The 60,948-nt window shown below is 34.7% G+C and overlaps 2 protein-coding genes and 1 long non-coding RNA gene across 3 annotated transcripts; 1 reads left to right on the top strand and 2 right to left on the bottom strand.

Annotated features, from left to right (window-relative positions):
• The first annotated feature begins 16,277 nt into the window (after positions 1–16,277).
• On the top strand, positions 16,278–18,275 carry LOC133034879 (probable transcription factor At3g04930). Its single transcript, XM_061110350.1, has one exon. It carries the CDS (start codon positions 16,595–16,597, stop codon positions 17,936–17,938), a length of 1,344 nt encoding a protein of 447 aa, XP_060966333.1. The 5' UTR covers positions 16,278–16,594; the 3' UTR covers positions 17,939–18,275.
• Positions 18,276–19,832: 1,557 nt separating this feature from the next.
• Positions 19,833–22,046, bottom strand: LOC133034880 (guanosine deaminase-like). Its single transcript, XM_061110351.1, has 5 exons — positions 21,887–22,046; positions 21,173–21,220; positions 20,840–21,030; positions 20,245–20,349; positions 19,833–20,149 (listed from the first exon to the last, which is right to left on the bottom strand). Exons 1-5 carry the CDS (start codon positions 21,900–21,902, stop codon positions 19,961–19,963), a joined length of 549 nt encoding a protein of 182 aa, XP_060966334.1. The 5' UTR covers positions 21,903–22,046; the 3' UTR covers positions 19,833–19,960.
• Positions 22,047–42,987: 20,941 nt separating this feature from the next.
• Positions 42,988–44,960, bottom strand: LOC133034878 (uncharacterized). Its single transcript, XR_009686212.1, has 3 exons — positions 44,664–44,960; positions 43,729–43,791; positions 42,988–43,250 (listed from the first exon to the last, which is right to left on the bottom strand). It is a non-coding gene; the product is annotated as an uncharacterized LOC133034878 (long non-coding RNA).
• Positions 44,961–60,948: the final 15,988 nt, after the last annotated feature.

The following is a 60,948-nucleotide window of genomic DNA, read 5'->3' as shown; positions in this document are numbered from 1 at the left end:
CCTAGGTAACCCGACCACAAAATCCATCGTAATATCTTCCCATTTCCATTCTGGTAGGGTTAGAGGCTGCAACAACCCTGCTGGTCTCTGATGTTCAGCCTTAATCTGCTGACAAGTGAGGCATCTCGATACGAATTCTACCAAATTCTTCTTCATACCGCTCCACCAGAAGTACGGTTTCAAATCTTGGTACATCTTAGTGGTGCCGGGATACAGAGAATACGGGGTAGAATGAGCCTCCTCAAAGATCTCATTTCTAAGTTCCACACTGTTCGGAACACAAACCCTGGCTTTATACAAAAGCATCCCACTATCTGACACTGAAAAGTCCTTGGCTTGACCAGCCAACACCTCATCTCGGATTTTCACTAACTCCGGATCTGTCATCTAAGCGACTTTTATTCTTTCCAACAGATCAGATTGCAGCGTCAAGTTGTGAAGCTGACCTACCACAAACTCAATGCTGGATCTAACCATATCCTCTGCTAGCTGAGGTGAGATCTGAATCATACTAGCTACTTGCCCGGGACCCTTTCTGCTCAGGGCATCGGCTACTACATTGGCCTTTCCGGGATGATAGAGGATCTCACAATCGTAATCTTTCACTAATTCCAACCAACGCCTTTGTCTCATGTTCAAATCCTTCTGAGTAAAGAAATACTTGAGACTCTTATGGTCGGTATAGATCTCACACTTCTCCCCGTAAAGGTAATGCCGCCAAATCTTCAGTGCAAAAACCACTGCGGCCAATTCTAGATCATGAGTCGGGTATCGCTGTTCATAATCCTTTAACTGACGGGAGGCATAGGCGATGACCCGATCGGCTTGCATCAATACACACCCCAAACCCTGTTTGGATGCGTCACAGTATACTACGAACTTCTCCTTGTCCGAAGGCAAAGCTAGTACTGGAGCAGTAATCAACCTCTGTTTCAGCTCCTGAAAACTAGCTTCACATTTATCTGACCAGATAAACCGCTGATTCTTCTTTGTAAGCTCGGTTAGGGGCATTGAAATTTTGGAGAACCCTTCGACGAACCTACGGTAGTACCCAGCTAAACCCAAGAAGCTTCTGATCTCTGTCACTGTCTTCGGTCTCGGCCAATCCCTGACGGATTCAATCTTCCCGGGATCCACCTTGATCCCATCCTTGCTCACAATGTGCCCTAGGAAGGACACCTGAGATAGCCAGAACTCACATTTCTTGAACTTGGCATAAAGCTTATGTTCTCGAAGCCGTTGCAGTACCATCTGAAGATGTAACTCATGCTCCTCTTCTGATTGAGAGTACACAAGGATGTCGTCGATAAACACAATCACACAGATATCGAGGAAATCCTTGAATACTCTATTCATCAGGTCCATGAATGCTGCAGGAGCATTGGTTAGTCCAAATGACATAACCAGAAACTCGTAATGTCCATACCTAGTGCGGAAAGCCGTCTTTGGAATGTCCTCCTCTCGGATTCTCAACTGATGATAACCCGAGCGGAGATCAATCTTGGAAAAGACCGTCTTCCCCTGAAGCTGATCAAACAAGTCATCGATCCTAGGTAATGGATATTTATTCTTCACCGTCAGCTTATTCAACTCCCTGTAGTCGATGCACATCCTCATAGATCCATCTTTCTTCTTGACGAACAAAACCGGGGCTCCCCAGGGTGACACACTGGGCCGAATGAACCCTATGTCAAGCAACCCTTGGAGTTGAATCTTTAATTCCTTAAGTTCAGCTGGAGCCATCCTATACGGGGCTTTGGAAACCGGTTCCACCCCTGGTGCCAAGTCAATCACGAAATCAATCTCCCGCTGAGGTGGTAACCCTGGAAGTTCTTCGGGAAAAACATCCAAAAATTCCCGAACCACCCTGATATCTTCTGGCCGAATGGTATCTGGCCGAGTGGTGTCCACCACCACGGCCAGAAACCCTAAGCAACCGCCGTGCAACAATTCTCTCGCTGACATAGCCGAGATCACCGGGATCCGAGATCCCTGAGCTGAACCAACAAATACAAATGGTTCTTCACTTTCCGGTTGGAAGACCACCATCTTCCTTTTACAGTCAATGCTCGCCGAATATTTAGATAGGAAATCCATTCCTAAAATAATATCGAATTCGACTAAACTCATCTCTATCAGATCAGCACTTAACTCTCTACCATCTATCCTGATTGGCATAGACCTAATCCACCTATTGGAGATAACCAATTCTCCGCCAGGTAACAGGGTTCCAAACCCTGATTCATAACTATCATAGGGTCTACCCAATTTACTAAAGACTCTGGCCGCCACATAGGAATGTGTAGCCCCAGAATCAAACAGCACTGAATATAGCGAGTTGTTAATAGAAAGCTGACCTGTGACTACTGATGGGCTGGCATCTGCATCAGCCTGTGTGATAGCGAACACCCTGGCTGGAGTGGGTATCGCTAGAGCTCTCGGTGCCTCTGGTCGGAGCTGGGGACAATCCCTCTTGAAGTGTCCGGGCATGCCACAATGAAAGCATCCCTGACCTTTGCAATCACCCCGATGGTGCCTCTTGCAGCTAGGGCACTCGGGATAGGAGAATCGGGTCTCAGTACCACCAGGACGACTCCTCCGTTCGGTTCCCCCGGAACCTCTTGTTCGACTCGAGCCACGGAAGCGTGGGTGCCCTCTTCCTTCCGGTCAATGGCCGAACCACTACTCCCCCGCTATGGCCCGATGCGGGGAGGGGTAGGAGCTCCGCCACTCACCGGAGTACTGGCTGATTCTGACATACACCCCACTGCGCCCTCAGCTCGCAGTGCCTTCTCCACCATCTGAGCATAGGTGGTGCTGTCGTCGGTGGTGATCATCAAGTCATGCCTGATCCTGGCATTCAACCCGTCCAGATACTTCTCCTTCTTGCTGAAGTCGGTCGGCACAATACCCGAGGCTAACCTCGCCAACCGATCAAACTGAGTAGTATACTCAGTGACGCTCATGTTCTCCCGCTGGGTCAGGTGAGCGAACTCTTTCCTCTTGGCGCTTCTGACCGCCTCGTTGTAGTACTTTGCATTAAAGAGTTCCTGGAACCTTTCCCAGGTCATGGTGGTGACGTCATGGATCTGAGACACCATGTCCCACCAGACCAACGCGTCCTCCTGGAACTGAAACGTGGCGCACACCACTCTGTTGTTGCCGGTGACACCCATGAAATTCAGAATCTTGGTGATCACCGTCAGCCATTGCTCGGCTTTCATTACGTCCGGACCTCCCAGGAAAACCGGAGGCGCTTGCTTCCGGAACCGCTCATACAGAGGTTCCAATCTATGGGCCGCCACCACTATCTCGGCCTGGGCAGCAGGGGCAGGTGCCACTGGAACTACGGGCACAGGAACTGCAGGAGCACCCTGTTGTCTCAACCTCTGAATCTCGAGGTCTTGTTCTTCGATCCGGGCTTGCATTTCCGCAAACCGCAACTCCCAGTTCTGGGCTCCCTGATCAGCTGGGGGAGCCTGGGCAGCCTGTGGTGGGTTCTCATCACCCCGACCACGAGCCCTGCCACGGGGACCTCTACCTCGGCCCCTAACAGGTGGGGGAAACTGAGCTCCCTGACCTTGATTCGACCCCACTGAGTTGCCCTGACTCCTGGTGGTCCGTCTGGCGTCCATCTGATTAGAACCGCCTGCGAAACCACGAGTTGGCATATCAGGTCGTATTCAAGGAGAGCTTACTAATGCCGCTTAATTTGGAAATTAAAAACGGAACATGCGCCTATTCTACTATCAGGCTACTAACATGCTTCCTAACAGGCTTTTCTTTTTCATAACTGAATAAAATAAACTACTAAAGCAATAAAGGCTTACTGAACCGTGAACCGAGCTAACTGCTGATGATGATTGTACATGTCGTGACGATCTTCGGAAGACAACCTGGCGGCTCTGATACCAAATTGTAACACCCTAACTACCTTAGGCGTATTACGTGATTTTTAAACGTATTGTGCAAAATTTCGTTGCTAATCAACGAGGTTTATGGAAAAACGTGATTAATTAAAATTTTGCTTTTTAATTAAACTTATAAAACAGTATTACAAAAGACTCGGGATCCCGATTATAAAATTATTTACAAAAAGTTTTAACTGTTTAACTGTTACATAAAAATAAAGGTCGTCTAACGACCAGTTACAAAATCAGCCTTGCTGTCCCGAGGATCGTACGCTCCAGGCCTAACCGCCCCGACATGTACAATCTCATAAGCTCGCTCACGGTCCATCAGCTATAGCCTTGCCTTTACCTACACATAAACGTAGATCTGTGAGTCGACAGACTCAGTAAGAAAAGCATAATAATACTCATACATAATTCTAACTGCCGTGTCCAACACGATACTGAGTCCCGCTACTGCCATGTCCAACATGGTACTGAGCCACTTCCGCCATGTCCAACATGGTACCGAGTTACGAACGTTCATAGGGACGGTACTATTGACACGTAACAACACGATCGGTCGAACCGGTCATACTCCGGCTGCTGGTCATACTCCAGCCTGTACCGACGTGTTACTATATCCTCCTGATCGGTCGAACCGGTCATACTCCGGCTGCTGGTCATACTCCAGCCTGTACCGACGGGATACGTCAATAGCACGGAACCACCAACCAAGTGTCAGCCTGATCGGTCAAACCGGTCATACTCCGGCTGCTGGTCATACTCCAGCCTGTACCGACGTGACAGGGTTGGATGGTTCGAAGCCAACATACAACTAATGTAATCTAATAGGCTTCCTACATGCTCGCTAAACATGTAATCTACATATGCATACTGTTATACTAATCTTACCTGGATTCCGAATTCAGGTGTGCCGGTCAACCTGACTGGAACTTTTAGCTGAGCGGCGGATTACAGGCCCCTAAACCATAAAAATCACAACACTATAAGTGATACGCTAAATCACTTCCCGGGGACTAAAATTAGGAACTAAAAGTTTCCCTATCGATAAAAAGCATGGCAATACCCCTTAAAACATAAAAACGAGGAAAAACACGGGTTCTGAAAATTCCCCAACCGGTAGACCGGTTGCCCAACCGGAATTCCGGTTCTGGGAAATTCAGGACCCTCATCCGGAATTCCGGATGCACAACCGGAATTCCGGTTCCTCGCAGGCAGCAACACTCAAAAATTCATAACTTGCTCAAATCAACCCCAAATCACCTCAAACTTTCCAGACCTGTTCTATACCTTCCCTAGAACATATCCAAGGCATCAAAACAACCCAGAAACCTCAAACACGAAAAATGCCATTGGAGCTCAAGCTTTGAGTTCTAAACTCAAACTTGAGCAAAACCACCTAATCATGCATTCCACTAGCTTAATTCCACTTAAACTAGCATAAAATCATCTCTGAAAACTATTAAAAACAACAACAACATCACAGAAACAGATTACACAATTTATCTTCAAAAATCACATATTTGCATATAAAAAGCTATGGCTTGCTCAACCTAATAATCATGCATCAAAACAACTTTAAATAACCCTTATCTAACAAGCTTAAACCTCTGAAACTAACCTCAATTCACAGCAGCAAGAATCACATTAAAATCAAGCATGCATCATCACCTTTTCACACATTTTTCTTAAATTATAATAAGAAAAGTTTAGAGACTTTACCAAGGATGAAGAACACTTAGAATGCAAGAGAAATAGCTTGAAAATTCAGAAATTCCAGCCCTAGAATCACCCTACCAGCCGAGAGAGGAAGAGAGGAAAAGAGAGAGCCTTTTTGCAATTTTTTTCTATTTTCTAAGTTGAATGAAAAATGAATAAAAAAGGAATCTTTAAACACTAATTTCTTTCAGCCAAATAACATACATAAAATAAACATTTATTTCCTTTAATAAACTCACATAAGACAAAACACTAATGGGGCAAAAAGACCATTTTGCCCCTCCACCATAAAATCACATAAATCATACTAAAGGGGTATTTTTGGGACATTCTAAATTCCCGGCCAATCCCGACATTCCCAATGTCTAAAACCCGTCCCCAAACTACTAACATGCTAAGTTGTGATTTCTACTGAGCCAAACGCCGAGTTCCAAAATACCGGACACCGGAAATGCAACATATGCAAGTTACTGAATAACATAAATAACAGTATAATAAATTATTTAAATAGCTATAAATAATTTCATAATTAATTATAAACAACTGCTAATTTCCAAATTAACTAAGCGGGCTTTACAGAAAAGTGGTTGTTCTTAATTTTAACACTATCCCATTTGAGGGTCTGATCATCATCACCAACCTCCTCGCCTAACGCCACCTTTGCGCAAACTACACTGTACCGTAATCTAGTTCCCATTGTCACTATCTCTCTCTTGCCGGCATTGGAAATTCTCTCCGTCGTTAATGGCAGGTTTTAGACAAATTTTATGGAAGAATAATAATTGGAAAAAAAAAAAAAAAGAAAGCAGATCTTTCGATTTTTTTTAAAGCGAGTTTGAATGGGTTTTGTTCTTACGAAATAGAAAGGATATTTTTAAGAATAGAGTGTTGTTTATTACTTAAAGATTTTAACACTAATTTTGACCAACATAACTTGAAATATAATATTATACTTTAATTAATTTTGATTCTAATGACACTGAAAAAATAACAATAATAAAAAAGAAGTTATAATAGTTTAAGGACTAACCCAAATAAGTAGTCTAAATAATTAGGCGAGTTAAATTTTTTTCTTAATATGATGAGTTATAATTAAATTTTCATAACTCGATATTTATATTAGATTGATTAAAATATATTAAATTTTTATTAACTTGATTAAACCGAGCGATATTCATCCTTAGGTGAAAGTTCATTTATATTTTTGAAGATTATACTATAAATGCACCTTATAAGATGTGTTTCCACTTCAAAATATATACTTAGAGTTAGGGTCATCTATATTATTACTATTTAATCAAAATTTTAAATTTAAATAAATTTTATGTTAAAATATTTCAACAAAAAAATTAAAAAATAAAAAAACAAAAACAGAAGTGTAACATCTATTACTAAATTAATAACAATATATCGTATCCTATGTATTTTAATGTGTTAAAAAACAAGTTTCATAAATAATGAAAATTCTAACAAATATTTAAGTGAAAATGATGTTATTAGGTCACCTAATTACTAGGATAGTAATTTTATGGGCTAGTAATTAGACAATATTTTAAATGGCAATGTATATAAATGTGAGGTAGTAATTAAATACAATTTTTTTTTATTTATTTTTGTAAAATAGTAAGTAATAATATTATTATTTTTTTTTTTGACAAAGTGATTAAAATCACTCATGAATTTACGACGCCCACGTCCGCCACCGGCGCTGGAACCTCCTCGAACCAGGATAGCTCATCATCTAACCGCAGAGCATGCTTTGCCAACCATGGGCCGCTAAAATCTTAGAGCGAGCCCCATGGGACAAAACTGCCCCCGGAAGTTTAGACAATAAAGCTATAACATCTTCAAACTACGCTCCTAACTCAATAAAATACTGAAGTTCCCCCTGAAAAAACATCAAAAAACAACATAAAACTTGAATTAGAAAACTATTCAAACTGAAAAGAATCAACCAACCACCAAGACTAAGCAACTATATCTCCCTATAAAATACTAGAACTAGCCAAAGGGATTACCCTTTGGCTAGTAACAACTAAATTATAGCATTCTACTTCATAACCTTCATAGGATCCCTATTCCTTACTTTTACCCTTTTAAAATCAAACATAAATAAAATTTCCCTTTAATACCTATTATTCCTTAAATATTCAATATATTATATACTAATTATTTCATTTTATCTCTTAAAAATATTACTTATTTATAGACTAAAACATGTCAAAATCCTTATTAAGTCAAATTATTTATTATTTTATTTATAGCGTAAAACATGGTATCTATAATATTTATTCAGCTTAAATTAAACCAAAATTGTATTAATATCCTTAAACCTTAAGATTGCACTTTTCACATTCAAAAGTAACATTTTCCTAATACCACTTAATCATATATTTAATTAATAAAATTAAACTAACATTAATTAATCCAATTCGGTATTATGACATAATGCTTCCTTATTTATTTTTTAAATAGATAACCTCCTAATTATTATACCATTCAACTTATTATAAAAACTATTCATATTAGTATCTTCTTATTCAACTAATAAGGCAATAATCTCAATACTTCATTAACATTTACTTCCCATTTATTTCAATATCTTCCCAAAAATAAAAAAATAAAAATAATAAAACAAAATATTCTCAATTCACAATTAATGTCCCTACCTCCAATTTATTACAAAATTCCACATTTATAATTTATATACCAAAATTAATATAATGTTATCTATAATAAACTCATATTTATAATTTATATACCCAAAATTAATATTATGTTATCTATAATAAACTAATAAGGCAATAATCTCATAATTGTATACCATAATTGTTAGCTATTAAATTTTATAATATTTTTACAATTCATGATATCTTGTAATTTTAAGCAATTACCCTAAATAATTAGTAGCCAGCCATAAATCATGTGCGAAAACCTTAAAAGACACTAAAGCCCTAAACAATGGAGCAGCTCATCCATCAAATTTGTACTTCCATTTCTTCCATAAAAACTAATACCACTCATCCAGAAGTTCTTTAAAAGTACAAATAATATAATAATTTTAGTACATTCCCATAATATTGAGAACAAACCAAATTTTCATAATAATTTGATTTCCCAAATATATACCAATATATTCTGATTAGACCATTAGTTAAATCAAAACATAGCTAATAGGAATTAGCGTTTAAAATAAAAACCTTATTTCAGTTTAAAATATTCTTTAAATCATACTTTAACCAAACTAATCCTTTTACTCCGACTAATAAATCTGTATAGTGCATAACTTATTAACTTTAAAATATTATTGTGTCAAAATTTTCTTATACATTCGATACCGAAAAACGTGAAAATTTAAACAAACTACCCTAAATAAATAGGGGCCAAACCATATAATAGGTGCTAAAGCCTTGTAAGGCGCCAAAGCCATAAATAATGGCGCAAAATAGAACAAAATCAATAAAAAACAAACCTATAACAAAAAGAAAAACATTGGAAAAAGAAAGAATAAAAAAGAGTTGTGAAAGAAAAAGAAAGAAAAACATTGAACTCCTTTACAGCAACAAACGATAGACAAAGAAAATTAATAGAAAACTCTTAAGGTAACTTGAACAATGAATATGATCAAGAGGTATTAAACTACAGAAAAGTTGCTTCAGAATCGTGATCACTGGCCCTTAATATAACCAATTCTTTCACGAATCACACAAACATTATATCAAACAGTATATACACCAACTAAACACTATCACAATTCACATAATATCGAAATACGGCTATATAAAATGAAATGAATTCAGTATACGAAAAAGAAAAAAGAAAAACAGAGAGAGATATTTACCGTGATAGATTGGTGAAGGATCAGAACTCTTAAACTATGTATTTGGCTGGTCTTAGCTAAACAAATAAGATCACTTAATTTTGTTTTCATTAATAATTGAAATCTGAACAATTTTTGTATACAAAAGTCATTAGTTAATTTTATTCTCGTCAGAAGAGCATGAGATAAATAATTTCAATCAAAAATTAAACCCATACTTACATACATATATATAATTAATTTATTTAAATACCATGATCAATTTTAGCATTCCTAACAAACACCACTTAATCTGTTCATCTCATCATCTTCCTATTAAATCATCTCAAAACCATACCTGATGCGATGCCTTAGAATGGGTCGACTAGCCGGAGTTAGAGAGACAAAGAGCAAGTAATAATATTATTTTATAGAGGAAATTACACTAACTATGAGAATTTAAAAGTTCTTATGATAACTATAGCACATTTAAGTTTGACCAATTTATATGGTATTTTTTATTTTTTTGTTTTTAGGTCTTTTTATGATATTTGATATACCATATATATGTAAATTAGGTTTTCAAATCCCATGTTAAATGTTTTTATTTGTTTAGGTAGTTTTATTTGTCACTGATATCGAAAAAGTGATCGGAGTTTGCTGTCGGTACCAAAAAAATCATTGGAGTAGCGGTCAGTGCCGGAAAAGTCGTTGGTGTTGCTGCCGACGCCGGAAAGTTTGTCAGAATTGGCATTGTCGCCAGAAAAATCACTGAAAAAATACCAAGAAACTAGTCTCTTGAAGAAGAAACCGGTTTCTAGATGAAGAAACTACTTTCTTAGTGATTTTTCTGGTGACAATGCCAATTTTGACGACTTTTCTGACATTGGCAGCTACTCCGGCGAATTTTCCAGGACCGACAACAAACTTTGAAAAAGTCGTCAAAATTGGCATAGTCGCTGAAAAAATTACCAAGAAACTAATTTCTTGATGAAGAAACCAGTTTCTTGGTGATTTTTCTGACAATAATGCCAATTTTGACGACTTTTTTGGCGTTGGCAGCAACTCCGTCGACTTTTCCGACACCAGCAGCTACTCCAGTGACTTTTTTGGTACCGATAGCAAACCCTAGGAAATTCTTCGGAATTGACATTGTTGCTAGAAAATTACTGAAAAAACCAGTTTCTTGATGAAGAAATGGTTTTTTGGTATTTTTTTGTGATTTTTTCAGCAATAATAACAATTCCAATACTTATTCGACGTCGGCAACAACTCCGGTGACTTTCTCGGTGGCGGCAGCAACTCCGGCGACTATGCCGATTCTGAAGACTTGTTACAGTTAACTTTATTGTTTAGCATTCATATTTCGTTATGATTTTTCATAGTGTCAAATCTGGTTTCACAGGGTTTATAAGTTCAAAACTGGTTTTGCAGGTTTTAAGGGTTCTGTAATGAGGTTGCTCTATTTTATGATGTTATTGTATATTTTTTATTTTAAGTTTCTTTTTATTATTTTGTTTCTAGGTTTGAAACTGATTTTCACACTTATATTTTATTTTAGATTATTGTTGTGCGTTTTGTGTTGTTTGTTTATATTTATGAGTATTTTTTTTGTATTTCTTTCTCCATTTGGTTGATTGATGAAACAGGTTTCAATTATTTTTATTGTATATCATTTTTGTTTTGTTTTCATAATCTTTATTATTATTGTGTGTTCATTGATGAAGAAACCAATTTCTTAGTGAAGAAACCAGTTTCTTGGTAATTTTTTTGGTGATTATGCTGGCGACAATGCCAATTCTGACGACTTTTTCAACATCGACAGTAACTCTGGCAACTTTTCCAACACCGGCAGCTACTTCGGCAACTTTTTTCAACACTGACAGCAAACTCTGGAATAGTCGTCGAAATTGATATTGTCGCCGGTAAAATCACCGGAAAAATCACCAAGAAATTTCTCGGTGATTTTTCTGGTGATTTTACCGGCGACAATGTTAATTCGAACGACTTTTTTGGTACCGACGGCAACTCCTGCGACTTTTTCGGCACCAGCAACTACTCCGATGACTTTTTCGGTGCCATCAGCAAACTCCGGTGACTTTTCCGGCACGAGTGACAACTCCGGCGATCACTATAGTTTCATTTGTTTTATTTTTTTTTTAAAAATAAATATGAAGAGAATTTTAATATTTTTTATGGTAATTCAATTAAATTTTTATTTTTTATGAATCTTAAATTCATATTTTCTTTTTAATGTTTTATATGATTTTTTTTTTTTTTTTAAAAAAAACTATATTTTTAATTTGATTAGTCAAAGAATCTCATATTTAGTGGCATTTACTTTTTATGTTATACTTCTCATAACCTTAATAATTTTTCCCATACCTAATTTATAACTAATTGATAACTCATAAATAAAAAGTTATTTCTAATGCTTTGTGTGTGTATTTCGAGTTATTTTCTTTCCTTTGCAGCTGATGGTAAGAAGTTATTGAATTTTGTTTGAGCTTTGGTAAGGAACATAAATTAAAAGAGAAATTGCAGTTTTGTGCAAATTTTACTGCAACAAAAGTAGCAAGAGCTGAGGGCTTAAAATAATGTAGGAAAATAGAATGTGAAATCTCATTAATTGAGGTGGAGATAAATGACAGAGGTGGTGAAAAATAAGTGACTTATAGCTTATATATATATTTTTGTGAAGAATTTCAACAAGGCTAAAAAGGATACATGTGGAATTTATTTTTGGGGATTGTAGGAAGAAAACTAGACCCTAATTAAAAAAAAGAGGACCTCCAATTACTTTCTTAGCAGCCATTACTATTAGAGAGAATACCTAAGAGAATGAATAAAATGGTAAGGGTAGAAATAAAGGATGTTGACGCTGAAATAATGGCCAATACTAATTCGTTAGATTGATGAGATAAATAATAAGTTTAAGCAGGACCGATCCTGAGTTGAAATGGGTCATATGCAAAAAAAAATTTGAGCCCTTACTATAAAAATAAATGATATTTTTAAAAATTATTAAAAAATATGTGTATTTTTTAAAATATATTTTTTATTTAAGCCCCTAAAATGAGTAGGTCCTAGGCGCGGGCCTAGGAGACCTTAGCCTAGAGCTGACCCAGAGTTTAAGTTAATAATATAGAGAGAGAGACACACAAAATTTATAGTAGTTCACTCCCCATGATGTTGTGATGGTAATGAAGCTACGTCTACTTCGAGTTTTTATTTCTCATGAGAATTACAAAAGAGTTGACTATGAAGAGAGCTCAAATTTTTAGAAAGAGAAAGTAGAAAGAGATACTCTGACCTTATAGAGACTTAATAGAATGTGAAAAATAAACTAGAACAACTCTCCTTTTATAGTGAAGGGGTCCTATTAAATTATTAATAAAATAATACAAAAGAGAAAAAACTACTTTGGGCTGATCTTGGCCATTGATGGTTATTTAACGTTACAAAATTGACTCTTAATAAAAATTGTCAATTTTTAAAGTTTGAATCTCGTTCGTCAGATCATTTTCGAGTAATGTGTGGAAAATAATTACAACTATCTTGGGAATAGATTTTGGACTTGAAATCTTCAGAATAGTGATATGAATATCTCATTCGTAGTTTTTATGTTCTTTTTTTCATTCAAATACTCGATATCATATAAAAATGATATACCTTAAAGATGAATATATGAAAAAATTAAACTATTGCATTTTATTTTTTTCTTTCCTTTCGTTATATACCATATCACATAAAATAGATATACTACTCTTTTCTTCGTTATCTTCGTTATCTGTTTCACCAAAAACAAATTGAAGTTTGTTTCACCCACCAATCATTCAGTCACCAACAAATAAGAAGGCGAGATGGTCTGGAAACAAGAGAATAAGAAGAAAGTAGAAAGTTAAGGTTAATTATCAAAAATTTTAATTATAATTTTATCATCAAAATTTTAAGTGATATATCATTTTACTAAATATTTATAAAAAGAGACATTTACTCACTTAATTTTATGTTTGAGTGGGCTAAAATAATCCTAATAACTATCATTTATTGACTTAAATATGTACCTAAATTTTGAATATGCTTAATTACAAAATCATCCCGGCTCAAACACCTACACTTTTGGTATTGTTTACTAGTCTAAAGCTCTAGTACTCGCAATTCTGCCATGTTATAATTATAAATTGCTCCAGAAATTATAATATTAAGATTTAGAACATAGATTCCATTAATAATAATAATAATAATAATAATAATAATAATAATAAGAGCATTGCTATTAAGCATCAGTGGTGCCTAACACCTTCTCGACATGTCGCGTTACAATTGGCTAGCGATACTCCCTAAAAGCTATTATATTAAATTATATAGGACCCGATACTTAGTTGGACCAATAACGATATTAATGCATAAGAGGGTGCTACCCTTTAGCATTTCTCTAATAATAATAATAATAATAATAATTATCTTATTCCCCGTTTCCTTCTTGGTTTTTATTTTCCCTAAATGCTTAAGATAATCTTTTCTTTTTCAAAGAAAAGTCATTATAAGCTTGTTGTAATAATAAATTAAAGAAAAGTAAATTGCATTATTGTATGAATACATTTTACAATATTGCATTAAATTTTAATATCAGCCTCATATATGAATTAGCCTTAAATCACGAGGACACTTTCTTTCAAAAGGAAAAATAAAAACAAAACAAAACATAGTTTTGAAATAAAATATGTAGTTGAAACTTGAAGGAAGGAAGATGCAGACAGCACCAACTAAAAGGCCAAACAACTTATTATTATTTAAGATTGTGAACACACAGGCACAGTCTCATACACCCATTCACATCATTCTCCTTAGTCCTTCCTATTATCCTACACATCCTCCTTAAATATTACACTATCTACCAAGTCAACCTTCTTCAATTCCCACCCAAAACCATCTTTATTTTTATCATTTCATAAGTAACAACTTGATTACATCATTTCTTATAAAATTAAACCAACATTAACTTATTTTAATCCACCACATCAACTCACCCAACTTCCCAAATGCTACTCTAGTCTTTGTATAACATTACTCATTTTATAATTAACATGCATCTAAATGCATAAAATTTATGATTGGTATCAATTACACGATTAAAAATAATATGTTCTCTACCTAATTTTTTATTATTTTATATTAAAAAGATAATCACATTATGTTGATCCCTGCACCCCTTTTTCCATCTTAAATGAACTTAAGGATGATGTGTCAACTCTAAAAAAAAGTATTTAGGACATTGTTATTGGACTACACTAGTAATACTTAACACTTTTTATAAGTGGCTTTTTACGATGACTTAGTAATATTATCTAAAAATTATTTTTTTTTAAATTATATAAGATCCGATACTTAATTACACCAATAACGATATGATACCGAAATTTTTTTAACAATTCTAAAAGTACGTATACCTCATTTCTTTTGGGAATCTTCTGTAGCTGCTACAACATGCTACTACTTAAAAGATCAAACATGATTCATCTTCATAGAAGTTATGATGAGATTCCAACTTTTTCAATCAAAAATGTTATAATTTATACCTACTACTACACTACACACGAAAGGTAGTTTATATGATTTTAAACGAAGAGAAATACTAAAAAAATCTTAGTAATACTATATCATAATTATTATTAATTATTATTAATACAATTAAATATTAATTTTTACACAGAGTCGATTTTGAGGTTATTGAGCTTGGCATGCGCCTTGGACACCAGAATTCTCAAGATCTTGAAATTGTAAGAAAAAAAATCATCAATTTATAAATAAAATATTAAATAATAACAAAAATATAATAAAATAGTATTATTATAGAGAATGTTATTTTTTTTTTATTGTAGCGTAATAGTTATACTTATTTACTAGTAATTTAGAGCATCTCCAAATATGCTCTCTAAATACAATCCTTAGTTAAAATAAGGAGTAAATATTTTTTTAAAAAAAGAGCTCCAACCATAAAAAAAAATGGCTCACTATAATAGAGAATGGATAGAGAACTTCTTATTTTTTCGCAAATTCTTTTCTGTATTATTTTAATAAAAATATTATTACTTTTTTAATTATTTAACAAATTAATTTATATTTAATAAATTAAAAACATAAAATATTATTAAAATAATTAAATACTAACTAAAATAAGATGCATAATTGGGGCAAGAATAATAAAATTAACTCTCTATTCTAATTTTTTAGCTATTTTAGCTCAAATTTGGATAAAAAAATAAAGAACACCTTAGAGATACTCTTTGGGGTATTGAGTTTGAGTGGTAGTAGCATCTCTAATGGTACTTTCTATTATAGGTAAATAATGTGTTTAGAGAACATGAGAAATGAGATCAATTCTAAATCTCAAATTTTATATTTTTTTAGGGTAAATATCATTTTGTAAAAGTTACAAATTGAATCCTCTATATTTTTCAAAATAGTACAAATAGGACCCTGAATTAATTTTTTTGTTAAAAATACTTTGATTTAAATGTGTTATGACAAAACTGTTTACATTTTCTGTATCTATTTGTGTTAGAAATTATCTTCAAGTTGGTTATATATATATATATAAAAAAAAAAAAATTGTTAAAATTAAGTTCGGAATCCTATTTTTACTATTTAAAAAATACAGTATCTATTTTATCATTTAACAAAACAGAAAGTTCAATCGGTAACATAAAGTCTAATTAAAATGATATTTACCTTTTTTTTTTTAAAAAAAATTAATATGTAGCTAAAATTATTAAATAATTATTATAAATAAAATAACCACTAATTATTAGCATGTGAGAGACTACTAGTATTAGCAATAGTAATGTAGCATTTTATTAATGTCGTACGTTACACGTAGTGAAAGCGCGTGGGAGGAATTTGATGGTATGTGGCAAAAGAGTCCACCAATACCCTCATTTGAGCCAGTCCAACACGCTAAGCCAACAAAAACTCGTGACGAGCCCCTCCTTAGCTCTCGGCCTAACCAACCCCCCCAAACCCCAACCCAAAAAGCCCCCACCACCACCACCACAACTCACTAACCAAAACCCATCCCAACAAGAAAAAAAAAAAAAAGAAAAAAAAAAGGAGGAAAAAAAAAAACTTAGCTCCCTAAACCCCACCTTTCCCAATTTTGATGGCTTCTCACCAAGACGACGTCGTTTTGCCCGGAGAAGAAGACCTCGACTCCTCCTCCCAAGACGAGGAGGAAGACGACGTCGTTGATGAAGATGAAGACGATGATGACGAGGAAAACGACGACGTTTTACCTGAAGCCTCCTCTCCTCCTTCCACCTCTTCCGCCGGGGCTGACCGTTTCCATGTCGCTGTTGCTGTTCCTCCTTCCTCTTCCAATTCCGTTACTGTTGCTCTTCCGGCTGTTACAACCAACGGCGAGCCTCTCCATCTTCATCATCGCCATCCTCCTCCTCCTCCCCCTCCTTCTAGCCTTGTTACCACCGTGATCGCTGCTGCTTCAGCTGCCGATCCTTCTGCTGTTTCTGATCGGCCTGGAAACGACATCGTCTTGGCTGTCCAACCGGAGGAGAAAAAGCCTGCTGCTTTTGATGACTCGAGGAAGCTATTTCAGAGGCTATGGACTGACGAGGATGAGATCGGACTGTTGCAAGGGTTTCTTGACTATACCACGCAGCGTGGGAAGACGACGCATCATGGTCAAAACGACACCGCTTTGTTCTATGATCAGATCAAGTCTAAATTGCAGTTGGATTTTAACAAGAACCAGCTCGTTGAGAAGCTTCGAAGGTTGAAGAAGAAGTACCGGAACGTGCTCAACAAAATCTCGTCTGGAAAGGAATTCTCTTTTAAAAGCCCTCATGATCAGGCCACTTTTGAGATCTCTCGCAAGATCTGGTGCGACTTGGGCCGTATTGGTCCCGAAGATAATGCCCTGGAAGACGAAGATCCAAACCCTAACAACCCCAATTTTCACATCGAGGTCAAGGCCGAGGATGCCGGGGGTTTCATTCTCGAGAAGAAAACACCACCGCCGAGGTCTCGTAAGCGATCACGGCCGAAACCTGCCGTGGCAGCAGCGGACGAGCGACGCTGTACGAATGATGGTTCGCCTCCGAAAAAGGATAACAGTTACAATCACGGCAGCGGCGGCGGTGGTACTGCTAACACCCCCATTAACATTAACGGAAATGTCCAAGGATTGATAGAAGAGACCGTGAAGAGTTGCTTATCGCCATTATTTAAGGAACTATTGGGTAGCGCAATGGCCGGCAGCGGTCCAGGACCGTGTGCGGCGCCGAGGTTGTTTGGTGGGCTTGCATTGAATCCAATACCGTTGAACTTTGGCGGGTCGTCAATGAATTTCGGGTGTGGGGAAGTGGTGGACGAGAAGTGGAGGAAGCAACAGATTTTGGAGTTGGAAGTTTACTCGAAGCGATTGGAATTGGTTCAGGATCAGATAAAGACTGCTTTGGAGGATTTGAGGTCGAGAGGAGGGCCTTGACTCTTCAAATGGCGAGGTTTTTGGAATCAAAGATGACAACTTTGTTGGTAGAGCCTCAGAGGGGTCTTCGAGTTTTTTTCTTCTTCTAATTTAGCCTTCTGGTTCGTATAAATTTCCTCTGATCACTGATCACTTATTAATGGTTGATAATATAGTGTAGCTTAGTATTTGAATTTGGAATATTTGTTATCCTTAAATTAATTGATAAAAACCCAAAAATCCAAGCTGGTTGAATAATGATTCTCCTTAATGACTGTGTAGTCATTTGATAGTTTGTTTATAGGTTTTCTTCTTTTTAGATTCTCCTCGTGACTGAATAATGATTCTTCTTCTTTTAGATTTGTGTGGATAATAGATAATTTTATTGAAACCTTAATTTTTTCGATTCTGTCTTGTGGCGATAAACCCTTATTCTTGTTTGTGTTTTTAACATTTGAGTCTGTGAATAGGTGATCTATTCTAGAACATACCAAAGAAGAAAACAAATACATGCTTTAGCATTTTCAATTCAATGATATGCCTTGCAATTCATGCTGTAGATGAATTATGTGATTATATATAATATAACTTAAATGGAGTGGATCTGTCAAGTCAGAAACTTTAGACTCAAGAATCTGAGTTGCACCTTCTTTCTTATAGTAAGACTCTATGAAATTATTATTCTTTAACCCCAACAACTTTTCAATTTATAAAAACAGAAAAAATCTTTTGATATGAAGTTCTGAACCAGTGCCGTGTTCCTCTTTCTTTGACTAGTTGGCAACATTTGAACTGAAATGTTAAATTGAGGGAGGTGATGTTTAATGCCAGGACGATCTTTCTCATGTCTCATTATTTTTATGTTACATCTATTCATCTAGTTAGTGAATTGTGGTGATAAAGTGGCTGAAAACATGTCTTCTGGGTTTTGCTTTTAGCTTTTGTAATATGGTTAACTAGAACAAAGGATGGTCATTATTTTAATTGGAAAAAAAAAGAGATACTTTTTGTGTTGATATCATCAGTCTTATAATCGAGGTGGGTGTCACTACAAAAACGGTTCGTGGATCGTGACATGTCACATTCATTCATCTTTTCTTTGCCCTCCTTTCTCACGGGTCTTGACAATTATTGTATTTTCAGATACGATTAATTATCACAGTTATGATTTCAACTTGGAGGAGAAAAGAAAACAAGCCAAGAATAACAACATGTTACATTTTGATTCAACACTTGGCCATGGCTTTATTAACTATTTATATAAGATTGAACTTCTAATATACTTTTTTATATGCAATAAAAAATGTGTAATTCCTATCCCAACATGTGACTCTAGTCTGAATGCTGATTTAACAAGTACAGTTTTGAAAGCAAAATTCTATTGTCTAAACGATTCAATTCATTTACAATATAACGAATAGGGTTTTTTTATATATAGATTTATGGAGTCTATAATAACCATAATTATGCGACTAAAAGCATCAGAGTTTCTATTAGACAATTTTTTTGCCCCTTTTGAGAAGTCGAGCACTATCCTCATCTGGTTGTTTTGCTTAATTGATTTTGTGTTCTCAAACAATTAAAACAACTGTAAGCTTGCTGACATAAGAGGAGGATAAGAAAGAAGGGAGAAGGCTTTTGAAATGATATTAGCCAACCCAAATATCCTCAAAATCATCTCTTTAATAGTGGCCATATGTTTTTTCTTCACATTTCAAGGAATCTAACCTGTTATTTTGTGAGAGCATGCATTTCTATCAATTCAAACATAACCAAGAAAAGAATGACACCGAAGTTAGGTAAATACATTGGGATCATATCTAAGTTAGAAGTATACACTTTTTTGAAAGAAAAGAAAGAACTTAGAAATATACACTTCATTTCAAAGAAGTCGGTTGAGCTGTAGAATGATAGATACTGAAATAACTTTTGACTTTTCATTTTCCATTAATAGTTCATAAAAATGAAAGTCTTCAACGAAGTACAAAGATGAATTTGATTATTTCTGAGAGCTCCCCATAGTTAAAAAAAGAGAAGAAACAATCAGTACATTGCGAACTTTGCCTTGGTCTTCTCGAACACTTGTTCAGCAATAACAGCACCAGTTCCATCAGCTTTCTTGATTTCCAAGTGAGCTTTTTGATAAAATCCAGTGCCTCTCAATGCATCTGCAATGAAATCATCAAACCCGATTGCAATGGCAGCCTCAGCTTTCGCTCCATAAACCAATCTCTGTTTCAAATGGAGTAGAGAAAATGAACTTGTCAGGAAATTTTGTATTGTTCAACATGGAGCAATTATGATGACAGAAGACAAAATGTGTAAACCTTAATTCTTGAGAGATGAATAGCTCCAAAGCACATCGGACATGGCTCGCAAGATGCATAGATTTCGCAGTCCGAGAGCTCAATTTGATTGAGCTTTTTGCAAGCCTGCAAGAAAGTTCATTCCAAGCATGAGAGTAACAACAACAATAGAAGAATCACTAACAATGAGCTAAATCCAGGGTAGTTCAGTTCAATCAAAATTAAAAAATGCAAACTTGACCATTGAATTTAATTCTCAGAACAAAGTAAAAAAGAACACATCTCTTCCAGACACTTGTCTAGTCATTCTCATCAGTTGTGTGCTATATTATTATCCCAGTATGCCCAGCATGAGCAAGACCCCAAAAAATTAGTGTTTGGAATAATCAATAGAATAGACAGAGCAGAACAATAAGTTTTGGGAAGCAATTCAACAAGAAGTGTCCAATAAAATCGAAACAAAATTCTCCACACAGCCACATAAAGAGATATTTGGTCAATAAAATTCAGGAGTCAATTATCCACAGAAAGAACTCTGAGACATGTCACATTTTGCACAACTATGAATCAAGGAACCAGTTTACAATACAGAAATTCATTAGTTTCATAGTCTAACCTCTCTTATTGCAGTGACCTCAGCGTGAGCAGTTGGATCAGTGTTATGCAAAACCATATTGTGGCAGCTCACTATTACTTCATTGTTTCGAACAACAACAGCACCAAATGGGCCTCCATGTCCACTGTCAACTCCTTTGTATGCTTCTTCCACAGCTTTTGTTAAGAATTCATGGTCTCTATCCTGTACAACTAGTTACACAACATCCAAAAATAAATCAGACACAAACTATAAAGGTTCGATCTGTTTACAAACTCATGCTTCAATAGAAGAAACTAAACCAATAACTGACTAGTTTATGGTAATGGTCAATGGATTAGTAAAGCACAATACCTTCATGGTGAGCAGCAAATGCAGATGCGACAGAAATGGTTCCATCAACTACAAAGGAAGAAAATCAATCAATAAAAATGCCAAACTGACATCAAATTCTATTTTCCAATCAAATGGGAGTTTCAATAACCACAACATTATCCTAAATTTCTAGTTGATCCATTACTAAAATGGCGTGCTAAAGGGCAATCCGTATAAAGCAAAAGTAAGCACTTTTTATAAAATCAAAAGGGAACATTAAGCTAACAAACTAACGAGTCTATATCTGATATATTAGCAGAAAATCCAAATCTTAAGAGTTTCAGATAGGAACCTTCCTAAAAAAAGTCTTCAATTTGATCATTTCAGTTCCCATCAAAAGGCGATCTCTCATGAAAACATAAATATATAGAAGAAAAACGATAAGTTCTATAAGAAAATGGAGGAAACAAAAAGACTTATAGCAGAAACAAATCCAAGACGTAGAAAACTTGTAATTCAACACTATAATCATATTGTACACCAAATCGCGACAAAATTATGTTGATAAAGTACGGATCTTGAGAAACTCCCCCAAAGGCTAATTCCTAACTATAATTAGCACACAATCATAAGAAAAAAAAAACAAAACAAAAAAGAAAATCGAAATGGCATGGCACAAAAATAGATGCAAAAGAGAAATACCCAGATACTAAAATGACTACAAAGTAGAGAAATAATGACAAAAACTAATACCTTTAGCGTCCTCCATGATGGGAATTGAAATGAAAATGAAGAACTGAGAAATGGGTGGAAGAAAAGATGGACAAAAGAGAGAATAGAAAGGGGAAACGTAAAACGTGAAAATGGAATGGGAAGAGAGCTGGTCCACGAGTCTTATATTTATAGTGTTGGCATTTAGTGAAGAGAGCTTACGAAAGGAGAGAGAGAGAGAGAGAGAGAGAGAGAGAGAGAACACTAGCGAGAAATAAATAAATAAATGAAATTGAAAAGATGAAAGAAATGACGTGTTAAAAGCTGTTAGACAAATGGAATGGTTATTCAGCTTCCAGTTCGATCATGTATTCATATTCACTCTATATATTGGTTCTTTTACAAGGGAAAGAAATCATATGACATTTGACTAAATTCTATATGAGCACTCAAAAACATGGATTTGTTTAGCTTTGATTTAGGATAAAAAGATTTATGAATTTGATTCATTAAATACAAAATTTAGTATTTTAAAGTGTAAATATTTAAATTTAATTTTTAGTTATAAGATAAATATATAAATTTAATTTTTAGTTGTAATAATACTTAATTTATTTTTTAAAAAAATTTGTGATATTAATATTTAAATAAAAAATAAAAATTTAATAACATAGATCAATCATAAATTATCAAATAGTCATTGACAGTTATAAAAGTTTCACAAATATAATTGAAGTATTAAAAATTAAACTTAAATATTTATAACTGAAAGTTAAATTTAATTTTTTTTTTTTTGAAAGAAATTAAATTTAATTATTTACACTATAAAGTACTCAAAAAAATTTCAAACAAGAATTTATTCTAATTTATATATTGTACAAGAAACAATAACAAAAAATAATCCCAAGAAAAAAAGTGAAAACTACGTGGCATTTAGTTAGGATGAATAAAAATAATAAAAATGGGAATAGGCATAAAAATAAAAATAAAATGGAATTAAGTCAAACTAGAAATATTTTTTTTTCTCTTTTCTTGATAATTAGAATTTTATCCTTGTGTTTGGATGGTAATAAGGCAGAACATTCTTTAGTCTATAGTCTTTTAGAATAAAAATTGCTTTTTAATGAGAATCTATTCTGTATTATATATCTGTCATTAAAATGTACTCTTTTTTATATTAATTTTTTCTTCTTCCTGCAAAAATTTCAATCAAAGTGAACATTTTTCATTAGAGAAAAAAGTCATATTGAAGAATCGAATATTAGAGTAACTTGTAACTAATTATGTGACTGAGAATTTGGGAAAATGCTAAAAAAAACATATTATTATTATTATTATTATTATTATTATTATTATTATTATTATTATTATTATTATTATTTGCTGAAAAGAAGGATTTATTCAAAACAAAATAAATATAGAGAGTGTTGGCAACATGGTGTGCTAACTAGGAGTGTTCATCAAACCGTTCACATTGTACAAATCGTTCTCACCACACCACACTATACAAAAAATGCAGTTTAAAATTCTTTGTGATTGTGTTTGCATTTTCTCCAAACCGCACAATGCGGTGCAATTTGCGATTTCGAATTTAATTATTGCAGTTCGAATCGCACCGCATTATACATTACAAAAATATTAATTTTTACACTAAGATTTGTCTTTTTTATATAAGAACAACTCATATGCTTACAAAACTCAAACCATACAATTAAATTTAAAGAACATCCATATAAATTATTCTCATTTTTTATTTTTCATTAATTTTTTATTGTTAACATATTATTATTGATATATATATAATATAATATATATGTACATTATATAATTTTTTAGAGACAATTCAATACAATAACTTGATTAGTATATATGTTATGACGTTAAAAATTTGATAAGATATTTTGTTTCTTTTTTAATTGTTGAAACTTTATTAGACTAATCTTTTAATTTTTATTTCAATGTTTGATAGTGTAAACCGTACCACTCCACACCACATTCTTGCGGTGTGATTTTCGCGATTTTAAAGTCATGCGGTGCGGTTACAGTTTAAGAAAAACTGCATATGTAGTTTGGTTTGAAAAAATAGGCTAAACCTGCACCACCCGAATCGCGAACACTCCTAGTGCTAACTCCCTTACTGAAGGATAACCAGAAAAAGCAGGCACTCTAGCCCACACCGCTAGATCATTAGAAGCCACATTACGAGATCTCGAGATCTAACAAAACACATAATCTATAGAGAGAAGGAGATTAAAAGCAAATCATACCAGTATGCCACCAACCAACTAAGCCAAACCATGCTTTTAGTAGAAGCACAAAGGACATGGTAGTCTGATAAAAACACATGATGCATATGGACCGGTTACTCTCTAGGACAAACTACACTGCAAGAATCCCAGCCCGAACCTCAGCTTAAAGAGTTGAAGAAGCATTGAAAATCTCAGTTTTAAGCCCAAAGACCTTACCATCTATATTGTAAATGATTACACCAGCAACCCCCTTTCTATCTACAAAAGAACTACGAAGTTAACCCGAACTTGATGCCTGTTAATCTGGGGAAGAACCACGAGGTTGTTGGACTTTGTGTCCTAAATAAAACTCTATTTCAATGTATTCTTTTCTATTCAATTATCAATAAAGAAACAGATTTAATTTCATTACTTGTTTAATGTGTTATTTGGTTCATGAGATCATTTATTTATTTGATTTGATTAATAAATTCATTCAAATCCTTATCACACTGATATTCTTGTTTATTGTGTTGTCAACACAGTGAAAAATAATCAAGATTGTGTGAATAAATGTATTCCTATGATTTATCAGTACACAGAGTTTAACTGATATGATAATCTACAACGTAGTTTTCATGCACTTGGATAAGTGTTATGTCATTTCCAGGGCATTGGTTAAAGTAAGCTTGGGTTGGATGTATGGAGTATGCATAGAAAGGGACCGATATTGAACTTGGATTAGATATGATAAACTTACCGTAATATCTATTCAATTCAATATCACCTAGTTGATCCTAGATCAAATGATCTCAATCCTGAGATGGTTAGGTTCTAGTTCAGTTGCATTATTTGTGTTCTTTATGTTGGGTTTTGTGCCCTAAATAAAACCCATTTCAATATAATCAGATTTACTTATTAATAAAGATCAGAAATAACATTCCATGTTGCATGGTTCACATGATTTATTTCATGATTATATATATATAATGTATGAATTCTATTTAAGTCCAGAACATATGAATTTATTAATGATTATAGTGTTATCAGCACAGTGGAATATAATCTTAATTATATGTTCGAAAGTTTATTTCCTGATTTGTCAGTTCACTGGATTTAGGCTGACATGATAATCAACGATAGGTATTCTTACACCTTGGATAAGTGTTATGTCCTTTCCAGGGCATTGGCAAAGTTTACCATTATCGGATGTATGGAGTATACATCGGAAGGGACCGATATTGAACTTTGATTAGATATATTAAAATTTACTGTAATATCTATTCAATTCAATATCACCTGTTGATCCTAGATCAAATGATCTTAATCCTGATATGGTTAGGTTTCGATCTCAAGAGTATTATACATGTTCTTTGATTTGTTAGTTAAGCCTACTTTTGGGTCAAGGTGATACGTACATTTTGGGAACATCATAGTATAATTGAGTGGGAGCGCTAACATAAATATGGAGTCTATAACTTCTATAGGAATTTACAAGTGAAACGATAATATCCTTCGAGCTTGGCTAAACAGGGATAAATGGTGGAGATCTCATTTCACTTCGCTGAAATATTATTTATACGGAGCTAAGTGTTTTAAGGATAAAATACATTGAAGGTGTAACGGTAATTTAGTTCCTATTCAATGTAGATCATCTATTAGAGGGCCATTGATCAAATTAGGATTATAACAATTGATAACTAATAGCGTGTTGGGTTTTGTGCTCTAAATAAAACCCATTTCAATATAATCAGATTTACTTATTAATAAAGATCGGAAATAACATTTTTTGTTGCATGGTTCACATGATTTATTTCATGATTATATATATAATGTATGAATTCTATTTAAGTCCAGATCATATGAATTTGTTAATCATTATAGTGTTGTCAGCACAGTGGAATATAATCTTAATTATATGTTCGAAAGTTTATTCCGTGATTTGTCAGAACACTGGATTTAGACTGACATGGTATAATCAACGATAGGTATTCTTACTCCTTGGAAAGGTGTTATGTTCTTTCCAGGACATTGGCAAAGTTTACCAGTATCAGATGTATGGAGTATACATCAGAAGGGACCGATATTGAACTTTGATTAGATATATTAGAATTTACCGTAATATCTATTCAATTCAATATCACCTCTTGATCCTAGATCAAATGATCTTAATCTTGATACTATTAGGTTCAATCTCAAGAGTGTTATTCGTGTTCTTTGATTTGTTTGTTAAGCCTACTTTTGGGTCAGGGTGATACGTACATTTTGGGAACACGGTAGTGCAATTGAGTGGGAGCGCTAACATAAATATGGAATCTATAGCTTCTATCTGGCGAATAGAAAGTAAAGGATGATTTCCTTCGAGCTTAACCAAACGAAAATAAATGGTGGAGTACTCATTTTACTTAGCTGAAATATCATTTAATAGGGTTAAGTGTTTTAAGGATAAAATACATTGTAGGGTGTTACAGTGTAAATCATCTATATAGAGGATCATTGATCAAATTAGGATTATAACAATGGATAACTAATGATGTATCTATATTGTGGAACATATAGAGGGTTCTATATGACTGAGAGTGCAATTCCAAGTTCTAAGAGTGGATTCAATAAGGAATTAATAAGTTAGGGAATTTACTTGGTGAATTCAGTTCGATTTATTGGAAGCTCGGTTATATAGACCTATGGTCCCCATACTAGTTGAGGCCATACTGCTTGTAAGACTCAGTTAATTGATTTTAATTAATCAATTATAATTCTAAAAGTTAGACTATGTCTACTTTATGAATTTTCACTAAGCAAGGGCGAAATTGTAAAGAAAAGAGATTCTAGGTTTATTTATTAATTAAGATACTTTATATGTCTAAATTAATAAATATATAAAATGGCAATATTATTTAATAATTATTTTTAAGTTATTAAATAATTAGAATTGGCATTTGAATAGTTAAATTAGAAAATTGGCATTTTTGAGAAAATGGGAATGGAAAATAACAAAATAGGAAAGTTACAAAGTGAGGCCCAATTTCCTTATATGGGCCGCCCACTATGCATAGGCTTTTACCATTTTATTTTTCCATTATTTTAATGTCACATAATTCTAACCTAAACCTATAGGGCATTCTATAAATAGAAAGTGTTGGCTTTAGGAAACTCATGACTTTGTACATTTATTTCTTTCAGAAAAGCCTACACGCCCCTCTCTCTCTTTTCTTCTCTCAAATTTTGAAATTCCCTTGAGTGATAGAGTAGTGCCCACACACATCAAGTGGTACCTCAATCATAGTATGTAAGACTGTGGAAAATCAGCATCAAAGAAGCAGAGAATGAGATCCAAATTCAGATCTTGATAATGCTCTGCTACAGAAAGGAATCAAGGGCTAGAGATCTGAATGGAAGGATTCATAATATTCCGCTGCACCCAATGTAAGGTTTTCTTAAACTCTTATGTGTTTATTTTCATTGTTTTAGAATTCATATTAGGTTGTTAATGAAACATACTTGGTAGTAAATCTAGATCCTGGTAAAATATTTTCAATAACTGGCACCAGAGCCATGGTAATGATTTATTTTCATGTAATATGAATTAAAACAATGTTTTATATGTTTTGTGTTGATTTGAATGGTTTCATGTTGGTTTATGTGCTTATGTGATGAATGTATATGTTGTACGAATTTTTTTCATGAAAAATATTTTTTTTTTCTATTTTTTATAATATTTTATTTGGATTCCTTGTGAAAAATTAAGCAATTTTTGTTTTTACGGAACTTAATTCCTATGAAAAACGAAAAAGATATGAATTTTTAAAAATCGGGATTTCATGGTGTCGAGGGTGGTGCTCATGCACACCAGACCCTCGGACACTTTCCCCATCCGCGCGCGTGACTGGCCCTGACGACCCTGCAGCACGCCCGTGCGTCTCGCCCAGGATCCCTGCAGCCCGCCGAGATTTTCTTGGCAGATAGGGCTGCACTCCACCTGCTCCGCGCGCGCCCTGGCGTCTTTTGCAGCCTCTGGAGGCTGCACGTGCAGCCTCCTGGGCAGCCAACCCCATATTGCGATTTTTTGTGGTTTTTCCTCAAAAATCCAATTTTTTATGGGATTGTTTCCCAAATTTCATTTTTTCCAATTTTAAAATATTTTCAATTTAGAATTTTTCCAATTTTAAATATTTCCATTTTGGAATATTTCCAATTTTAAATATTTCCTATTATGGTAAGATTTAAAAATTTGTTAACTTCTTTAATATTTATATATTATTTAATTATAAGATTAGATATTTTAATATTTAACACATTTTAAATTAAAAGATAATCTTGTCTTTTCATTTAAAATATTATATTAAAATTATCTTATATGACAAATTAAATAATTAATAAATTTGAAATTAACATAGATATTTTTACAGATACACTTAACATAATATTTTCAAATTCAAAATTTGTTATTTTGTTAAATATTTAATTATTTATAAATTATAAGTTTAAAAATGATATTTTTCTATATATATCATTTTTTTTTCCTTATTGGAAATTTATAAATCATATCTTAAATATTCAAATAACTTAGATATTTTGTAGAAATTTGAATATTGCTTAATTTGAGATATTTTGACATATAATTATGGTAATTATTATTTATTTATTATTTTCCTAAAATAATAATTATCTAACCAAATCTATTTTAAAATTGGTTTATTTTATTACTTTAATTATATTAAATTATAAGATCTGAAAGTGATATTGAAGATTGTTTCTCTCAAATCATTGATCTTATTTGATATTTAATTTAATTCAAATAAACCTAGATATTTTAAAATTAGTTTCTTTTTTTGAGATTTTTAAGGTTTGTTTTAACAACCCTAAATTTTCAAAATTTAATTGGTTAGTTTAAGAATAATAATTTAATTATATTAATATCTTATTTCACATCTGTTACATGGACAATGTTTGTTTATTTATTTATATTGTTTATTCAAAAAATTTTAACAAATCTATTATTTATTTGATCTAAATTGCAATGATTAACTTGTTGACAGATCTAATGATCTGATTTTAATCATAGTCCAATTGTCAATAGATTTTATAAATAATTTGTAACAGGTAAATTTTGTACTTCTTTCATCTGTGTAAACCTAGTAACATGATAGGGCCCATCCAAATCATTTGACCTGTGTGAGCCTATATGTTTGCTATTGGGCTTAGATGCATATAGGAAGCCCATTTAAGTTTTACTAAGTAAATGGACTAGGTTGCTAAAATAAAATTTGACACAAGTAATTTTATTTATGCCCAATTAGATTTGGGCTTATTCAATGAATAACAATTGTTTATTTTAAGGTTAAATTCCTCTCTTTTGGGCCTTGTGTGAGAGTTGGGGGCCAATAGAAGTGTGTACGACATACTGAATTCAGCTCCCCCTCACATGAACTACCCCAATTGTGAAGGCCCATTTGCCTTATTTAAATAATTGTATTAGGTTAATTATATTAGACTAACCTAATTAAAATTGAATTAGCAACATAATTAACTTTTAAAATATATGAAATTTATTTTTCATTTTAATATTTTAAAGTTAATTTTAGAAAAACACTTAGTTAATGATATATATTCTAGATAGTTATTTCTAGTACTAGTTATTATTTCTAATATTAAATAAGAAAATATCATTGATTGTGAAATTAATTGTTTCATAATTAATTTTGGTACAATCTAAGTTTAGTATATTTTCCTAGTATTAAACTAGAATTAAAAATTAAGTTTCCTCTATACTTAATTATTTATTTCTTGAATTTAATACATTTAATTAAATTGAAAGTTTCAATATCCAAGTTGATTTTCATCATGATACTTAAATATTGTTATTTTCATGTCATTTAATTAAAGTTGAAAATTATCTTAAGTTTGGAATCTTATTTCTGAATAACTTAAATTTGAATAATTTTCAAAATATATTTTTTATTTTATTTCATTAATCTTTTTCACAAAATTTCGAAATTGCATTTCTTTAATGCAGAAATTTCAAATTTTATTTGAAAAATAGATTAAAGTTGAAATTATTTATTCTAATTTTGGACAAACTTAAATCAATGATTTTTTTCATTTAATGATTAATTAAAATAAATGAACTGAAATATATTATAATTAGAAATTGAATTATTTAGTCAATGAAAGTCTAGATAGATATTATCTGTTTTGCTTGAAGTATTTTTCTAGTGTATTTAATTAAATAGAAAATTAATATTTAAGTTGATTCTTAATCATGATACTTAAATATTTGAAATTTTTCTTAAATATTTAATTAAATAGGAAAATTATATTTTTGTTGTAAATTAATTTTATTAATTAATTTTGGGCCAACATAAAATTAAGATAATTTTTCCAGGATTTATTTTTATTTTATTTTAAAGTATTTTCGAAAGTAGTATTCTTATACACTTCATTTTTCGAAATGTAATATGTATTTATAGAAAATTAAATTTGAGTTGTAAATTAATTTAAATTAATTTTAAAACAACTTAAATTGAATATATTTCTAAATATTTATTGGAAATTATTACTAAGATGGAAATAATTCACGTTATTTTCATATTCATCTAAGTATAATTTATAAATATTACATTAAAATTTATATTTAGAATTTTTCATTCTAAATTGGAAATTTTAATTAATTAAATATATATATTTAAAATAAATAAATTAAAATAAGTTTCAGAAGAAAATATAACTTTCATTAAACAATGAGCTTTATTATTAGGATATTCGATCTCCATTGTTGGTTTTACATAGCTATTGGTTTAGTGAGTAATCCTCCCTAATGGAGGATCGTTCATTAGCAAGTTAGCACCGTTTAATCTCGAAAGATAAGTAATCTTGTAAGTTTTTTATATAGTATTGATCACCCTAATGGTGGAGACTGTATATGACTTGCAAGAGTATGAAACAATGGTGGAAGCTCATAAGATAGAATAGCCTTGACTCTCGCCTAAACGGGACAACGCGAATTCCAATCTTGATCGAATAAAAGGTTGCTAGAATGTTTATCATTTTAGATGAGCTGACAACTCTATTCAATGGATGGTATCACTGACTCTCGCCTAAACGGGACACTGATATCAGTTTGTTGAAGACCTTGGAAATTATTTTGGATTTTATATTTTTAGTATTTTCACTTATCATTCCTACTTGCTATGTGATTAATAATTTCTGAATTGTGTATGAATTTATATTGAACCATGTTATTTTCTGTTATTAAATTGTAGTTTAATTTCGAATCTTCATTGTTAGTCTAACTTAGTTTGTTTTTCTAATGAGATAAATCCCTAATGGATTTTCACCATTAGACTAACATAATAGTGTTAGATCTCGAAAGATAAGTATTGTAAATGCAACATCTAGCTGTTGATGACACCTTAGACTAGTATTTACAATATGAAACTAGAAGATTGTATAAATAAGATTACTTTGACTCTCGCTAATCGGAGCATCGTTGGATTCTTATTTAAAACGAAATTATCCTAATTCCTCTTAGCTTATTCATTTCGAATTAGCTCAATGACATATCATTGGATGAATGGTCTATAAATCATATAAAGTCATTCTACATTTTCTCTTAAGAAATTAAATGACGAATATGATTATATTCCCAAAATTCTATCCCGAAATGATATAAATCCTCAATCTTAGAAATCTCCTACTTGTATGGGCAAATCAACTTAGAGTTAAATTAGTAGTGGTGGTCCAAGAAGGAATTACTCATTATACAGTTACACTTTCACAAGTGTTTCATAACCATTTTCTATCAATGGATTCAAACTGTATGAGTTTAGTATTCTGTGACCAGAATTCGCTTGCACTATTCTAAGAACTCTTTGATGTAACTAAACTTAAGTCATCAAAAGATACAACCACATATTTTATAACTCTATGGCATTTGTATCTTGTTCATAGTGGTTTTGACAAGATCAATCTCTGTAAAGAGTTAATATGCCTATATCCACTGAAAGTAAGTTCATCTCATTCGCAGATGGATGTACATTCAGGGGTGGATATGAGGTTTTGTTGTATTCTTAAAACGATCACTCTAGATTTTACCTTATGCAAAAGAAATTTGAAATGTTTGTAAAATTTCATGAATTTCTAGCAATGGTAAAAAACCATCAAGGTAAGTGGTTAAAGATCTTGCGAACTGATAGGGGTGGAGAAATAGTTAGTTGATATGCAGTTCAAAGATCATTAATTTGAATTTTGAATTATATCCAAACTTACCTCTCCAGAAATTCGATTTGAATATTGATAATTAGTTACTAGTCGTTGCCTAAATCCTTCTATGGTAATATAATTTCAGAATGATGCAATGGTTGTATACTTAATGTAAATCATTACTAGATTCATGGATGACCTAATCAAAATCTTAAGAAAAGCTAGAACTGCTAACCTTGGTTTGCATGTTTGTTAGCTATTCTAAGTGATTAGGGGTGGACCATCCCATAGTCATTAGATAAGAAAGTGTTTGTTTAAACAAATACTACTCTTCTAAGAAAATGACTAAGTCTGAAAATAAAGTAGCAAATAAAGGAGATATTTTTTTCTTGATTCCAAAAGTGTTCTATCATCTTATTTGACATATGATGATCCCACTGCCTCTGTTGTCTTGACACAACCGAAGAGGTCAATACCATTTAGTTTTCTTAGACATAATTCACGGTACCTTGTTGTAGTGGGAGAGTTTCAAGGAACTTCACTTCTTATGACTTGGAAGACACTAGTGATTAAAATCCATTGTGAGTTTAAACAAGTAATGGATTGTCAAGATAAGAAACTAAGAAGAAAGTCAAGAGAACTATGGTTTAATTCATTCACATTGAGTAACCTAAAGTTTTCTATTACAAGGACATCAAAGGAAATTTTTGTTAATAAGTCTATTCAATGGACTTAACAAAACTTCCTGTTCCTAGTATTATAGGTTTGAGTTTATCAAAACCTATGGCTTATGGTATACCTGGTAATTACTTACTCTAATGCAAGCAACTTACTTTAGTAAGATGCTGAAGCATTTTCTTTTTAATGGCAATCTATAGAAGCCTCTCGACTTCTAGGCATAGATTTTATTTATCTAAGGAAAAGTCTCAACTATTCCAGAAAAGATAAAGCCATGAAAGAATTTCTTAAATCAACAGTGAGAGGTCTCAGATATGCTTTAGTATGCCTTAGACCAGACACCTGCTGTTGAGTGGGAGTAATGAGTAGGTATCAAATTAATCCAGGAGAGGAACATTGGAAGACAATCAAGTAAATCTTAAGATTAAGAAGAGGAACTATATGTTAGTCAATAAGGGTGTGTTTAAAACTCTTAGACTACACCAGATCAGATTTCAAGACTTGCCTTTGTGCTAGAAAGTCTGCTGATAAAATGGTGATTACTCTTGGGGTGGAGTAGTGATTTTGGAGAAGTGTAAAAACCTATATGAAGTCTCTTAGTCTACCAGAAAGAGACTGAATATTAAAGTTGCAGGAAAGGTACTTATTCAATCTAAGGAAAGTTCTATACATTTGTGGCACCGTTCCAACTTGCGTTAACTACTAGTGTTACTTCCTGAATAACCAAGAAGTAGTTGCCAAAAGTATAGAATCCAGTATCCCAAGAGAGTAGACATATAGAGAAGAATTTTACATAATCAAGGATTTTGTGATTAAGGAAGAGTAATGGTGGAGAAGAGGTTGTGTTTAATTCAACCTGTTAGATCCTATTACGAGGAGTTTACTATTATTACACTTGATTTGTATATCAAGGTGTTGAAATTATTTGAAACGCACATTTTGTTTTATATTAGTGCAAGTGGGAGTTTGTTGGGTTTTGTGCCCTAAATAAAATCCATTTCAATATAATCAGATTTACTTATTAATAAAGATCAGAATTAACATTTTATGTTGCATGGTTCACATGATTTATTTCATGATTATATATATAATGTATGAATTCCATTTAAGTCCAGATCATATGAATTTGTTAATGATTATAGTGTTGTCAGCACAGTGGAATATAATCTTAATTATATGTTCGAAAGTTTATTCCGTGATTTGTCAGGACACTGGATTTAGATTGACATGGTATAATCAACGATAGGTATTCTTACACCTTGGAAAAGTATGTCCTTTCCAGGACATTGGCAAAGTTTACCAGTATCGGATGTATGGAGTATACATCGGAAGGGACCGATATTGAACTTTGATTAGATATATTAGAATTTACCGTAATATCTATTCAATTCAATATCACCTCTTGATCCTAGATCAAATGATCTTAATCCTGATACTATTAGGTTCAATCTCAAGAGTGTTATTCGTGTTCTTTGATTTGTTAGTTAAGCCTACTTTTTGGTCAGGGTGATATGTACATTTTGGGAACACGGTAGTGCAATTGAGTGGGAGCGCTAACATAAATATGGAATCTATAGCTTCTATCTGGCGAATAGAAAGTAAAGGATGATTTCCTTCGAGCTTAACCAAACGAAAATAAATGGTGGAGTACTCATTTCACTTAGCTGAAATATCATTTATACAGGGTTAAGTGTTTTAAGGATAAAATACATTGTAGGGTGTTACGGTAATTTAAGCCATTTACAGTGTAAATCATCTATATAGAGGATCATTGATCAAATTAGGATTATAATAATGGATAACTAATGACGTATCTATATCGTGGAACATATAGAGCGTTCTATATGTCCGAGAGTGCAATTCCTAGTTCTAAGAGTGGATTCAATAAGGAATTAATAAGTTAGGGAATTTAGTTGGTGAATTCGGTTCGACTTATTGGAAGCTCGGTTATATAGACCCATGGTCCCCATACTAGTTGAGAGCATACTGCTTGTAAGACTCAGTTAATTGATTTTAATTAATCAATTATAATTCTAAAAGTTAGACTATGTCTACTTTATGAATTTTCACTAAGCAAGGGCGAAATTGTAAAGAAAAGAGATTCTAGGTTTATTTATTAATTAAGATACTTTATATGTCTAAATTAATAAATATATTAAATGGCAATATTATTTAATAATTATTTTTAAGTTATTAAATAATTAGAATTGGCATTTGAATGGTTAAATTGGAAAATTGGCATTTTTGAGAAAATGGGAATGGAAAATAACAAAATGGAAAAGTTGCGAATTGAGGCCCAATTTCCTTATATCGGCCGCCCACTATGCATAGGCTTTTACCATTTTATTTTTCCATTATTTTAATGCCACACAATTCTAACCTAAACCTAGAGGGCATTCTATAAATAGAAAGTGTTGGCTTCAGGAAACTCATGACTTTGCACATTTATTTCTTTCAGAAAAGCCTACACGCCCCTCTCTCTCTCTTTTCTTCTCTCAAATTTCGAAATTCCCTTGAGTGATAGAGTAGTGCCCACACACATCAAGTGGTACCTCAATCATAGTATGTAAGACTGTGGAAAATCAGCATCAAAGAAGGAGAGAAGGAAATCCAGATTCAGATCTTGATAATGCTCTGCTACAGAAATGAATCAAGAGCTAGAGATCTGAATGGAAGGAGTCATAATATTCCGCTGCACCCAATGTAAGGTTTTCTTAAACTCTTATATGTTTATTTTCATTGTTTTAGAATTCATATTAGGTTGTTAATGAAACATACTTGGTAGTTGTAACGCCCTAAATAATTAGGCACGCTACCCAAAATACTTATAAGGCCCTAATCCCCTAACCGGGATTACTAATTAAAATAGCGCAAAATTTAAACTTTTATATTAAGCAGACTGAAAATAAATTTGTAATATATTTAAACTTTTCAAAATAGTTGGGATCCCAAAAATATTTACAAACTTATTACAAGTTCTTTCTTACTAGCCGACCTAAGCGGCAAAACAGAATACAAAAGTCAACACTGTTAGACCCATAACCCGCTTGGTCTGAAGTGGCATGAACATGTACATTCTTCGCCCTGCTCCTGAAACTCATGGCTGATCAGCTAATGCCTTACCCTTTCCCCGCACAAGAGAGCACCCGTGAGCCAAGCCCAGCAAGACAGTATAAATCATAACAAATATATTATGCTCATTCACATATGTCTGTATAGCACAGACCTGATCATTATTTCATCATGCCCATTTATGTCTACGTGGCGTAGACCTATGTGTTGCGCTCACACATCTAATTAAATCTACGTGACGTAGACCCACGTGTTACTCTCACACGTCTAAATACATTAAGACCTTAGAAGCGGTTCATCTCGGTTATGAGTACCGAGTCCAACCTGATTATGCCTTGAGCACATAATCCTTAAATCTCATTTCAATTAGCATGGCATGGCATTTATACACATATATCACTAGGGTAATAACCCTAGGCTATTAGACCGTTCCTATTAGGGTAATAACCCTAATCCCGGTTACTTAACATTTATGCATATCATTCTCAACATAAGCGCCACTGCGCATACTCTACGTGCTAATCACTGTCTTACCTGTTGTCCCGCAATAGTAGAGATTCCAAATCCCCGGGTGCTCCTGACCAGGTGCCGGTAATCCTAGTCACACACAATCCGGGATTTTCACAAATAGGGTTAACCCCTGATTTCACATTCATAAAATAAATTCATGGCATTTCAAATACAGATAATCACATAGAGCTCGAAAAGAGCTTTCCAACGGTATAAAGAACGTCCCAAACGGAGTCCCGAGTCAAAAGTTATGGCCAAAACAAATTTCAGCATTTCCCGATGAACTCCAACCGGAATTCCGGATGAACCAACCGGAATTCCGGTTGTCTGGGCAGAGAACACGAAATTTCTCAATCTTTAAACCCCCAAAACTCACTCAAATCATTCCCAAACATTCCCAAACTTTCCAGAGCATCAATATATGTCATAATAAACATATTCCACAACTTAAACCCAACAATTGCACTAAAAATCAAAAAGTGCCATTAAAGCACCAAGCTTGAGTTCCATGAACTCAAGCTTGCTTTTCACAACCAATTTCACAATTAACCCACTTATAGCAGCTAGCAAATATTATAGGTTCTAAAACACATAATTATGCATCAAAATCCAACAATAAACCCCATAATTTCAGATTGCACAATAATCACAAATCATGCTTCAACTAGCAAAACTCCAAGTTCAAGAACATGAACTTTAACCCAACACATACTTATTCAATTTCCAGCAGTAAAACAATAGATAAAAAAATTAGATTAAGCATGTAAAACATCCTTGAATTGTACTCTAAGCCCAATCAAACACAAATCAAGAGATTAACACACAAATTATCAAGATTAAACATCCATTTCCCTAAACATGCAAACCAAGATCAAACAACTTAAAGCATGCTTTTTCCACAATAATTTCAGCAAGAATTCAACCATAAATTTCACATAAACTTAGCAAGAATCTACCTCAACTCCAAGCTCAAGAATTCACAACTTCAAAGCTCCAAAACAAGCTAAGAACCAAGCTTTTCTTCAAATTCAACTTTGAAATAATAAGAGGGTTTGGGAGAGAGAGGGGGTCGGCCAAGAGTGAAAGTAAAACCAGAATTTTGCATTTCATTTCATTAAAAATCAATTTTAATCAAACATAGTAAATAGGGGTCAAATGACCAAAATGCCCTCATGGCTTATTATTCACACCTACACCCTCACAAGGGTAAATAAGTCATTTCAATACTCAATTAATTTCAAATAAATTTCAGATTATCATTCATCAAATAAAATGCCAAATTATCAATCCAATTTACATTTCGGGCCCGAACCGGTTCGCCCGAAATTCCCGATTGTGACTATACCGCGCTAACTCCGTCGAACACACCTGAAAAGACAACACAGGTATACTATATAATAATATAGTTCCATTAAGCACGTAATCAAATTAATTTCATAATTTTACCCTTCTCGGGTCATAATTACTAAAATGCCCCTGGCTCACCAACGGGGTCTTAACATAATAAAATTCATATAATTTCACATATATTAAATTATATAATAATATAATTTCCTCAATTATACATAATTATCTAGTTAGGGTTTTGCTAATCCATTTCTTAATTCCGGGTATTACAATTACCCCTCCTTATAGAAATTTCGTCCCGAAATTTACCTGAACAACTCCGGATATTTCTGCTGCATATCCGTCTCGAGTTCCCAAGTTGCCTCTTCTACTTTACTGTTCCTCCACAGTACTTTCACCGGTGCTGCCACCGTCTTGCTTCTCGAAGACTTTTTCTCTTCTATCAAGTATTTGCCTTTGGTTGTTCCTCGTATGACAAATCCGGCTGAAGTTCCAATGCTTCATAACTCAGAACATGGGACAAGTCTGAGACATATTTCCGAAGCATTGAAACATGAAACACATTATGTACAGCTGCCAGCGCTGGGGGCATAGCCAACCTGTACGCTACTTGCCCTATCCTCTCAAGGATTTCAAAAGGTCCAATGAACCTCGGGCTAAGCTTTCCTTTCTTCCCAAAGCGTTTTATGCCTTTCATCGGAGATATTCGGAGAAATACCATGTCTCCGACTTGAAAATCAATATCTCGATGCTTTGGATCGGCATAACTCTTTTGCCTACTCTGAGCCGCGAGCATTCGCGCTCTAATCTTATCAACTGCCTCACTTGTTTTCTGAACAGCTTCGGGACCCAAGAACTTTCTTTCACCCACTTCATCCCAGTGAATGGGCGATCTACATTTTCTTCCATACAAAAGTTCATAAGGAGCCATCCCGATTGTTGCCTGATAGCTGTTATTATAAGAAAACTCGATCAGGGGAAGGTACTTTACCCATGATCCCTCAAAGTCAAGCACACATGCCCGTAGCATGTCCTCTAAAATCTGAATGGTCCTCTCGGATTGTCCATCCGTCTGAGGATGAAAAGCTGTGCTGAACTTTAATTGAGTACCCATAGCTCGATGCAGACTCTCCCAGAATCTCGATGTAAACTTCGAATCTCTATCCGACACAATGGACTTTGGGACACCATGCAGACGCACAATTTCTCTAACATATAACTCAAAGATATCGATCAATGGAGAAATTCGTCCGAACGGAGTAAAAAGTGAGCGGACTTTGTAAACTCCGTCCACTATGACCCACACATAGTCAAATTGTCCCGTGGTTCTAGGCATACCTACCACGAAGTCCATAGCTATATCTTCCCATTTCCATTACGGTATTTTCGGTGGTTGCGGCAACCCCGTGTGTCGCCGGTGTTCGGCCTTTCACTTGCTGACATGTAAGGCACTTTGCAACATACTCAGCGATGTCATTCTTCATGCCTGGCCACCAAAACATGGCTTTCAGGTCTTGGTACATCTTTGTCGACCCTGGATGAACTGAATAAGGAGTCGTGTGAGACTCATCCATGATCTCTTTCTTGATGTTTTCATTCATAGGCACACAAACTCGACTTCCAAATCTCAACATTCCCGTTTCATCTACTGAGAAATCACTAGCCTTCCCAGCCAAAACCCTAGCTCGGGTTTTTATCAACTCTGAATCTTGCTTTTGTGCTTCTTTAATTCTCTCTAAAAGAGTGGATTGTAGGGTAATATTAGCCAATTGCCCCACCACCAACTCAATCTGAGCTCGAGTCATTTCATTTGCTAACTGTCGGGAGATTTGCTTCATAGTACTCAACTGACTCTGACCTTTTCTACTCAAAGCGTCAGCAACCACATTGGCTTTACCAGGATGATAAAGGATCTCACAATCATAATCCTTCACCAATTCTAGCCAACGTCTTTGTCTCATATTCAAGTCCTTCTGGGTGAAGAAGTATTTCAGACTTTTATGATCAGTGTATATCTCACATTTCTCGCCATAAAGGTAATGCCGCCAAATCTTTAGCGCAAATACCACTGCTGCGAGTTCTAAATCGTGAGTAGGATACCTCTGCTCGTACTCCTTTAACTGCTGAGAAGCATAAGCTATTACCCTCCCAGCCTGCATAAGCACACAGCCGAGACCCTGTCTCGAGGCATCACAATATACCACAAACTTTTCCTTATCTGAAGGAAGAGTTAGTACAGGAGCGGTAATCAAGCGTTGCTTTAACTCCAGGAAACTTTTCTCACACCGATCAGTCCAAACAAACTTCTGGTTCTTTCGGGTCAGCTCCGTTAAGGGTACAGCAATCTTTGAAAAACCCTCAACGAACCGACGATAATAACCAGCCAAACCCAGAAAACTTCTGACCTCTGTAGCTGACTTCGGTACTGGCCAATCCCGTACAGCTTCAATTTTAGCCGGATCCACCATGATCCCATCTTTATCCACTATGTGCCCCAAAAATGAGACACGAGATAACCAGAATTCACACTTTTTGAACTTAGCATAAAGCTTGTGATCCCGTAATCTTTGCAAAACCGCTCTGAGATGCAACTCATGCTCTTCTTCTGTCTCAGAGTACACCAAAATGTCATCGATAAACACAATCACAAACCTATCCAAGTAATCCTTAAACACCCGATTCATCAAATCCATGAATGCCGCCGGGGCATTAGTGAGTCCAAAAGACATCACAAGAAATTCATAGTGTCCATACCGAGTACGAAACGCAGTTTTCGGGATATCTTCCTCTCGAATTCTCAGCTGATGATAGCCTGAGCGAAGATCAATCTTGGAAAAGACCGTCTTCCCCTTCAGTTGATCAAACAGATCATCAATTCGAGGTAAAGGATACTTGTTCTTAATGGTAAGCTTGTTCAACTCCCGGTAGTCAATACACATTCGCAGGCAACCGTCTTTCTTCTTCACAAAGAATACCGGAGCACCCCAAGGTGAGTAACTCGGTCTGATGAATCCCGCATTCGGTAACTCTTGCAATTGTATCTTCAATTCCTTCAACTCAGTGGAGCCATTCGGTACGGTGCTTTGAACCTTTGGATCCACTCCCGGAGCCAATTCAATAACAAATTCAATTTCCCGAACAGGTGGCAATCCCGGCAAATCTTCTGGAAAGACATCAAGGAACTCACATACCAATCTCGTATTCTCAGGCCCCGATGTCACAGGTTGGCTAGTGTCCACTGTAGTAACTATGAACCCTAGACAACCTCTACCCATCAGGTCTTTAGCTTTCAACAGTGATATTCTCGGTATGCGTGCGCCTTGAACTTTACCCACGAACACCGCTGGGTTAGCACCGTCGGCCTCAAACACCACCATCTTCCGTTTGCAGTCAATCATCGCTCCATATTTAGACAGAAAATCCATTCCCAGGATTATGTCAAAATCAGATAATTGCAGCTCAATTAGATTGGCGGTCAACTCACAACCGTCAATCCAAAAAGACAAGGACCGAATCCACCTTGTGGATACTATCAGGTCTCCCGAGGGTAACAGGGTTCCAAACCCCGAAGCATAAATATCACATGGCTTATGTAAACTTTCTATCACTCTACTCGATACATATGAATGAGTAGCTCCCGAATCAAATAACACAGTATAAGCACAACCATTAATAGATAACTGACCTGTCACAACTGACGGACTAGCATCAGCATCTGCCTGAGTTATAGTGAAAAGTCGTCCCGGGTTCTGAGCAACATTCTTCTTAGGCTCTTCTCTCTTGGCTTGGGGACAGTCTCTGATAAAGTGGTCCACCATGCCACACTGGAAACATGCCTTGGCTCGGCACTCACCAGGATGATGCTTCTTGCATTTAGAACATTCTGGATATGATCGGAATGAGGACCCGCGACCCTGACGGCCACCTCTGTTTCCCCGAAACTTTCTATTTCCCCCTGAAGCTCCGGAAGCCTCAGCCTTCCGTTTGTGCTCAGGGTTGCCACTGTCGGTCCCCTTACTGACATTACCACCAGCAGGAGGGTTTGATGCCATGGCGGCATCCTTTGCAGCCTGCTCCTTCATTACTTGCTGCTCGCCCTCCTCAGCAATTAAGGCCAAGTCTACCACTCTCTTATACAGAGTGTCATGTGATGTGGTAATCTTCAAGTCCCGACTAATTGTAGCATTTAGTCCTCGAACATATTTCTGCTTTCTGGTAAAATCTGTAGGCACCAGATCACCAGCAAATTTAGATAACCGATCGAATTCCAGAGTATATTCAGCCACAGACATTTTCCCCTGAGTCAACTTCACAAAATCTTCTTGGTGTGAAGTCCTCACTGCAACGTTATAAAACTTTTCTTCAAAAAGTTTCTTGAACTCTTCCCATGTCATCACACTGACATCTCGAGTCTGATTCACTATATCCCACCACTGGCACAGGAGCTGGTGGTAACCCTTGATTTACTGGGGCAGCTTGTTGCCTTAAACGTTGCAACTCTTCCTCTTGATGAAGTATGACACTTCGCATTTCATGAAACATCTGCTGCCAGTCAGCAGGAGGATTAGCATTAACGGCCCCCGCATTATCCCCTGGATTTTGCGGAGGTGGAGAAGCGGTCTTTGGTGGATCGGTTCGGGTAACCCCGGGCTCTACTTGCTCGCCCTGTGGTCTAGATGATTGCGGAGGGTCCATTACTAGTACCCCTGTAATCAACAACCCCAGCGAGTTAAGCACCAATACCACACTTACGCACTTATTGCCTTAAACCCTAACTCATCTATTTAGCTCATACATATTTACATAAACAAAAAGCATTTATAGCATGGCATCACATAAAACATACATACTCTAGATGCTTGCATACTGCCTAAAATGGAAAGCGGTAAACAGATGATCACACATACAGTCAAGTATTTACTCTCAATACTTACTGCACCATGAGTCGAGCCTATCTCTGACGACGAATGTACATGTTCGGCCGGTCTACAGGAAGTTTAAAAACCTTGGCGCTCTGATACCAAATTGTAACGCCCTAAATAATTAGGCACGCTACCCAAAATACTTATAAGGCCCTAATCCCCTAACCGGGATTACTAATTAAAATAGCGCAAAATTTAAACTTTTATATTAAACAGACTGAAAATAAACTTGTAATATATTTAAACTTTTCAAAATAGTTGGGATCCCAAAAATATTTACAAACTTATTACAAGTTCTTTCTTACTAGCCGACCTAAGCGGCAAAACAGAATACAAAAGTCAACACTGTTAGACCCATAACCCGCTTGGTCTGAAGTGGCATGAACATGTACATTCTTCGCCCTGCTCCTGAAACTCATGGCTGATCAGCTAATGCCTTACCCTTTCCTGCACAGTAGAGCACCCGTGAGCCAAGCCCAGCAAGACAGTATAAATCATAACAAATATATTATGCTCATTCACATATGTCTGTATAGCACAGACCTGATCATTATTTCATCATGCCCATTTATGTCTACGTGGCGTAGACCTATGTGTTGCGCTCACACATCTAATTAAATCTACGTGACGTAGACCCACGTGTTACTCTCACACGTCTAAATACATTAAGGCCTTAGAAGCGGTTCATCTCGGTTATGAGTACCGAGTCCAACCTGATTATGCCTTGAGCACATAATCCTTAAATCTCATTTCAATTAGCATGGCATGGCATTTATACACATATATCACTAGGGTAATAACCCCAGGCTATTAGACTTAGTTCCTATTAGGGTAATAACCCTAATCCCGGTTACTTAACATTTATGCATATCATTCTCAACATAAGCGCCACTGCGCATACTCTACGTGCTAATCACTGTCTTACCTGTTGTCCCGCAATAGTAGAGATTCCAAATCCCCGGGTGCTCCTGACCAGGTGCCGGTAATCCTAGTCACACACAATCCGGGATTTTCACAAATAGGGTTAACCCCTGATTTCACATTCATAAAATAAATTCATGGCATTTCAAATACAGATAATCACATAGAGCTCGAAAAGAGCTTTCCAACGGTATAAAGAACGTCCCAAACGGAGTCCCGAGTCAAAAGTTATGGCCAAAACAAATTTCAGCATTTCCCGATGAACTCCAACCGGAATTCCGGATGAACCAACCGGAATTCCGGTTATGCAAAAAGCAGAGAACACGAAATTTCTCAATCTTTAAACCCCCAAAACTCACTCAAATCATTCCCAAACATTCCCAAACTTTCCAGAGCATCAATATATGTCATAATAAACATATTCCACAACTTAAACCCAACAATTGCACTAAAAATCAAAAAGTGCCATTAAAGCACCAAGCTTGAGTTCCATGAACTCAAGCTTGCTTTTCACAACCAATTTCACAATTAACCCACTTATAGCAGCTAGCAAATATTATAGGTTCTAAAACACATAATTATGCATCAAAATCCAACAATAAACCCCATAATTTCAGATTGCACAATAATCACAAATCATGCTTCAACTAGCGAAACTCCAAGTTCAAGAACATGAACTTTAACCCAACACATACTTATTCAATTTCCAGCAGTAAAACAATAGATAAAAAAATTAGATTAAGCATGTAAAACATCCTTGAATTGTACTCTAAGCCCAATCAAACACAAATCAAGAGATTAACACACAAATTATCAAGATTAAACATCCATTTCCCTAAACATGCAAACCAAGATCAAACAACTTAAAGCATGCTTTTTCCACAATAATTTCAGCAAGAATTCAACCATAAATTTCACATAAACTTAGCAAGAATCTACCTCAACTCCAAGCTCAAGAATTCACAACTTCAAAGCTCCAAAACAAGCTAAGAACCAAGCTTTTCTTCAAATTCAACTTTGAAATAATAAGAGGGTTTGGGAGAGAGAGGGGGTCGGCCAAGAGTGAAAGTAAAACCAGAATTTTGCATTTCATTTCATTAAAAATCAATTTTAATCAAACATAGTAAATAGGGGTCAAATGACCAAAATGCCCTCATGGCTTATTATTCACACCTACACCCTCACAAGGGTAAATAAGTCATTTCAATACTCAATTAATTTCAAATAAATTTCAGATTATCATTCATCAAATAAAATGCCAAATTATCAATCCAATTTACATTGCGGGCCCGAACCCGGTTCGGCCCGAAATTCCCGGTTGTGACTATACCGCGCTAACCTGTCAGAACACACCTGAAAAGACAACACAGGTATACTATATAATAATATAGTTCCATTAAGCACGTAATCAAATTAATTTCATAATTTTACCCTTCTCGGGTCATAATTACTAAAATGCCCTTGGCTCACCAACGGGGTCTTAACATAATAAAATTCATATAATTTCACATATATTAAATTATATAATAATATAATTTCCTCAATTATACATAATTATCTAGTTAGGGTTTTGCTAATCCATTTCTTAATTCCGGGTATTACAGTAGTAAATCTAGATCCTAGTAAAATATTTCCAATAAGTGGCACCAGAGTCATGGTAATGATTTACTTTCATGTAATATGAATTAAAACAATGTTTATATGTTTTGTGTTGATTTGGATGGTTTCATGTTGGTTTATGTGCTTATGTGATGAATGTATATGTTGTACGAATTTTTTCCATGAAAAATATTTTTTTCTATTAGTTAAAGTCAACCAAATGGTTCTTCCCGTGATGTACAGGTTAAGAACATTATAGTTCAATTGAGTGGGAGCGCTAATCATAGATACAAAATCTATAGCTTCTATCCGGACATAGAAGTGAAACGATGATTTCCTTCGAGCTTAGCGAAATAGAGATAAATGATAGAGCGCTCATTTTAGTGATTATATTAGTTCACTGAAATATCATTTATAGGTTGCTAAGTGTTTTAAGGATAAAATACATTGAAGGGTGTAACGGTAATTTTGTCCATACTCAATGTAAATCATTTATAGAGGATCATTAATTATTGGAATTATAACAATGGATAATTAATAGTTGTTGCCCTTAATTTTGCCTAAAATACGTGGACCAACGCGACTACGACACGTGCATTTGAGAAACATGACTATTAGATAAATCAACTAAGTCTTTTGGGATCAGGAGTATCAATGAGAAAAATACCTCTTGGAGGAGACACGGAGGCTCCACATACTCCCGGAGGTCAGAGCCGTGGTAAGGCACCTCCGGGAGATATCAGACTCCATTTGATCAGTCACCTCGCATTTAATGTCGCATGAGAGAAGACGTATTGGAACTGCCATAAGCAATAAGTCTGACGGCATAACCCCTCTGCTGCAGCTATTACGCTATGATTAATAAGCCTAGTGACGGCTACTTTATGAGGGATCACATCAATCAAGAAGGGATAAAGGATTATATCCACCTAACCCCTAAGATACCTATGGTATAGGTCATGTATTTTCTATTTTGTATGTGCTAGGAATATGTGCCCCTACTGAAACTACACAGAAAGACAAGTGGTTCAATTCTAGGGATTACCACAGAAAAATACTATAAATACCCCCCAAACACACTAAGACAGGGGTCGAGAATTTTGGGTTTGTAAGAATTAAAGAGAGCCATTAAGAGAGAAAATCACCAAGAACATTCTCTATAATAAATACTCTCGAAAATAAGAAAGACTCGTGGACTAAGGCTCATTAATGCCCCAACCACGTAAAAATCTCATGCACTAAACTTCCTACAACTTTCTCCTATATTATTATTAAATTGGTTGCCGAAAACCTCGGTCAACATTTTGGTGCTTTCATTGAGAGCTGAAGGAAGCGTCTACAAGTAGGCAACAGTCTTGTAAGCTAAAGCAACAATGGTGGAGCAGGGATCCACATACACCCTAAAGCCATCCCTGCAGGACTTGAAGAAACACCGGAAGAGTCCTCACCAAGCACTCAAAAGCATAAGTCCAGGGAGCCTAGCCCCATACGGTATCCCTCTGAAGGAAACCAACGGAAAAATCCTACTTCCATCCCGGGGAAAAAGAAAAAGGTGCAGGATCCGCGAAAGTTCCGCTCAGATTTCCCGAAAGGGAAAGGTCCACAGAGGGGCAAACTCCAAAAAGGGAGTCTTGGCCCTCGGGATCGAGACGACCGAAAAAGCGTTTCTGTGCACTAGGAACCCGGAGAGAAAGGAAGAAGGAACCGGAGATACCCTCCCGTCGATCTAAGATATCAGATCAACGGAAAACATGGTGACATACGGGATCACTTGGACCAAAAGAAACATACACCGGCGGTCTCCACAGGAACGCTGAACGAGGGAATTATGACTGAACTTGCCATACTACGCAAAGATATTGCTCGAGTCTCCCGGAGACAAAAAGAGGATGAATCAGACTCTGACTGTGAGGACCGGGAACCGTGCGCTAGGCACATTTTGGAGGCGGAACTCCCCAAAAACTTTAAGATGCCCGAAATGGCAGCTTACACCGGGGATTCGGACCTCAGCGATCATTTATCTCGGTTCAACCGAGTAATGACGGTCATGAGAGTTAACAATGACGCAAAATGTTTATGCTTCCCACTAACATTAAGTGGGTCCGCGGAAGAATGGTTCAAAAAGTTGGAACCAGGATCGGTGGACTGCTGGAACAAGTTGCAAGTTAGTTTCCGGAGACAATTTGGCACCGCGAGAAAGATTAATCTCGAAGTTAGGGCCCTGACCAACATCAAGCAACTACTTATAGAGACATTGAAAAATTTCATAAAGAGGTTCAAGGAAGAAGCCTCGAAGACTAAGAAAGTTGATGATGGGCAACAGCTTGCACTTCTTCAAGCAGGAATCCGTAGAGGGACTCCATTCTGGAACGAATTACAGCAAGAAGGAGCTGCGAACCTCCAAGATTTCCAGATTAGGGTCCAAAAGTACATCAACTTAGAAGAAGCCCAAATAGTGGCTTATGGAGGATACTATCCGACCGGAGTGGCATGATACGTGTCCGGAGTCCAACTTCTGGGAACCCTACCTTCGGCTACTCCATAAATGAGCGGTATACAATTCTCCGCTACCCCAGGATATAATCAGAGCCAGGCATTGGCTCCTGCATCTTCGCTCTACGGGAACCCTTCAGGAATGGGCGGACAAGTCCCATCTCACTCTGCTCCCGCTGCAAGCCTGGCCAGACCTTCTCAAGCCTCCCGGAGTAAGAAGTCCTCGAAAGGTAGCAACCGGACGGAGGACAAGCGACAGAAAAGGGGATATACTCCCCAATACACCCATTACACAGAGCTGACGGAATCCCAAGAGCGTGTGTATTTTGCCACAAGGTAAAATACGCACTACCGAAGACCGCCTCCATTGTATAGAGATAGCTCCCGAAGGAATCCCAACAAAAGATGTGAGTACCACAACGACATTGGACACAGCACTAATGAATGCAAAAACCTTAAAGATGAGATCGAGAACTTGATTCGATTGGGTCATCTCTATGAGTGGATCAAGAATTGGCTGCCCCATCTCAACCCGATTTCGGTAGGGGGACCTTTGTCCCAAGGGACGCCAGGGGTGTGCCCAGAGCGTTAGCCCCAGCCGCTCCCCCGGGAGAACCTCAGCAGACTCCCGGCCTGCCACCAAGACCCAATGGAAGAGTGGCTATGATCTCTGGAGGGCCCCATATCAGAGGGACCACTCGAAAGGAATTAAAGCGCTACGCCGGGGTCGTCAAACAGAGCGAGGTTTGGGAAGTCACTCAGCTCCCAGCTCAAAGGCCCCAACTCATGGATCAACCAATTACATTCACGAAAGAAGATGCAAAGACGGTGCATTTTCCTCACCATGACCCCCTGGTCATAGAGACTCCCATCGCCAACAAGATTGTGGCTAGAATACTGATCGACAATGGGAGTTCGGTGAATTTATTATTTAAAGAAGCCTTCACGGCGATAGGCCTCACGGACCGGGATCTTTCGCCAAGCGGTTCCCAACTCACGGGATTCAATGGAACTACACTTATACCAATGGGAAAAGTAAGGTTGCCAGTCACCTTGTGTCCGGACACACCCCATAGCACTTTTAAATACTAGACATTCGTGGTGGTAGACTGCCCAACTGCTTACAACGCAATCCTCGGCCGACCGGCCCTAGTAGACTTTGGTGTAGTTACATCAATCCGGCACTTGTGTCTGAAATTCCCTACTCAGGAAGCTGGAGTAAGGACCGTGAGGGGTAATCAAGGAGAGGCCAGGCAATGTTACAATGTTGCGGCCCACTTACCATTTTGATGGTCCGTGAAGTTATCGAGCCGGGAACAGCGGAAGAAGATGAGTTGGATCCACGTGTGGGATCCGAAAAAATTGTAGAACCTATGGAAGATGTTGAGGAAGTGCCAGTATGCGACCTTGACCCTAGAAAGGTCCTCCGGCTGGGAAAGAGCCTAGATTCGGAGGAAAAAGAAAAAATAATTAAAGCACTAAGGGCAGCCACGGATGTTTTTGCATGGTGCCAAGGAGACATGACTGGCATAAGTTCCCATGTCATGACCCATGTCCTCAACGTTAACCCGGATATGCCACTAGTTCAGCAGAAGCGACGTCCCCTCGACCCAGTGAAGGCGGAATCCCTAGAGAAAGAGGTGGACAAACTACTAACTAGTGGCATGATCCGAGATGTGTATTATCCAGAATGGCTGGCCAATCTGGTGCTGGTGCCTAAACCAAATGGGACATGGCAGGTATGTATAGATTTTACCGATCTAAACAAGGCCTGCCCAAAAGACTGCTTCCCCCTACCGCGAATCGACCAAATGGTGGACGCCACCTCCGGATTCAAGCTATTGTCCTTCATGGACGCCTATGCCGGCTACAACCAGATCAAGATGCACATTACGGATCAAGAATGTACTAGCTTCAGGACTGATAAGGGGGTATACTGCTACCTGGTCATGCCTTTCGGACTAAAAAATGCTGGTGCAACATATCAACGGATGATTAACCGGATGTTTAAAGGCCTTCAGGGACGAAACATGGAGGTTTACGTGGACGACATGTTGGTCAAGTCAAAGGCATGTGCAAGCCACACAGATGACCTCGAGGAATGCTTTGAAGTGGTTCGGAGATACGGAATGAAACTTAACCCGAAGAAGTGCACTTTTGGGGTTAAATAAGGAAAGTTTTTGGGATTTATTGTCAGCCAGCGGGGGATAGAGGCAAACTCAGAAAAAATTCAAGCCCTCCTAAATATGCCTTCTCCCAAGAAGCACAAATACGTACAAAGCTTAACCGAAAAGCTCACCGCCCTGAGCCGGTTTATCTCTCGATCCACAGACAAGTGCATTCCCTTCTTCAACATCCTGAAGAAATGCCAAAAATTTGAATGGACAAACGAATGCGAGGAGGCATTCAAAAAACTAAAAGAACACATGGCTAAACCTCCAATCATATCAAAGCCCGTCGTCGGAGAAAACTTGTTACTATACTTGGCCATCTCTGAGAATGCGGTTAGCGCGGCCTTAGTCCGGGAAGAGGAAAAGACTCAGCACCCCGTGTACTATGTCAGAAAACGCATGATAGGGGCGGAGACACGATATCAAGTGGTCGAAAAACTAGTTTTTTGCCTCCTAATAGCCTCAAGAAAGTTAAGACCCTACTTTCAAGCTCACCCAATTAAGGTACTAACTAATCATCCGCTCCGGCAAGATAGAAGCTATAGATTCCATGTTTATGCTAGCGCTCCCACTCAATTGCACTACCGTGTTCCCAAAATGTACGTATCACCCTGACCTAAAAGTAGGCTTAACTAACAAATCAAAGAACACGAATAGCCTTTCAAGATTGAGCCTAATCATAACAGGATTAAGAACATTTGATCTAGGATCAACTTGGCGATATTGACTTGAATAGATTTTACGGTAAGTTTAATTAAATCTAAGTCAAAGTTCAATATCAGTCCCTTCTGATGCATACTCCATGCATCCAACCTGAGCTTTACTTTAACCAATGTTCTGGAAAGAACATAGCATTTCTCCAAATGCAAGTAAACTCTTGTTGTAGATTATCATATCAGTAAAACCCTATGTCTGATAAATCTAGGAAACTTTTTTCACATAGTCACGTTTACTTTCCAATGTGTTGACGGCACAATAAACAGGATCAAGTATGTGAAAAGGGTTTCAGATGAATTTATACATTATGTACATATAATCATGAAATAAATCATGTGAACCATGCAACATTAAATGTTATTTCTGATCTATATTAATAAGTAAATCTGATTATATTGAAATGAGTTTTATTTGGGGCATAAAACCCAACATCCTTTGAATTGACAATTGATTCATTCAAAGGTAGAATTCAGCATGGGATTTTAATGGAAAATAAGAAGGCAGAGAAGGGAGGCCAGTATGATAGTTGGTATAGGGCTTTGGGATGTCCATGGGTTTTTACGGTTTGGTTTTATGAATACTGTCCTGCTATGGTGAACTCTTTCTGTAAAAGAGTTTCATCTTCTATTCCAAGGATTCTAAACTGGAGCAACACCATTGTCACCAAAAATCCAACTCTTCGAGACTTGAAGGGCAAGATTTTTGATTTGCCGTTGAACAAGGTAAAATAGAGTTTCTTTACTGTTTCTTTTTCAGTTTTATTTATGTTGTTAATTTCTAGTTTTTTAAATTGTTTTTATATTTTCATATTCTGATTGATTATGTTGTTCAGTTGAAGATCAAAAACATTTGTCCTACTGATGAAGAGAGGCAGAAGCTTCAACTTGACTGTTTATTTCTTGACGACTCTATTGATGACCGTGGTGTAGCAAAGTAATCCTTTGAGAGTGGGTCATCTTCAAAGAAATCTGATTCAGCAGATATTGATTTGATGAAATATAAGTTGGAGATGGTCATTTCGAATCAAGCATCATTGGCCGAAGACTTCATATCCTTGAGGTGTTTTGTTGATCTTAATTTCAAGTCCGTAATGACTGTAATTAAGGATATTCAAGAGAAGGTTAATGCCATTCATCGTCGTCCTTCTGATGAGGTATTTATTCATATTTTATTGTTTATGTTTTTTCATATTTTTTTTAGTTTCTTTACTGTTTCATTTAAGTTGCATTTATGTTGTTTGATTCAGGGAAAGTCATCTAATGAATTAGTAACTCAAGATTCTGATGATGATGGTGATGATGATGATGATGATGATGATGATGATGATGCTGAGGATGATGAGAAGGAACTGTCTGATCCAGAAAATATTGATTCCGACTCCAATGATGGTGGTGAGTTGGTTAAAGTTGGTGGTGATGTTGATGATGCTGACAAGGTTGTTACTGATGTTGCCCCTGCTGATTTGAATCCATCTGAGGTTGTTGGAGGGAGTGATGAAAATGCTAAGGATGTTGAGAAGCCAAAGGGTGATGAGTCTCGATTAAAGGGGGACGATTTCTTCGATGGGTTAAGCCAGCTTGAAATAGATGATGATCAAGTTGTGTTGGCTGGCTTGGAGGCTGCTGGTAAAATCCATGTAAGTGTATTTTTAATTGGTTGCAAGAAAATTAGGTTTCTTTTTGGTTGCTCAATAGTTTTTAGTTTGTTTTGCAACTGTTTAAATTCAGTCTTTCTTTTTTAGGTCCCCGCACCCAATCCAGATGTTGTTCGGAAAAAGTCAGCTGCCCTTCATACTGATGAAGAAATTGAGGACACTGTCTCTGATACACCTCTTTTGGATAAGAGGAAGCGTGCTCCGGCCTTGAAATCTCCTTTTGTTGATTTCGGGTCTGCTGATGTGGGGAGCACTCCAATGGAGCTTATGTCCTCAGGTTCTCAATCAGCTAGGGATGATAGGGATTTTAAAATGGTGACTTATGTGAAGGGCCTTTATGCTCTTAATGATGCATTTGCTGATCCCGTATCTCCCGAGATTGAGGCAAAATTTGACGCGTGGATTGGTCAAGGCTTGCTTAAACATCCTAGGTGACTGTTTTTATTAAATCTGTATTTGTATTCTGTTTTATTTTTCAGTTTTATTCTGGTTTTTATGTTGTTTTTTTGTTGTTTCTTTGTTGTTTTAGGCATTACAATTGTTATGTTGATGGCGCAAAGAAATTTACCCCAGGTTTTAGGCTAGGTGTTGATTATGTGGAGGATAAAACTTGGTTTTATCATTTGGCTAGGTCATCCATGAATCTAGTAATGATTTACATTAAGTATACAACCATTACATCATTCTGAAATTTTATTACCATAGAAGGAATTAGGCAACGACTAGTAACTAATCATCAACATGCAACTCGAAATTTCTGGGGAGGTAAGTTTGGATATAATTCAAAAATCAATTGAATGATCTTTGAACTGCATATCTACTAACTATTTTTCCACCCTTATCAGTTCGCAAGATCTTTAACCACTTACCTTAATGGTTTTAACCATTGCTAGAAATTAATGAAATTTTTCAAACATTTCAAATTTCTTTGCTAAAAGGTATAATCTAGAGCTATCGTTTTAAGAATACAACGAAAAACTCATATCCACCCCTGAATGTACATCCATCTGCGAATGAGATGAACTACTTTCAGTGGATATAGGCATATTAACTCTTTGCAGAGATTGATCTTGTCAATTCCACTATGAACAAGATACAAATGCCATAGATTAATGAAAAATGTGGTTGAGTCTTTTGATGATTTAGGTATAGTTACATCAAAGAGTTCTTAGAATAGTGCAAGTGGATCCTGGTCACAGAATACCAAACTCATATTCCATACAGTTTGAATCCATTAATAGAAGATGGATATTGAACACTTGGAAAGTATAACTGTATTGCTTCCTGGAATGAGTAATTCTATCTTGGACCAGCACTACTAATACAAACTCTAAGTCAGATTTGCCCATACAAGTAGGAGATTTCTAAGATTGAGAATTTATATCAATTGGGAATAGAATTTTGGGATTATAATCATATGCGTCATTTAATTTCTTAAGAGAAAATATAGAATGACATGAAATGATTTATAGACCATTCATCCAATGATATGTTTTGAAGCTAATTCGAAATGAATAAGCTAAGAGGAATTAGGATAATTGTTTTTATAAATAAGAATCCAACGATGCTTCGATTAGCGAAACACAAAGTAATCTTATTTATGTAATCTTCTTGTTTCATATTGTAAAAATACTAGTCTAAGGTGTCATCAATTGATGAACAGCTAGATGTTGCATATACAATATTTATCTTTCGAGATCTTACACTATTATGTATGTCTAATGGTGAAAATCCATTAGCGATTTATCTTATTAGATAAACAAACATGTTAGACCAACAATGAAGATTCGAAATTAAACTACAATTTAATAACAGAAATTAACATGGTTAAATATAAATTCATACACAATTCAGAAATTATTAAACATATAGCAAGTAGGAATGACCAGTGAAAATACTAAAACATACAATCCTAAATAATTTCCAAGGTTTTCAACAAACTGATACAGTGTCCCGGTAGGCGAGAGTCAAAGTATCATTCATTGAATAGAGTTGTCAGCTCATCTAAAATGCAAACCATTCTAGCAACCTTTTATTCGATCAAAATAAGAATCCAACGTTGTCCCGGTAGGCGAGAGTCAAGGTTATTCTCATTTTATGAGCTTCCACCATTATTTCATGTTTCATAAGTTTATCTCTAAGTAGTCACCGTAGGGGAGAGTCTAATAGAGACGAAAACTTATAAAACACTTATCAAATGAGATTTTACGGTGTTAAATGCGTTCAACGAATAACCATCCATAGGGGGACGAAGTCTAGCGTCTCGAGGTTATATTGAAAACATTTAACTTTTGTAAGACCAACAATGGAGATCGAATATCTTAATAATAATCAAGCTCATTGTTTAAAGTGAGTTGTATTTTCTTTGATTCTCTTTATTTAATCTATTTATTTTAAATATATATTTATTTAAAATTTCTAATTTAGAATGAAAAATTCTAAATATAAATTTTAATTTAATATTTATAAATTTTACTTAGATGGATATGAAAATAACATGAATTATTTCCATCTTAGTAATAATTTCCAATAAATATTTAAAAAAATATTCAATTTAAGTTGTTACAAAATTAATTTAAATTAATTTACAACTCAAATTTAATTTTCTATAAATATATATTGCATTTCGAAAAATTAAAGTATTCAAGGACACAATTTTCGAAAATGCATATTAAAATAAAAAATCAATTCTGGAAAAATTATTCTAATTTAATATTGGCCCAAAATTAATTAATAAAATTAATTTACAACAAAAAATATAATTTTCCTATTTAATTAAATATATAAGAAAAATTTCAAATATTTAAGTATGATGATGAAAATCAACTTTAATATTAATTTTCTATTTAATTAAATACACTAGAAAAATACTTCAAGCAAAAATATCATCTATCTAGATTTTCCTTTGAATAATTAATTCAATTTCTAATAATATACTTTAATTCAATTTATTTTAAATTAATCAATAAATGAAAAATCATTGATTTAAGTTGATCCAAGAATTAATTAAAATAAATAATTAATTTACAACTTAATCTATTTTTCAAGATGAAATTCGAAATTCCAGCATTTAAGAAATGCAATTTCGAAAAGTGATTAATAAAATAAAGAAAAATATATTTTACTTCATTTATTTTAATTAATCATTAAATGAAAAAATCATTGATTTAAGTTGGTCCAAAATTAAAATAAATAATTTACAACTTTAATCTATTTTTCAAATAAAATTCGAAATTCCAGCATTTAAGAAATGCAATTTCGAAATTTGATTAATAAAATAAAAAAATATATATTTTGAAAATTATTTAAATTTAGTTGAAAAAATAAATTTCAACTAAAAATAATTTTCTATTTAATTAAGTGTCATGAAAAAGAAATATTTAAGTATCATGATGAAATTCAACTTAGATATTTAATTTTCAAATTAATTAAATGTATTAAATTCAAGAAATAAATAATTAAGTGTAGAGAAGGCTTAATTATTAATCTCTAGTTTAATACTAGGAAAAAGTATACTTAAAATAAATTGTACCAAAATTAATTATTTAAATAATTAATTTCACAATGTATAATATTTTCCTATTTAATATTAGAAATAATAAGTAGTCTAGAAATAATTATCTAGAAAATATCTTATTTGACTAAGTATCTTTTCCACAAAATTTGAAAAAATATCTAATTTAAGTTGTATTAGAAAAAATCTAGAACTTAAATATTTTCAAATTTAAATTTAATTAAATATCAAAAATTAAGTTGTAACCACTTAATTTAAAAATATTCCATTTTAAGTTAATATTCGAAAAGATATTAACTTAAAAAAAATATTTAAAGAATCTTAATAACCAATGCCTAAAATTCCTCAACTTAATTTTGAAATTTGAAATTCAAAAGATATTCAGATTTAAGTTGATTAGTTAGAGATAACTAAATATCAACTTAAATAGGAATATTTAATGAAAAAATTAAATTAAGCTTCAGAAAGAATCTAAATGGTTATAATTCTATATTTAATTAAATACAAGAAAATACACATAGTTTAGCTTAGAATAAAATTCTTTAAACTATGATTTTCTTAAATTAATTTCAAAATAAATGAAATTAATTATGTTGCTAATCAATTTTATCAGGTTAAACTAGTTTAATTAACCTAGTACAGTTATTCAAATCAGGCAAATGGGCCTCCACAATTGGGGTGGTTCATGTGAGGGGGTGCTGGATTCAGTATGCCGTACCCACTACTATGGCTCCCAACTCTCACACAAGGCCCAAAATAGAGGAATTTAACCTTAAAATGAACAACTGTTATTAATTGAATAGGCCCAAAAACTAAATGGGCCTAAATAAAATTTATCAAAAACTATGATATTTTATTTAGCAACAACAACCTATATGCATCTATAATGAAATTAAACACATAGGCTCACACAGGCACACTTTGGATGAGTCCTATCATGTTGCTAGGTCATACACAGATGAAAGAAGATTATAAATATACCTGTTACAAATTATTTACTTGACCAAGGGAGCCATGAGTTAAAATCAGATCATTGGATCTGTCAACAAGTTAACCATGGCTATTTGCAATCAAGCAATAATAGGTTTTAAAAACTTACACATAAGCTAAAACACATACTCCTGCAACAAGGTTAGCTGGATAGTTGGATGTAGGATTTATTTAATTTTGAATAAATGAATAATTTCGAAATAATTAATTAAATAAATAAAATATTTTCGAAAATTTTATAAAATTTAAAAAAATTTCGAAATTTAAAAAAAAAATTAAATTTAAAATTAAACCTACAATTTTGAAAAATTAGGTTTCAACCAACCTAAATATCATTTCAAAATTTTGCTAACTACTTTTAAATATTTAATGTTATTTTATAAATAAAAAATTAAAAAAGATAAATGAATATCTTTTTCAGATTTTAAATGTAATTTAAATAAATAAAATAACAAAATTTAAAAATTAGCAAAATATGTTACATCTATTTAAAATTACATGATTATAGTTATCTTATTTTAAATTTAAATAAGGTCAAATTATTTAAAAAAAGATTTAAGTTAAAAAATTTAAAATCTGACCTTAAATTTAAAAATAAGATAAGAATAATCAAATTTAAAAATAAGATAGATTATTAAGCAAAAAAGATACATACTAACTATTTTAAATTCAAATTACACTAATATCTTGAATTAAATTTAAAAAATATTAAATTAATTCATAATGATAATTAGAATTGAATTAGGAATACTAATAGTATAAATAAAGAACTACACAAAAAAACGGAAGTTAAATCCATGAAAAAGCATGAAAAATCGAAGAAAAACGAAGAAAAAAAATGCAAGCTGTACGGACAGTTTTCGCGCGCATGGGGCAGTGACACCATCCCGATATTTTTCGAAACTTCAAAAAATCATAACTAATTCAAATTAAATCGAAATTGAGTTCTGTAAAAAAGTAACTTGCTTAATTTTTTCCATAGTATCCAATAAAAATAATTCCAAAAACAGATATTAAATTATTTTTCACGAAAATTCACAAACATCAATCAATCATCAAATAACACTCAATACAACATGATACCATCCAAAAACATCAAACAATCGTTTTAAAGTCTAAATTTCTTACAAGTAAATCAATTACCATGGCTCTGAGGCCAGTTGTTGGAGTTTATTTTACCAGGATCTTAGATCTACTCACAAGAATGTTTATTAACACCCTAAATATGAACTTTCTAAAACGATGAAATAAACAGATATAAAGTTTAGGAAACCTTACATTGGGTGCAGCGGAATTAAATGACTCCTTCCGTTCAGATATCTAGCCCTTGATTCCTTTCTGTAGCAGAGCATTATCAATATCTGAACCTGGATCTCTTTCTCTGAATCTTTGATGCTGAAACCTCCTTCTTGCTGAAAGTCTTTCTTCACGATCTTCCTCACTATGGTTGAGGTATCACTTGCTGTGAGTGGGAACTACTCATACACTAAGAATTTCGAAATTGAAGGAAGAAGAAAGAGAAAGTGGGTTCGACCAAAGATAGGGAGAGAGAGAGGCTCAATTTTTTCTGAATCAGAAGTGTAGAAATTTTTTGTGTAAATGTCCTGAAGCCTTCACTATCTATTTATAGCATTCCACTAGGGTTAGGTTTGAATTATTTGGCATTAAAATAATGAAAATATTAGTTTAAATTCCCTACAAAAGTGGCCGGCTCTATACATGTGGATTTGGGCCTCACTTTTTGCAATTTTGCAGTTTTATCTTTTCTGCATCTGATTTTCTCAAAAACGCCAATTTTCTAATTCAACCATTTAAATGCCAATTCTAATTATCTAATAACTATAAATAATTATTAAATAATATTGTTATTTATCATATTTATTAATTGAACCATACAAAGTATCAAAATTAATAAATATGCCCCTAGAACTCTTTCTTTACAATTTCGCCCTTACTTAGTGAAAATTTCACAAATAGACATAGTCTAAATTGAGAATTATAATTGATTAATCAAAACCAATTATATGAGTCTTACAAGCAATATTATCTCAACTAGTGCGGGGACCATGGGTCTATATAACCGAGCTTCCAATAAGTAGATCAAGAATTTAGCACTAAAATTCACTAACTTATTAATTCTTCGTTGAATCCACGCATAGAACTCAGAATTACACTCTCAGTATATAGAATGCTCTATATGTTCCACCGTATAGATGCATCATTAGTTATCCATTGTTATAATCCTAATTTGATCAATGATCCTCTATATGAATGATCTACACTATAAAGGGATTAAATTACCGTTACACCCTACAATGTATTTATTCCTTAAAACACTTGACCCCGTATAAATGATATTTCAGCTTATGTGAAATGAGTACTCCACCATTTATGTTCGTTTGGTCAAGCTCGAAGGAGATCATCCTTTGCTTACTATTCGCCAGATAGAAGCTATAGATTCCATGTTTATGCTAGCGCTCCCACTCAATTGCACTACCGTGTTCCCAAAATGTACGTATCACCCTGACCTAAAAGTAGGCTTAACTAACAAATCAAAGAACACAAATAGCCTTTCAAGATTGAGCCTAATCATAACAGGATTAAGCACATTTGATCTAGGATCAATTTGACGATATTGACTTGAATAGATTTTACGGTTAGTTTAATTAAATCTAAGTCAAAGTTCAATATCGGTCCCTTCCGATGCATACTCCATGCATCCAACCTGAGCTTTACTTTAACCAATGTTCTGGAAAGAACATAGCATTTATCCAAATGCAAGTAAACTCTTGTTGTAGATTATCATATCAGTAAAACCCTATGTCTGATAAATCTAGGAAACTTTTTTCACATAGTCATGTTTACTTTCCAATGTGTTGACGGCACAATAAACAGGATCAAGTATGTGAAAAGGGTTTCAGATGAATTTGTACATTATGTACATATAATCATGAAATAAATCATGTGAACCATGCAACATTAAATGTTATTTCTGATCTATATTAATAAGTAAATCTGATTATATTGAAATGAGTTTTATTTAGGGCATAAAACCTAACATCCTTTGAATTGACAATTGATTCATTCAAAGGTAGAATTCAGCATGGGATTTTAATGGAAAATAAGAAGGCAGAGAAGGGAGGCCAGTATGATGGTTGGTATAGGGCTTTGGGATGTCCATGGGTTTTCACGGTTTGGTTTTATGGATGTTGTCCTGCTATGGTGAACTCTTTCTGTAAAAGAGTTTCATCTTCTATTCCAAGGATTCTGAACTGGAGCAACACCATTGTCACCAAAAATCCAACTCTTCGAGACTTTAAGGGCAAGATTTTTGATTTGCCGTTGAACAAGGTAAAATAGAGTTTCTTTATTGTTTCTTTTCAGTTTTATTTGTGTTGTTAATTTTTAGTTTTCTAAATTGTTTTTATATTTTCATATTCTGATTGATTATGCTGTTCAGTTGAAGATCAAAAACATGTGTCCTACTGATGAAGAGAGGCAGAAGCTTCAACTTGACGGTTTATTTCTTGACGACTCTATTGATGACCGTGGTGTAGCAAAGTAATCCTTTGAGAGTGGGTCATCTTCAAAGAAATCTGATTCAGCGGATATTGATTTAATGAAATATAAGTTGGAGATGGTTATTTCGAATCAAGCATCATTGGCCGAAGACTTCATATCCTTGAGGTGTTTTGTTGATCTTAATTTCAAGTCTGTAATGACTGTAATTAAGGATATTCAAGAGAAGGTTAATGCCATTCATCGTCGTCCTTCTGATGAGGTATTTATTCATAGTTTATTGTTTATGTTTTTTCATATTTTTTTTTAGTTTCTTTACTGTTTCATTTAAGTTGCATTTATGTTGTTTGATTCAGGGAAAGTCATCTAATGAATTAGTAACTCAAGATTCTGATGATGATGGTGATGATGATGATGATGATGATGATGATGATGATGATGATGATGATGATGATGATGCTGAGGATGATGAGAAGGAACTGCCTGATCCAGAAAATATTGATTCCGACTCCAATGATGGTGGTGAGTTGGTTAAAGTTGGTGGTGATGTTGATGATGCTGACAAGG

The sequence above is a fragment of the Cannabis sativa genome, chromosome 2, assembly GCF_029168945.1.
Source record: "Cannabis sativa cultivar Pink pepper isolate KNU-18-1 chromosome 2, ASM2916894v1, whole genome shotgun sequence".
In the NCBI taxonomy this organism is placed as follows: Eukaryota; Viridiplantae; Streptophyta; class Magnoliopsida; order Rosales; family Cannabaceae; genus Cannabis; species Cannabis sativa.
The sequence above is the reverse complement of the archived record's forward strand: the minus strand, read 5'-3'. Positions and strand labels throughout refer to the sequence as shown.

Coding starts and splice junctions, on each gene's coding strand:
- LOC133034879 (XM_061110350.1), top strand. CDS start 16,595: ATGGCTTCTCACCAAGACGACGTCGTTTTGCCCGGAGAAGAAGACCTC.
- LOC133034880 (XM_061110351.1), bottom strand. Junction 20,350..20,839: donor AGGTCACTGCAATAAGAGAG/GTTAGACTATGA, acceptor ACTTTCTTGCAG/GCTTGCAAAAAGCTCAATCA. Junction 20,150..20,244: donor TTCATCTCTCAAGAATTAAG/GTTTACACATTT, acceptor CATTTGAAACAG/AGATTGGTTTATGGAGCGAA.